The 72,089-nt window shown below is 34.5% G+C and overlaps 3 protein-coding genes across 4 annotated transcripts; 2 read left to right on the top strand and 1 right to left on the bottom strand.

Annotated features, from left to right (window-relative positions):
• The first annotated feature begins 30,059 nt into the window (after positions 1-30,059).
• Positions 30,060-43,532, top strand: LOC106779988 (endoplasmic reticulum-Golgi intermediate compartment protein 3). The gene is made up of 11 exons (XM_014668214.2): positions 30,060-30,386; positions 30,491-30,573; positions 30,675-30,750; positions 30,864-30,931; positions 31,868-31,952; positions 37,950-38,071; positions 38,170-38,253; positions 39,909-40,055; positions 42,349-42,457; positions 42,543-42,662; positions 43,026-43,532. Exons 1-11 carry the CDS (start codon positions 30,299-30,301, stop codon positions 43,088-43,090), a joined length of 1,047 nt encoding a protein of 348 aa, XP_014523700.1. The 5' UTR covers positions 30,060-30,298; the 3' UTR covers positions 43,091-43,532.
• Positions 43,533-53,185: 9,653 nt separating this feature from the next.
• LOC106779983 lies at positions 53,186-64,352 on the bottom strand. Of its 2 annotated transcripts, none has more exons than XM_014668206.2 (8): positions 64,101-64,352; positions 63,351-63,833; positions 63,002-63,173; positions 60,130-60,433; positions 59,333-59,405; positions 54,042-54,132; positions 53,861-53,940; positions 53,186-53,721 (listed from the first exon to the last, which is right to left on the bottom strand). In XM_014668206.2, the coding sequence occupies exons 1-8, from the start codon at positions 64,167-64,169 to the stop codon at positions 53,497-53,499; spliced, it is 1,497 nt and encodes a 498-aa protein (XP_014523692.1). In that variant the 5' UTR covers positions 64,170-64,352; the 3' UTR covers positions 53,186-53,496. The 2 variants fall into 2 exon arrangements, with proteins under 2 accessions (XP_014523692.1, XP_022632498.1); XM_022776777.1 differs by having other exon boundaries at positions 63,351-63,811.
• A 4,294-nt stretch (positions 64,353-68,646) lies between these two features.
• On the top strand, positions 68,647-69,795 carry LOC106779948. Its single transcript, XM_014668167.1, has one exon. It carries the CDS (start codon positions 68,647-68,649, stop codon positions 69,793-69,795), a length of 1,149 nt encoding a protein of 382 aa, XP_014523653.1.
• Positions 69,796-72,089: the final 2,294 nt, after the last annotated feature.

The raw sequence follows: 72,089 nt of genomic DNA, 5'->3' as shown, positions 1-72,089 counted from the left end.
GTCCTTGAGGATGAGTAGATCGCACTTGTCGGCAAGCCTTTTGAACAGGCTCACTCCTTCATAGCCGATGATGAGAGAAAGATAGGGCCGTGAGGGCGAGGAAGAGGACTGGTCTGAGGTGAGCTGATTAATGATCTGCATAAAGACGAGCATTTTGGTCATTATTGAAATTTTCTTTTAGTTATATAATAATATGGTCATTGTTGAAATACTAAAAAAGAGTTACGTTTTCTCATACCTTTGGTTGCTTATCGAAGGTTCTCCGAATACTAGAGGGTGACATGGTGATGGACATAAATTACATCTCCACTCTAGGTTATGATTGTGGAAACCGAAGTGGGAGACTGGTAAGAGCCATTTCCATTCCCTCGAATAATCAATGCTATATCATTTTTTAAGTTTTTATATCTTCAAGAATTCAATTCCTGACATAGGCCTACTTTAATTGCAATACTTATGTCATTGACAATTTTTCCATGTTTGATAATTCCATACTTTAATTCTGCAGAAAGTTGTTTTCTTTTATATTTCTTAGGTAATCCAATTTTACAGAGATTTTGGTCATTACCATTTTGATTGAATCGAATGCAAAAAATTTATCTAGAAACTTTTGAAATGTCATAATTAACAAAGTAAAATTGATTAGATAATGTAAGTGCTTAGCTACATTTAAAGAGAAGCGAACAGGTACCCAAGCAACAACTTAGTGCAAAATCAGGTAATCACCCATTATATACAGATATTACATACGATTTTTTCCGTATTTAGTTATATACGGATATTATATACGGATTTTTACGTATATAATTATATATGGATTTTACATACGGATTATCCGTATGTAATTTACATACGGATTATCCGTATGTAATTTACATACGGATTATCCGTATGTAATTTACATACGGATTATCCGTATGTAATTTATATACGGGATAATCTGTATATAACTTTATCTACGCCCCTATTATATACGGATTTTTGGCCGTATGTAATCCGTATATAACACTAGTGCAAAAACGCTGTTTAACGTCGGTTAATTTGGGCTTTTAACGTCACTTTCACAACTGACGTCTAAACGGGTGACGTCTATGGGACGTCGAAATTCGTCAGAACCGACGTCCATATAAACATCAGTTAAAGATACCGACCGACATCTATATAGACGTCTGCTTATACACAAACCGACGTCTAATTACTCTATATACACGTCCACCTATGATTAAACCAACGTCAACATGAATATATAAAGAGGTTTAAAATGACACTAACCGACGTTTATGTTGTTATAGACGTCCGATATGGATTTAACCGACGTCTAACAACGACTTTGTGTTTTAGTGTAGTTTTGATCCAGGCTTTCGGTAGCATTGTGTAACACTCTCCTCTTGCTAGTTTCCCCACAAAAAGAGCTGCGTCTTTTGAAATTTCTAGTGCTTTCAACCCAAAACCGAACCTAGGTCCATGGCTACTTCCAATTATTCAACCGCAATAGAGAAAAGTTACGGTGTCGAGAAGTAGACAAGGATCCAAGTTCCATTTTGGGTTGGAAGAACTAAAAAACTCAAAAGATCGCCACTCTTTTAGTGAGGAAACTAGCAAAGGGAGAATGTTGCATATGTTACCCAAAGAGTGGATCAAAACTGCACTAAAACACAACACAAAAAAGGCAAATTTTAATCAGTTGAATGACAATATAATCGATAAAAAACTAAAGAAAGTTTAAACGGTAAGCATAAGAAAAACCACGCACCTGGGATGAAGAGAGAAAAAGGAGAGGACGAAGACAATGACGTTTTGACAAAATACAATGCAATGCCGGAAGAGATAAAAAGTAGAGGTGCGCAAGGGAGTAAAAGAAGAGGACAAGCAGAGAAAAAGGAGAAGAGATGAAGACGCGATCAGAAACTGAGTGGTTAGAAGGGTCTACGGTTTATTTAAAATGAAATTGGGCGTCTGTTGCATAAACCGACGTCTATAAACGTCAGTGTTTGATCGGGATCCAACGTCTATTCTTCTTAAAGTAGCTGAAAAGATTGACGCTTGATTTCCTGTCAAGGTAGTTCACGTCGGTGCCCCTCCTAGCCGATGTCTAAAACCCTCAAATTTGGTGAAAATAATCAATTACAGGAACGTAGACGTCGCTTACGTTCAGAACCGACGTGAAGGATTTTTGTCTTCCCACCTTCCAGATAGGCCTTAGACGTCGCCTTTTGACTACGTGACATCTAAGCGCCTGGGAATTAGGTGAACAACATTAATTGTAGCCTAGTCGACGTTGCTTGTTCAGGGGACCGACGTCTATTCCACGTCCGTAGCTGAACCGTTTGACGTTTGATTTCTTGTCAGAGACTGGAATGTCGGTGCCCTATTCTAGACGACGTCAAATTGTCTGTCTTATCACATACCTCAGGCAATTTGACGTCGGTTTGAGGCATGTGTGACGTCTATCTTGTCACAGACGTCGCCTAACATCGAAATAGACGTCTAGTTTACCAATATATTTACAGTAATGCCACCGTGCAATAATAGACATCGGTTTTTCACGAAATCGAAGTCTGATGGGTGACGTTAAACAACGTTTTTACACTAGTGTAACACCATTTTATATATGGATGTTTGAGGTTATATACGGATTTTGGCCGTATGTAACAGCGATTTTTCTCGTAGTGGTACCAGAAAACAAGAGTGTCACATCATAAAATATTTCCAACTTTTGACAAATTTCATGTGCCATTTGCCAATCATGTTCATCAGGCAAAACTTTATATTGACTCTCACGTTGTGATAAACGATCAAATACATCTTTGTATTGTATGGCTACTTGAAGCATTAAAAATGTAGAATTCCACCTAGTTCTATAATCAACAACTAATTTTCTTTTGAATGGAATATTCAATTAAGCACATGTCTCTATAAATTTCTCTTCTCTTTTAGGTGTAGCTGTCCAAAAATTAGCACTTTCTCTGACCTTTTCAATGACATTTGCAATTATGGACAAACCATCCTTCACAATCAAATTCAATATATTTGCACAACATCGCATGTGAAACAATTGGCCACCCAAAATAAGAGACCTAGGTGAAATCTTGTCTAAAATGCGATCAATCATAGCATCATTTGTAGTGCAATTATCAACTGTCAAAGTAGAAACTTTTCTATCTAGATTCCAATCCATTAAACATTCAACCAATAATTCAGCAAGAACTTGACTAGTATAAGGAGCAGGCACATACATAAACCTAAAATTGAAAGTCATGTTTTATTAATTTAGTGAAGAATAATGTTAATATAAAAATTTCACTTAAAATAGAGTATAGTGTTATTACCTCACAAGTCGACTTTGTAGCCTCCATAAATCATCAATAAAGTGAGTTGTTATAGTTATGTAGCCTCTATTTTGATTACTAGCCGTCCACATATCAGTTGTATTTGCAACTCGACTTTGAATCTTTGACAACAATAATTTCAGTTTCTCTTTTTCAGCATTGTAGTCCATCATAATATCCTTTTTTAAGGTGTTTCAAGAAACCACTTTAAATAAAGGTTGTACAGTAGCACAAAATTCTTTAAAGCCTATGTGATCAACCATTGACATTGGATACTCATGTAGAATTATCATCTTACGTAGTGCATCCCTAGCGATTTGTTGATTAAACACATAATTTCCAACAACTACGGTTTCACCCCTTTCTTTATGAGTTTTTAAAAATGATTGTCTGATGTCCCGAGTTGTTCGAAGCTTACAACTCTTGAAATGGTTTCTCAAATGTGATGTACCTTTCTTTGCATCACCTACAAGACTTTTTGAACAATAATTGCACATTGCTTTCCATTTTCCATCTACCTTTTGTCTCTTAAAGTGATTCCAAACTTCTGACAATAATCTTCTTGAGTTAACGGTAGGAGTTAAACTTTCAGTTTGATTTGAATCTATAGGAACATCATTTTGATTTGAATCTCCTACATTAGGTTCTACAAATTGTCCTAGTTGACCATCATTTATAGGGGAAAATGTATCTTGAGTAGACATCCTACAAACAAAATTGATCAACATAAGACTTCTGGTGCAACATATAGTTTGAACAAAGCTAAAATATAACAACATATCTACGGGTGAGGTAAAATACTTAGACTATCTAAAGTGTAATACTATCAACAAATCTAGTAAATCCAACAACATAAGTACAACTTCTTCAGATAACTAATGCATTAAATCAATATTAAAAGTAATGGTATAATAATGCAAAAGAAATGTAAATTGGTGCAGTACATAACAGTGAAAAGGTACCAAAGTTTCATAGCCAAGAATAACCTGGTGCAAAAAGGTTTTTCTTTTTTTTTTTTTGGAATAAATTATTTTAGTACAAATGAAAAAGACCTATGTGATTCTCTTAAGGGATGAAAACGTGTACTTGGGGTGTTTGTATAAGGTGTAGGCAGGTTTTGCAAGTTACTTCTATCTGTTTTATTAAGTGTTTGACGTAATAAGTTCACAATAACAGAAAAAAGTTTGACGCATGACAAGATGACTAACTATATAGTGGAAAAGTTGCATTGAAACTATCCCTCCCCTTTCAATCCTTTTCAATCCAGACTCTTGAGTGAATGGTACCACAACAACAAGGAAAGTAAAATTATGATGTGAAAAGGAAAGTAAAATTAATTTTTCAAAAATGTGAAAAGGTTAAAAGTGAAGACTTCGTCTTTTTGGCAATTCCAGAAGTACAATATAATGAATAAATTAATTAGGATGCAAGCATAATGGCTAAAATAAAAGAAGCCATTGAGGGTTACATGTGATTGCAATATGTCAATCCATTTTGGGATTCCCTCTCACCTAACTCACAAAAACCTCTCCCTCGTTCGTCAATAAAATATTCAAAATAACCTTCTTTTTTTTATTCACTCTATTGGCTACTCATGGAATCTATGTCAGACAACCACTGGTGGTGAACGAAGAACTGAGCATTCTTGTCTGCAACTACAAGTACTATCTTGTCACTCTTTCTTCTTTCAATCACTGTTTATTTATTATTTATATTTATTTTCTTTCTACTGTTTACTGATTTAATTCTTCTTAAAATTTAACCCTTTCTTTCTTCCTAATATGGACAAAATCTTGTCCAATGTGTTTTGTACACATTATTTATATTTATTTTCTTTCTACAGATTTTATGAAACAGTGCCATGTGAGATTTTGTGAAGGAAAGAATTTCAAAATGTTCTGACATGTAGAATTCAACTATATGCGCCATGCATTCGACTGCATTAGTTGTTTGATTTGAAATTTTGTTGTGCTCATGAACAGTAACAACTATATTTTTAAAAGTTAGTTGAGCAATGAATGTTAGTCAACTGCTTTAACCAAGAAATTAATTGGTTTGACTAAAATACTACTATTGCGTCTTAACTGTTATAACTGATTTAATATAGTCGACTGTATTAGTAGTATAATCGACTACATGAGCGTCTATTTTATAGAAATCTATAAATAGACGAGACCTGAGTTATTTCTAAGAACTTTTGGAAATCTAACATTTTCATATTCTGTTTCAGATTGTTCTTTGAAAGATTTGAGCTCCAAGAACTCATCAAGAAGACGATTGTGATATTTCTTTTAGGAGTTTCGGAAGGAGAATTGCGCTGCACACACTGCTTGATCAGAATCTTCATATTGAGGTGCTTCTCGGTTGATCAAGATTCTTGTTGGCATCCGTGGTGATTGTTGTGTTACCTGTTGTGACTACAGGGGTTGGACTCGTGGAGTCTGGTACACTTTGAGAATTGTTCAAAGTGGGTTGCAGATTGCAGGAGAGGGGACATCTTGCTACAAGTCTTGTTGTGTTGTTATTGCCTATATTTTGGTTTAAGGGTTAGAGAGGTGTTTTATATTTTTGACGTGGAGGTCTTCTATAAATTCCTTGTTGTAAAAACCGCAACCATTATAGTGCATTTGCTTCCTGAGTTGGAAGGACACTAGATGTAGGCATTGTTGGCCGAACCAGTATAAAAACTAGTGTTTGATTTTCTCTATCCCTGCACTTTTACTTACAATCGACTTTACTATTTGTGCAGTCAACTATGTTTTTTTTGCTGCACACAAATTTTCATTACTTGCATTTCAAGAAAGTTTTGAAAAGTTTTATACTTTGATTTCAAGATTGCAAAAATGCTTTGATTTTGATAAACCACCAATCCAACCCCCTCTCTTGGTGTAAAAAGAAGCCTACCTGCACTAGTACAAAAGCAACCTATTTCGTTGTTTATTTTTGGCCTTTAGCGATGCATTTGCTAGCGACGTTATAGCCTGTGACGTAAACTTACGTTGAATAATATCGGGTGACGTTAATCGAACACCTTTACGTCGAATTCAGATGTAATTGTCGTAAAGTTAACGTCTATTATGTAGATCGACTTTAAGGTACGCTGTTCAGAATAGAGCTTGACGCCAATATTTGAATAAATATTAGTTTTAAAGAAAGATTTTTCGTCCAATGATCGGGGGAATTGACGTAATGTTGATGGCGGCGTAGAGGATATTTGACATAATATTCACGTCGAAGTGGAAATATAACGTCAATTTTTGAATAAATATTTAAATTTAAGGAATATTTGACGTCAGTTAAAAGGTGAATGATGTAAGGTTGACGTCAAACATGTACACAATCGACGTTACTATCGTTGAGCCGTAGAGTACCCCGCCCAGCGTTTCATTATCATCGTTATCCACTACATTATATTAACGTCATTCATCGCCTTGATGGAAGTTAAGATACATATATTAACGTTGGACATTGTATAATTTGACGTTACCATCAGTGTTTTTTATTAAATTCCGTTCGTTTTAGCTCATTTAACCAAACCTGAAATACAGAAACCAGTTTCCCAATTCCTAAATGCACAAAATTAATTAATTTAAACCATGCTATCATCAATTCATGCTATCATCAAAACTTAAAAGAACCCACTTTTCCATTCATATATTCTAATTAATCTATTGACAGTATACATCTATTCACAGTTAAAAAGCTACACGAGTAAGCAAATGCTACTATCATGAAAGGAAAAACCTAAAACTATAGCTATTTAAAATGTTTATTCAGCTTCATGCCCATTCCTCTCTTATTGTATTTCTTACTTCATTTGACAATGGAGAGGTATCGTTGAATTGCTGCAAAATCAAGGAAGGAAACTTTACAATTATATTCATTATAATGTCAAAAGTTTATTGATATTTGTAAGATTTTCAAATGTAAATTTCTACCTTAGTCCAATCTCCTCTGATTTTTGCTCGGACCATTGCCTTGATCCATGACATGACGTAGTAGGCACATGACGAGGAATCATTCTGCTTATTACACTAAACATGTGAAAGAACTTAGTCAAATGTAACGGTTTAAAATTGACTACGAAAATTAAAGGTTAAAGATCAACGAATTCCAACCTTAGGATATAATATCAATTTGTTGTTGTCGCAACCGTAATCGCGACAGGACGACAATCCAAAAAGAAAACACTTTTTGAAAAGAGATTTTGGAGTCACCGCCATAGTTTATTCTGGAAAACTACAGAAAAACCATAAAATGATAAAGCACAGTCCACGAAAACCAAAGATTGGGTTCGGGAGTCGGTTACATGTAGGGAAGGTATTAGCATCCTACAACGCCTGACCGAAGGCAATACTTTTAATTAAATATGCGACTTTGATGTGGTTTTCAAAATGTTTAACTATCCCCAAAAAGGACATTATAAATAAACAAAATATATTTTTTTACTTTTTAGGAAATTGCTCAGAGAATTTATATGGAAAAGATTTGGATTTTTGGGAAGTGAACCTAACAAGGACTGGCCTTGCTCCTACGTATCTCCACTTTGGATGGAGAATCAAGAATCACGTAGTTCTGGCAAAAAGATTGATTGTTGTTTGAAAATATGGATGTTTTATATTATTGGTATTTTTATGTAAGGAAGAAGAAAACGTTTTCTAGCATAAGGACGATGCGAGCGATCACACATGTGCTTAAACCATTAAAATATTTTTTTTTATTTTTATAAAAAGGAAGAAAAGGTTTTCTAGCACAAGGACGATGCGTGCGATCACACATGTGCTTAAACCTTTAAAATATTTTGATTATTTTTATAAAAAGGAAGAAAAGGTTTTGTAGCACAAGGACGATGCGTACGATCACACATGTGCTTAAACCCTTAAAATATTTTGATTATTTTTAGAAAAAAGGAAGAAAAGGTTTTGTAGCACAAGGACGATGTGTGCAATCACACATGTGCTTAAACTCTTCAAAATATTTTGATTATTTTTATAAAAAAGAAGAAAAGGTTTTCTAGCACAAGGACGATGCGTGCGATCACACATGTGCTTAGACCCTTAAAATATTTTGATTATGTTTATAAAAATAAGAAAAGGTTTTCTACCACAAGGACGATGCGTGCGATCACACATGTGCTTAAATCCTTAAAATATTTTGATCTTTTATAAAAAGGAAGAAAAGGNGGTTTTCTACCACAAGGACGATGCGTGCGATCACACATGTGCTTAAATCCTTAAAATATTTTGATCTTTTATAAAAAGGAAGAAAAGGTTTTCTAGCACAAGGACGATGCGAGCGATCACACATGTGCTTAAACCCTTAAAATATTTTTGATTATTTTTAGAAAAAGGAAGAAAAAGTTTGCTAGCACAAGGACGATGCGTGCGTTCACACATGTGCTTAAACCCTTAAAATATTTTTGATTCTTTTTAGAAAAAAAGAAGAAAATGTTTGCTAGCACAAGGACGATGCGTGCGATCACACATGTGCTTAAACCCTTAAAATATTTTTGATTATTTTTAGAAAAAGAGAAGAAAAGGTTTTAGCACAAGGACGGTGCGTGCGATCACACATGTGCTTTAACTTTTAAAATATTCAAGAACCATTTTTGATTTTATAATTTATCATTTTTATATTTTGTAATTTTATAAATTTTTCCTAATTTATTATATGAAAATAATTTTTTAAAATGAAATAAGACCATATTTAGTTTTTAAACAAAGAAGAATTTTAAACCCTACGAACTATGAAAATATATTTTTTCCAGTTTTTTAATTTTAATAACTACATAAATATTTAAAAATAAAATAAAAGTCTAAAACAAAATGAACGCATATTAGCATAATAGTAAAATAATAGCATAATAGTAAAATAAATTGTACAAATAAAATGCATGAGTGATGGACAAACAACATAGCATGAGTTAATATATGAGGGTTGCGTAAAGTAACATAAAAAAACAAATAAAAAGTAAATATAATGAAACCAAAGATTAAAACCAAATCGGTGAAGAAAAGTTTGAAAGGCTATGACCAAATCCAAATATGATAAAATGTAATAAACATAAATATGAAGATAAAAAATAAAAATCAAAATAGAAATGAATGAATGAGGAAATAAACAAAATAAAACAAGATAACAAGGCAGAAAAAGAAAAGAAACAACGCAGCAAAGAAGTAAAAGGGGTTGGGCCCAAAGTTTCTTACCAACCAGAAAGCTCTCCTTCTCCTTCCCTTATGTTCTCTTCCCAAAATTCGATTCTTTTTTTTTTACCATATGCGTATTTATATACACACATTTGTAATATTATTGTGATCTTGCCTTAATGACGAATTAATTGTTAATTAGAAAAAATAGGGAAAGAAATGGTCTTGATTGAAGAAAAATAATTGTCAGAAAATTGTCCAAAGGAAATCATATTTTGCAGCAATCAATATATTATTTTTAATTATTGCTTGTAATTATTGCCATAATGTTGATTCAAATTATTACCAAATAAAAAAAAATTCAAAAATATTCTAAAGTGATCTGTAATGCATTAAGGAAGATTATTTTAATGTTTTTTCCTTTACCCACCGTTAATTATTACTCTCTTATTCCTCAATTTTAATTATTTGCTTTCCCAGACGAAATTGGGTGTTGACAGTTGTCCTCTGGTCCTAGTCAGAACTCTAAACAAATTTCAAACATTTGAAACATTAGAAACATAAGTTAATATATTAATATCATAATGAATTGATAAGAATGAATGTAATACTTACGTTTGTATCAAGGACCTCAACTCCGGTTTCATCTTCCTATGAAGAGAACAAAACCATACAACTTGTGCTTTTTTTGGAATGATCACCATGAGTTGCCAATGGCCCCTATCATGTACCAACAACTAGTAAGTTTATTGGTTAAAATTTGATAAAAGTTGACAATATTGGGAAAACATACGCATCAATGTATGACGCAATATATATCTCTCTCTTAGACTCGGTCATCCATGTTTGCATATATGATTTCCTTGAATCTAATGTCTTTCCAGATGGTTGGGTGGTCTGAGGTTTAAGAAAGCCATAAATTGACCCCCGACCTGATTCCACTGCGATGGTGTCCATGTACCTATAAGAATAAAGTTAAGTATATTTATTAAAATGTAATAATACTAATAATATACAAATTGGAAAATAACAAATAAAAAACTTACATGCACACAATTGTATGCATGAAATGTTCAACATTCTATCTCCACCAATTAGCTCAAATGCATCATTGAATTCAATATACAATGGAATATGGAATATGGAACTCGACGCCAAACGTTCTTAACTCCCACGGCACCGCTACCAATTGTTTTTTCAACTAAGGTAATCTTAACATCAATGTGGATAGAGGATCATCGTCTACTACTTGCACGCGAGCCTCAGGTTGAGCCATTGCTTGCTTCTCTAGTCGGTAGACCTGCAAGTCACATTTACAGAAGTTAGGAATCATTTAATTATAACTTGATGATTTAAGATAATAAAAATAAGAATACAATACCGCTGGTGGGCCAAAATATGGGACGGTTAAGGCCTTGGGCCAAGCTATAAATGTGCCTAAGGCCTCCCCCATGAATTGGATTTCATCTGTCGGCACTGGCACTCGAGCTTGGGGGTCTCTAACATCATCAATCCTTACCCGCACGTTAGTGGGCAATAAAGGAGCACCATGAATGGTCTGGCCTCCTGCAAGCTGTACTCCGATGGCCATTACGCGCCGAGGATCCTCATCAACCAGAAACTCATATTGAATATTGAAATCTGTACGATATGCATTAGAGCATGAGTCTTTGGTGCTCGCAGGAGGTGCGGTCGGATCATTTGTAGGGGCGTCCTCCTACTGTGACTGTTGTTGTTGTTGTTGTAGTCTGATCATTGTAAGTTCTTGTTCAAGCATTCTTAAGCGTTCTTCCATTTGCTCCCATTCTTGGACTTGCACATGTTCCGTGATGCTATTAACTAATTATGGAGTCACGGCTTGTGTGCTTCTTGGTTTAGGGCCAAAGTAGTCCCTCAATCTAGTAGCTCCTCTAACAGCACGCACATGACCTGGACAGTCTGACCGACCTGTGGCTGCTCCCAGGATGTCCTTCCTAACTTCTGGCACAAATGTGCCTTCAATCTCTTGCTCAACCAACTCATCTTGCATATCATAATAGACAAAGTTACATAATTTTTTCTGAACTATGATAATTAGTTAAAAGTTTCCACTTACAATTCTATGGAATATCTCCTTAGCAGACTAGAATGTAAACTGGCCATTAGACTTTGTCTGTGCAGCCTTCCACAATTCATGTCTAGCTGGTGGAGGTGCTAGATCAGGTGACTCAAGACCTAACTCCTCAGCTCGACGTTTTCTTATCTTTTTCTCTAATAACGCATAACTAGGGATGGAAAAAAATTCGTGCCCGCGGATATCTGTGTAGGAAATCCGCGACGGATAGTTGATATACTACTCGAAACCCGCGGATAGCTGGTATTTTAATGCCCGTCTATAAACGGGTCGGGTTCGGGTATTACACTATCCGATCCGCGGATATATGTTACCCGCTAAAAAATTGAAATTACATTTTTATACTTAAACTTAAATTATGTTTTATTCTTTTTGTCTTTTTCTACATCTCTACAACAATCTCTTTCTACGTCTCTGCAACCGTCTCTGTCTACATCTCTGCAAGAGCCTCTTCCTCCTGTCGTGCTAACACATTTTATGCCACCATCATCAGATATATAATTTTGCATTGGACTCTCTTAACCATCATCATTGTTCAATGTCGAAGTTACAATTTGCCGATCAAGAACGGTATCTGTTCAATTATTTTTTTCCCTAATTTTTTCTTGTCTTGAGTGAGTTTTGTTATGCTTTGAAAATTCTGCATGAAAACTTATGTGAAAAGAATCTTTAATTAGTTAAACCCCTAAATTTTATCCAGATTTAGGAACAAAAGCTATCACTAACCCATATGCGTGGAACAGTTGGGGAATAATATTAATATATAGATGTATAGGAATCAGAAAAGGGGCATGAGTTAAATACTATAAAAGGCAAATCCATTATTTCTGTACAAAATTTCTGTATAAAGAAAATATTAGGAAGAAAGAAAGGGTTATTGATAAAGCATCAACAACATATGTGTTATTAAAAATGTGTTGTCATCATAAAAAACAAGAGTGATATAGATATTGTGTTGTCAACAATCTCAACAATCTCCCCCTTTTTTGATGATGCACAACCATGATTAATAACCAACCATGTTTGCACAACTAGATACAAAATAGAGTAAAACATATGATATAACAATACTCTAAATGTAACATAATCAATCAGCAATATATCAGCAGATAACATTACATCAATACTTTCATAAACCTTCTGCCCCTTTGTGCATTAACAAAAAAGGAATGTTATAGATATGATGTGTTGATAAATCAGACAGAGATGCATCAGTGAAAATAAGCAATTTTAAAACATGTAGTGATGCTCCCCCTATCATATATATTCACATGAAAAAGATAACTCCCCCTGAAGTGTAGCATTTGAAGAAACATGTGCAAATGTGTTATGCTCCCCCTATCATTATGAATATTTTCATAATCATTACAAATGCACAATGTAGTACAGTAACCAACAGAGCATATAATCAGTGTAAAACAGAGTTGTATCATGTAAATGATTTCAAACAAAATTCAGCATGCATGGATACACTCATCAACAATCTCACAATATACTCTCATATATCAATCACACGATTAGAATCAAAGATATATTGTAGATAAGCAAAAGAAAATAATCAATAAACACCATAACCAAATTCCAATAAGGAATTTATAATCCTGTTGAGATCAAGTCGATTGAATTAATATCCCAATCGATTTCATTTCTCCTCGGTGAGTAATGAATCCATCAGTGATTTCCAAGCAATGTGTCATGCAAAACCTTTCAAAGATCTCTTGCAGATCAAGCAATTAGTTATGCAAGAAAAATAATCCATAAGAAGTGAATATGCAAAGATATGTAACAGTTTAAGCATGCATAATCAACTTCAATCTATGCATAGTTGAATCAATCATCCAACAAAACAGATTTAACCAAACAGATAATGCAGTTGAAATCTGATTCAAATACTGATTTCATTTCCTTGTTCAAAAATATTACAATAGGTGCAGAACAAGACACAAAACAAAAAATGGCATGCTAAGCCATTACAAAAGAAAGACAAGACAAAGCTACACCAAAGCGACAGACTCAAAATGCTACTTGTACTGCAGATTCAACTGATATTCCTTAATCTGAGTCTGAGGATTCTGTAGTAAATTCTTCTGGTGTACTACTTTCATCTTATAGCTGAGCCGCCTCTTGATTATCCAATTTATCATTCAATGCTTTTAATTGATTGGGCAACAAATATTTCATACTTAGTTTCTGGTGAAAACATAGTTTCATCTTCGAAGAACCATCTTATGGAAGGTTTCTACAAACCCAATTTCATCGGAGTATCATTGTTTATCTCATTGGAGTAATCACAACAACACTTCTTCTCATCAATTACTCTTACACCTTGCACCAAAAGAATTCTATTGATGAGTACAACATATTGTAGGTTAAGGGAATTCTTGAATGCAGCCAACCTCATATGATTTTTTATAACTTCTACCCAGTTGGTAGGAATTTTATTTTTGATAGCATTCATCAGATATATGTCTTTTGTGGTCAGACGGTTATGAACTATCCTTCCAGGTAATATAATCCACGATAGTATGCGAGTAATGACCCTTTCTTCCTTCTTTAGGCCCATGTGAAGAAACATTCCCTTCTTTGATTCGTCTTCAAGAAACCTTCTCCTGCTTGAGTAGAAATCACTTTTCTTCAAGTGCACATTGAATTCTGAATTGGACAAATGTGTGAGTGCACATTTAGCTTCGAGTCTAGTGAATAATAACCAAATGAAATCATCTATTTCAATATTTACACCCTTTACTCTGGACTTCATGATACCATCTTCAAATTTCAGATTATGATAGAATATTTCAACCATGTCAAGATACCAGACACCCTTCATGTGAACGAGACTTGACAATTGTTGTAATTCCAATAGACTAGGAAAGTTAAACCCCTCTCTTTTGAATTTCCTAAACTTGAGATAATGTGGATGAGCCATGGTCTTCACTTGGTTCATCAAGAATCTGTTTCTTGAATCCTCATCACTAATCCAACCAGAAGAATCAAGAGTTTTTGGCAAAACAATTTGCTTTCCTTTGTTTTTATCAGGACAATGGTTGGAGGAAGACATAGAGAGAGGGCTATTGGAAACTCTCTTCCTCAGTCTTAAGCTTAACAAGAAATTGCTTGTACAGTAGCAAACATAGACCAAAGAACTCATATATCAAGATAGAAAATTGTGAAAGTTTAATTTTGAAGATTCACGGTATAAACACAAAGTCGATTTGATTAAAAACTTAGTTGACTACTGTATGACACAGAATTTCCAAAACAGAGTTTAGTCATTCAAAGATTTAGTCGAATATGTTCATAATACAGTCGACTAAAAATCGTGAAAATAGTTTTTCAAAACCAATTCAATCATACAAACATATAAACAATCATTCACACAATCAAGCATCAACATCCAATCAATTTATACAAGATGCAATAGAGTGATACAGTTTTACCCGTTGTAGATACTCAAGAAAAAATTATGTAACTAGTATTGTTAATCCTTGAGTTCTTATTGCACCTGATTGTAAACTTGCAAAACAGCCTAAGATTTGGTTGCAAGTACCCATTTGACTTTGAGTCCTTGCTTGTTAGTTCATGTTAGTTGTTCCTTTGGTTTCCACACATATAAACCTTTAAGAACACCAACAGTTCTATAAAAATAGTTTCTAACAGTGTGGCCAATACAATTGCAATAAAAGCAAGCATTTCTTGCAGGTTTGCTTGGATCAATAAACTTCCTTATATTGGTTCTGTTAGTTTGAGCTTTATAGCCAATTCCATTTATGTATATAGCTTTGACAAAGGATTTTAATACAGCATTCAAATTGTCTCTACCTTGAGTAAATTTGGCTAGCGTGCTAGTCAAGTAATCTATTTTCTCAATATGTGTAGGACATTTTTCACAAGGTTTCTCTACTGTAACAGTTTTTATCTTAACTTCCTTAGCAGATAATAAAGCATAATTCAATTTCTCTTCTAGTTTCTCATTTTTAGATACAAGGTTGTTAATTCTATATTCATAATCTCTTCTCTCAGAGTTAAGTCGACTAACCTTGTATTGCAGTCGCATTGCTTCATCATGTACTTCTCTGAATGCATCAAATAGCTAATGATACTTCACTATTATTGGTTCATTCTCAAATTCTGCATTGCTGTCATAGTCCTCTTGTGATGTTCCAACCATATAGCAAATGTTGGATTCTTCCTCATGATCACCATCTTCATCACTTGAGCTATCAAAATCACTTTTCTCCCAAGCAATGTATGCTTCTCTTTGTTTCCTGCTTTTGTCTTGAGGGAATCTTTTGTTTCCTTTTTGATTTGGCTTCAATTTTGGACATTCTAGCTTGATGTGTCCTTCCTTTCAACATTCGCAGCATTGGACAATGTTTGATCTGAAGCTTTTCTTTGATTTACTTATACCTGCATGGTTAGTAAGTTGACTATCATTTTTCACAAATCGACTAAACTTCCTTACCATCATGGTCATCAATTCCTTTTCGTCCATCTCTGCACCAGAGTCATCAGACTTTGAGTTTTTCTTGCTTGTAGCCTTCAGAGCAATGGACTTCTTTTCTTCAATCTCTTCTACATCCTTTAATCTACCAAGTTCCACTTCATGTTCTCTTAGCTTGCCAAACAAGGTAGCCACGTTCATACTTGTAAGGTCCTTGGATTCAGAAATTGTCGTGACTTTTGGTTACCAATTTCTGTTCAGAATTTTCAGAATTTTGATGTTGATCTCCTCTTTATCAAATGCTTTCCCGAGAGCCATAAGGTGATTAACTTTATGTGTGAACCTTTTCTGGACTTTATAGATAGTCTCTCCAGCCTTCATCCCAAAAAGCTCATACTCTTGAATTAGAGAATTCTTCCTTGCTCTCTTAGCCTCATCAGTACCTTCATGAGTAACTTCCAAGACATCCCACATTTGCTTTGCAGATTTGTATTGGGATATCCTGAAAAATTCATCAACTATCAGTGCAGAGGAAATAATATTCCTAGCTTTAATATCATATCGTGTCTTTCTATTTTCATCAATAGACCATTCAGTAAAAGGTTTTACAACAGTTTTATCATCAACAGTTTTAGTAGGCATAAAAGGTCCATTTATTATTGCATCCCAAATTCCTCTATCCACGGATTCAAGAAATATTTGCATTCTAATTTTCCAAAAAGGATAATTTTCACCAACAAACAGAGGTGGTCTGTTTATTAAAACACTTGTTGGGCTGAATCGGCAAGTTTACCGAGTCACACAAGTAATATAAAATGGTAAGACCAAGTATTGTATCCTAGAGGACTTTCGGTGTTGAACAGTTGTGTGAGAACAAGATTAATTAAAAATAAAAGAGATCATGGGTTTGGGATGCAAAAATAATAAAGAAAATAAAATTGCAATTGATCAATGGAAAAAGAGCACAGAGATGAACGGAGGTTGATTTTTATGAGATGGATATGTTGTTGGGGTTAGATTTCACCAAGTTCCCTCTCATATGTATAAGAATTCTTCTTTATGCATTAATGCCAACGTCCCTCACTAAATCACTTAAACTTGATCCCTCAGTAAATAAGTTTGTCCCTAATTACCAGTTCATACAATTCATAGCATTCCTGGTAAAAAGATGTTAAGGTCAAGAGGTTAAGACGACTAAGACTCATACCCTCATCCTTGAGAAATATAACCCTTAGGAGTAATTCAACAAGAACCTGAATTGAAAGGAACCTCCTAGAACTCATGCAATTCATAAATAATGCTATTGTATAAACAAGAATAAAACAGATGAATTACTCTTACAATTAATGAAAAAGCATATGGAATTAAGAATCAATTCAAATACATGAGAGTTTACAAGGTTACATCATTCCCCAACAACAAATATAAATTAGTTCCTCATGGACATGGGGGAACTCTATGAATAATGGAAGAAAGAAGGAGAATGGAAGATTAAGAATAGGCTAAGAGTGTATTGCTATGCTCTTTTCTGCCAAGATGCAAAACCTAGAGCCTCAGGGTCCTTTAAATAGTGTCAGAGGCGTGCCAGATTGAGGCCTTGTCCAAAAGAATCAAAACAAAGCAAAAATAGGGTATGATCCAGGTGAATTCTCGCCCAAGCGTCGAAGGAGCTTCGCTTAAGCCAGAAGACAGCTTCATGTTTATCTTGGGCTATGAATAGGGTCGCCCAAGCTACGAGGCTTCTTCACCCAGGCGAACAAGATTCTCGCCCGGGCAACTGACGTCGATACAACTCGCTTGGTCTTCGCTTCTGGTCGCCCGGGCTTCATGTTTTCAATGGTGCCTTTTTTAGCCCTTCTGAGCTCCATCTTCTTGGTTCTTCACTTCTTCTTCCAGTATTACCTCAATCTCTATCACAACAAGGGGAATTAGTCATAAAACCATTGAAATCAACCTCAACTCCCTTATTCAAACAATTTATTGAAAAAGCATGAGTCCAAGCAAATTTCTAATTGAAAAAGGGTGCTTTTAGTATCAAAATCACATCACAAATAATGGTGTTTTAAACTGTTATCAGCACCTTCACCAAAAGTGTGAAAACAGGAAGCCATCCCCAGGTTTATATAGTCGATTCAAAGAAAAACAGAGTCGACTAGTTTTTCAAATATCTTATGAAAACCAGCTCTAGTGCCAATTGTTGGGAAACAGGTTGGCTTCGTTTTAACACCAAGAAGGGGGTGAATTGGTGGGTTTTCAAAATCAGAGTCTTTTCGCAATCTTTATAATGCTTTGCAAGTTTTCTTGAATCGCAAGTAATAGAAAATTAAGTGCAGCAGAAAATCAAAGTTGACTACAAGAATTTTAAAGTCGACTGAATGTAAAAGAGTAGGGACAGAGAATTCAAATGCAGGTTTTTATACTGGTTCGGCCTCAATGCCTACATCCAGTGTCCTTCCAATACGAGGAAGCAAATGCACTATAATGGTCAAGGTTTTTACAACAAGGCTTTTATAGAAGACCTCCACGTCAAAAATATAAACACCTCTCTAACCCTCAAACCAAAATATAGGCAATAACAACACAACAAGACTTGTAGCAAGATGTCCCCTCTCCTACAATCTACAACCCACTTTGAACAATCCTCAAAGTGTACCAGACTCCACGAGTCCAACTCCTATAGTCACAACAGGTAACACAACAATCACCACGGATGCCAACAAGAATCTTGATCAACCATAAGCACCTCAATGTGCAGATTCTGATCAAGCAGTGTGTGTAGCGCAATTCTCCTTCAGAAACTCCTCAAAGAAAGGTCACAACCGTCTTCTTGATGAGTTCTTGGAGCTCGAATCTTTGAAAGAAAAATCTGAAACAGAATATGAAAATGTTAGATTTCTAAAAGTTCTTCGAAATAACTCAGATCTCGTCTATTTATAGATTTTTACAAAACAGACGCTCTTGTAGTCGATTATACTATTAATACAGTCAACTGTATTAAATCAGTTATAACAGTTAAGACACAATAGTAGTATTTCAGTCAAACCAATTAATTTCTTAGTCAAAGCAGTTGACTAACATTCATTGCTCAACTAACTTTTAAAATATAATTGTTACTGTTCATGAGCACAACAGAGTTTCAAATCAAAGAACTAATGCAGTCGAATGCATGGCGCATATAGTCCACTTCAACATGTCAGAACATTTTGAAATTTTTTCCTTCACAAAATCTCACATAGCACTGTTTCAAAAAATTTGTACAAAGACTTTAGTATAGTCGATTCAATTAATAATGGAGTTGACTTTACTATCAGCTTTGTCACATAGTTTTAAGTTCACAAGAGTGCATGTGGTTTTCATCTTTCAAAACATGTGTAATGCAATCAAATATGATGTAACATGTACAAGCTCAGTAAATATGCATTCACATATCAATATACACACAAAAACATGTTTAACCGGATATCAATCAATAAGTACAGAACATGTAAAGCATCAACAACATATGTGTTATTAAAAATGTGTTGTCATCATAAAAAACCAGAGTGATCTAGATATTGTGTTGTCAACAATCTCATCAAAAACATGTATGCTTAACAGGTTTACTCAAATTAAAAAACTTCTTTGTATTGGTCTTATTTGATTGAGCTTTATATCCAATACCTTGCCTATATATAGCTCTACCTGAAGACTTTAAAACATCATCTAAGTTATCTCTACCCTGAGTGGACTTTGCTAGCATTCTAGTCAAGTAATCTATTTGTTAAATATGAGTAGGACAATTTTCACAATTCTTATCAACTGTTACAGTCTCAGTAATTACGGTTTTAGCAGATAATAGAGCTTCATCTAATTCTTTTTGCAACTTTTCATTATCATTGACTAAATTGTTAATCATATATTCATAATTCTTTCTCTCAGAGTTAAGTCGATTGACCTTGTATTACAGTCGCATGGCTTTAACGTGTATTTCTTGAAATGCATCCAGCAATAGGTCATACTTCACTTCAATAGGTTCTTTCTCGAACTTTGTATCACTATCATAATCTGTCAGTGATGTTCCAGCCATGAAACATTTATTTGATTCCTCCTCACGATCATAATCTTCATCACTTGAGGATTTTGAATCACTGTTTTCCCAGGCAATGTAAGCAATTTTCTACATTTTGTGTTTGTCCGTAGGGAACTTCCTGTTTGTTTTTTGCTTCAACTTCAGATCACGACAATCAGGCTTGATCTGTCCTTCTTTGCCGCATTCATAACATTGAACTGCATTTGATCTGGTAATTATTTTTCCTTTGCCATTTCCTGCATGGTCAGTAAGTTGACTAGTATTTTTCATAAATCGATTTAATTTTCTTACCACCATGGACGTCATTTCATTGTTGTCCAATTCTACTTCAGATTCGTCCTCAAATAAAACAGTCTTTAAGACTTTCTTGTTGGTAGCTTTCAGCGCTATGGAATTCTTTTCTTCAATATCTTCCTCTTCTTTCAATCTTTCAAGTTCAAGCTCATGTTCTCTTAACTTGCCGAACAAGGTAACCATGTTCATGCTTGTTAGATCCTTGGATTCAGAGGTTGTAGTGACTTTTGGTTGTCAGCTTCTATTCAAACTTTTAAGTATCTTTATGTTGATCTCCTCTTTATCGAACACTTTTCCAAGAGCCATTAGATGATTGACAATGTGAGTGAACCTTTTCTGAACTTCATATATGGTTTCACCAATCCTCATTCTAAAAAGTTCATACTCTTGTATTAAAGAATTCTTTCTGGCTCTCTTGACTTCATATGTGCCTTCATGTGTGACTTCCAACACATCCCACATTTCTTTTGCAGTTTTGCATTTAGAGATCCTGAAAAATTCATCAAATGTTAGTGCAAAGGAAATTATATTTCGTGCTTTAACATCATACTATGCTCTACGATTTTCTTCTTGAGATCACTCAAAAAAAAATTTCAAAACAGTTTTTCCATTGATAACATGAGTTGGCTCAAAGGGACCATTTACAGTTGCACCTGAAATACCTATATCCACTGATTCAAGAAAAATTTGCATTCGAATTTTCCAAAAAGGATAGTTTTCACCAGCAATAGCGGTGGTCTGTTTGTTGATTCACCTTCACCAACGGTTTGAAAACTAGAAGCCATTTGCTAGGAATAGTCGATTCAAAGAAAAATGCAGTCAACTAGTTTTTCAAATATCTTATGAAAACTAGCTCTGGTGCCAATTATTGAAAATATAATGGCTTAGCTTCAACACCAAGAGGGGAGTGAATTGGTGAAATTAAAAAATCAGAGTCTTTTCAAAATCTTTTTTGTAAAAGAGAGAAATTTCAAAAGTTTCTTGAATCGTAAGCAAAAAGATAATTCAAGTGCAGCGGAAAATAGTTGACTACATTAAAAGTAAAATCAACTAAAAATGTAAAAGTGTAGGGATAGAAGATTCAAACGCAATTTTTATACTGGTTCGGCCAACTGCCTACATCTAGTGTCCTTCTTGTACCCGGAAGCAAATGCACTATAATGATCAAGGTTTTTACAACAAGGTTTCTATAGCAACCTCCACGCAAAAATATAAAACACCGCTCTAACCCTCTAACCAAAATATAGGCATATACAAAACAAAGAACAGCAACAAGATATCCCCTGTCCTGTAGTCTTTAACCACTTTGAACAATCCTCAAAGTCCTAGAATGCAGCATGTCCTCTTCCTGTACTCACAACAGGGCAGCCACAATCTTCACAAGATTGAGAGAAGTAGTTGATCACATTCCAAACACCTCTATGTGCAGTATGATCAATCTGTCTTTCACCACACACACTTGCTCTTCAAGCAACCACCAAAGAATGATCACCACGGTCGTCTTGATGGTTCTTGGAGCTTAGCACGTTCTGCAAAATCTGAAAAGAATCACTGAAATCGTTAAAATTACAAAAGTCTCTTCAGAAATCAAATTTGCGTCTATATAGTTTATCACAAAAGTGACACTCCACTAGTCAATTGTGCTACTAATACAGTCGACTTAATGCAGACAATTATAACAGATGGCAACAATCAGACCAACTTAATTGATTACACATTTAATGCAGTTGACTCACAATTAATGCTTGGTCAAAGATGTTGGAAACAGGATGGCTCAGTTTTAACACCAAGAGGGGGGTGAATTAGTGAGGTTTAAAAATCAAAGTCTTTTCAAAATCTTTTTCGAAAAGTATAAACCTTTACAAAGTTTCTTGAATTGCAAGGAATTAAAAGTTTAAGTGCAGCAGAAATATAAAGTTGACTACGTAAACAATAAAGTGGACTTAATGTAAAAGTGTAGGGATAGAGAAAGCAAACACAGAGTTTTTATACTGGTTCGACCTCAATGCCTACATCCAGTGTCCTTCCACAACCAAGAAGCAAATGCACTATAATGGTCAAGGTTTTTACAACAAGGTTTTTATAGAGACCTCCACGTCAAAATATAAAACACCTCTTTAACCCTCTAACCAAAATATAGGCAGCAACACAAAGATTTGGAGTAAGATATCCTCTCTTCTGCAATCTTAAACCCACTTTGAACAATCCTTAAAGTGTTAGAACTCCACGAGTCCACCTCCTGTAATCCCAACAGGATAACAACAATCTTTCCAAAGATTGATATAAAACTTGATTAGTATGATGACACCAAATGTGTAGAACTTGATCAAACAGTACAAGCAAATCACTTCCTCCTTAAGACACTCTTCCAAGAAAGATCTTCATTGTCTTCTTGGTGAGTTCTTGGAGCATTTAATCATAGGATCTCAATCTGAAACAGCAAATGAAAATGTCAGTTCAACCAAAGTCTTTATGATCAATAGAAACACATCTATTTATAGTTTTCTATGAATAAGACGATCTTGTAGTCGACTGTGCTACTAATGAAGTCGACTGTGTTAGGAAACTATAAAATTCACCAAGAAGGGGGGTGAATTGGTGTTAGTTCAAATTTTAAATCTTTTCGCAATCTTGGTATGAAAATTCAAAGCTTTTGATCTTTCCTTGAAATACAAGTTATTGAAAAATGTAATGCAGCGGAAAAACGTAGTTGACTGCTAAACAGGTATAGTCGACTCAATTTAAAGAGTACAGGGATAGAGAAAATTAAACCCTAATTTTTATACTGGTTCGACCAACAATGCCTATATCTAGTGTCCTTCCAACCTTGGAAGCAAATGCACTATAATGGTTGCGGTTTTTACAGCAAGGAATTTATAGAAGCACCACGCAAAAATATAAATCTCCTCTCTAACCCAAAACTAAATATAGCTGCACACAAAAACTAGAATTGCAGCAAGAATCCCCTCTCCTGCAATCTGCACCCACGTTGAACAATCCTCAACGTGTCACCAACACTCTTCACAGGATGTCAAGCCTATCACAGCACGCTTCACAGGTTGTGAAGCCTATTACATCACACTTCACAGGTTGCCAAGCCTTCAGTCAAATGCAGCAGTCTTCACAGGATGCCAAGCCTTCAAGATCAAACCAGAAACACCTTCTTTGTGCAGAAGTTGATCAAACGGTAAGCGCAAATGACTCCTCAATCTGAATCTCTCTCAAGAAATATCACCACCGTCTTCTTGGAGAATTCTTGGAGGTTCTGAAACTGAGTGCTTTCTCTGAAACAGGACAATGAAAATGTTAGATCAGAAAATTCTTAGAACAAATCGTGTTCTGTTTCTATTTATAGTTTTCCTGTTAGTCTTAGTCGAATAGCCTACTAATACAGTCGACTGTATTAAATCAGTTATAATAGACAGTCAACACATAGGCTCCTCAGTCAACAAAATCAATGCACATTTATGATGGTTGACCCAGTTAGTTAATCCTAATTAACTTTTGAAAATATAGTCGTTGGAGCAAGTAGGAAGAACAAAATTCCAAATAAAACAGTAATACAGTCGAATAAGTGATTCACACTGTCGACTAACTCATGAAAAAACACTTTGAAATTCTTTTCATCTCAAAATCTCATCAAGTACACGTGCACAAAATCTGTAAAAAGATTTTAGCTTAGTCGACTCCATTACCAGAGTAGTCGACTGAACTGGTCCTTTGTCACAACAAATATAAGTTCATAAAAGTACTTGTGAGCTTTTCTTCAGAAATGTGTAAAAGTAATCAAAATCATTTTAACACACATTTCAATACAAGCATGTTCCAAACATATAACACATAGTCAATCATAGGAACATCCATGCAAAATAACAAAACATGTTCAATAAAGATATTGTTCAAAACAGTATAGCACATCAATTGAACATGTAACACTGGAACATATGTACTGTTATTAAGAAGTGTGTTGTCATCATGAAAAATCAGTTTCATATAGAGTTTGTGTTGTCAGCAATCTCAACAATCTCCCCCTTTTTTTATGATGCACAACCATGTATTCCAGTCTATACTCATAATATCTTTTCTCAGAGTTCAGTCGATTAACCTTGTATTCCAGTCACATTGCTTCAGCATGTAGTTCTCTGAATGTTTTAATCAGCTGCTGATATTTCTCTTCTATAGGCAGCTTCTCAAATTCTTCATCACTACCATACTCAATTTTTGCAGTTCCTCATCACTTGAGCTTTCAGATTCAGAATTCTCCCAAGCAATGTAGGCTCTTTTCTTCTTCATGTTTCTGCTTTGAGGAAATCTTTTCTTCCCTTTCTGCTTCGGTTGTAACTCAGGACATTCAGGCTTGAGGTGGCCTTCTTTTCCACACTCATAGCACTGGACAATGTTTATGCAGAAGCTTTTCTTCTTGCTTTGACCTGCATGGTTAGACAATTGACTATCATTTTGCATAAGTCGACTAAATTTTCTTACCATCAAGGTCATCAATTCTTTGTCATCCATCTCTATTTCTGTGATGTTCTTGCTTGAAGCTTTCAGAGAAATGGACTTTTTTTCTTCAATCTCCTCTTCATCCTTCAGTCTACCAAGTTCTAACTCATGTTCACGTAGCTTGCCAAACAAGGTAGCCATATTCATAGTTGTAAGATCTTTAGATTCAGAGATTGCAGTGACTTTTGGTTGCCAGTTCCTATTTAGACTTTTCAAAATCTTGATGTTGATCCCTTCTTTTTCAGAGGCTTTGCCAAGAGCTATCAGGTGGTTTACAATATGAGTGAACCGTTTTTGGACATCATAGATGTTCTCACCAACTTTCATTCTGAACAACTCATATTCTTGAATCAATGAATTCTTCCTGGCTCTCTCGACTTCATCTGTACCTTCATGTGTTACTTCTAGAACATCCCACATCTCCTTAGCAAACTTGTACTGGGATATCCTGAAAAATTCATCAATAGTTAGCGTTGAGGCAATAATATTCCAAGCTTTAACATCATACTAAGCTTTCCTATTCTCATCTATAGTCCACTTAGTAAAAGGTTTCAAAACAGTGTTACTATCAAATATTTTTGTAGGTACAAATGGACCAGTTAGAGTTGCATCCAAGATTCCTCTATCTTGCGATTCAAGGAAGATTTGCATGCGAATTTTCCAAAAAGGGTAGTTTTCGCCAGCAAATAGAGGTGGTTTGTTTATTGATGCACCTTCACCAAAAGTTTGAAAATTTGAAGTCATCCCCAGGTTATACAGTCGAATAGAACAAAAATAGAGTCGACTGAATTTTCAAATATCTTATGAAAACCAGCTTTGGTGCCAATTGTTAGGAAACAAGTTGGCTTCATTTTACACCAAGAGGGAGGTGAATTGGTGTTAGTTCAAATTTAAAATCTTTTTGCAATCTTTGTATGAAAATTCAAAGCTTTTGATCTTTCCTTGAAATGCAAGTTATTGAAAAATGTAATGCAGCGGAAAAACGTAGTTCACTGCTAAACAGGTACAGTTGACTGAATTTAAAGAGTGCAGGGATAGAGAAAATCAAACCCTAACTTTTATACTGGTTCGGCCAACAATGCCTACATCCAGTGTCCTTCCAACCTTGGAAGCAAATGAACTATAATGGTTGTGGTTTTTACAGTAAGGAATTTATAGAAGCACCACGCAAAAATATAAATCTTCTCTTTAACCCAAAACAAAATATAGCTGCACACAAAAACCAGAATTGCAACAAGAATCCCCTCTCCTGCAATCTGCACCCACGTTGAACAATCCTCAACATGTCACCAACACTCTTCACAGGATGCCAAGCCTATCACAGCACGCTTCACAGGTTGCGAAGCCTATCACAGCACACTTCACAGGTTGCCAAGCCTTCAGTCAAATGCAGTAGTCTTCACAGGATGCCAAGCCTTCAAGATCAAACCAGAAACACCTTCTTTGTGCAGATGTTGATCAAACGGTAAGCGCAAATGACTCCTCAATCTGAATCTCTCTCAAGAAAGATCACCACCATCTTCTTGGAGAATTCTTGGAGCTTCTTAAACTGAGTGCTTTCTCTGAAACAGGACAATGAAAATGTTAGATCAGAAAATTCTTAGAACAAATCGTGTTCTGTTTCTATTTATAGTTTTCCTGTCAGTCTCAGTCGAATAGCCTACTAATACAGTCGACTGTATTAAATCAATTATAACAGACAGTCAACACAAAGGTTCCTCAGTCAACAAAATCAATGCACATTTATGATAGTTGACCCAGTTAGTTAATCCTAACTAACTTTTGAAAATATAGTCGTTGGAGGAAATAGGCAGAACAGAATTCCAAATAAAACAGTAATACAGTCGAATAAGTGATTCACACTGTCGACTGACTCATGTAAAAACACTTTGAAATTCTTTTCATCTCGAAATCTCATCAAGTACACTTGCACAAAATCAGTACAAAGATTTTAGCTTAGTTGACTCTATTACCAGAGTAGTCGACTGAACTGGTCCTTTGTCACAANAAATATAAGTTCATAAAAGTACTTTTGAGCTTTTCTTCAGAAATGTGTAAAAGTAATCAAAATCATTTTAACACATTTCAATACAAGCATGTTCCAAACATATAACACATAGTCAATCATAGGAACATCCATGTAAAATAACAAAACATGTTCAATAAAGATATTGTTCAAAATAGTATAGCACATCAACTGAACATGTAACACTGGAACATATGTACTATTATTAAGCAGTGTGTTGTATCATCAAAAACCAATTTGATATAGAGTTTGTGTTGTCAAAAATCTCAACACATTGTCAACAGACAGTTATAACAGTTAAGTCAGTTAGTAGCAGCCATAACAACCAAATTGATTTCGTATTTAATACAATTGACTTTCATTTAATGCTTTAACAGACAATTGAAATATAGTCGTTAGAGTACAAAAGCATTAATAGAATTTCAAAACAAATAACTAAGTCAGATCCACTGCGCATGTAGTTGACTTAGACACTGCAAAATAGTTTTGAAAATCTTTTCAATGCAAAATCACTCACAACACTGCTTTTGAAAATCTGTGCAAATTCACGAGTTTTAATTGACTTCCTTCTTAATGAAGTCGACTTAAAACTTGCAGTTTTGCCACACAATATAAGTTCATCAAAGTGCATGTGGTTTTCTTTTCATAAACACATGTAATGCAATCACAAGTGATGTATCAAGTATAAGATCAGTGAATATGCATACATATATCAGAAACAACACAAACATGTTCATTAAGATACAATCACAGTAAAGAATAGAACATGTAACACATAACAATACATGTGTTATTAATAATGTGTTGTCATCATAAAAAACCAGAGCATGTGAGATTAAGGTTTAGCTAAACCAGTGCTTCCCTTATCAACAATCACAACAAAAGATATAAAATATAGTCGTTATACTTCACAAGCATTAACAAATTTTCAAAACAAAACTAATTAAGTCGAATGGCTTGCGCACATAGTCGACTAAGTCACACATTAATGCAGTTTTGAAAAATTTCTTTACAGAACTGTTCACAGTAAACTTTGAAAAGTTTGTGCAAAGACACGAGTTTTAATTGATTTGCTTCATAATGAAGTCGATTCAAAATTGTTGTTTTGCCACACAATATAAGTTCAACAAAAGTGCATGTGGTTTTTATTTTTCAAATCAAATGTTATGCAATCACAAATAATATGTCATGTAGAACAAAGTGAAATTGCACAAAATGACAGAATCAACACAAACATGTTCTCAAGTAATGAACATGTAACACATATCAATTTATGTGTTATTAATAATGTATTATCATCGTCAAAAACCATAAACACTGTGATATTGTAAGGTTTAGCTAAACCAGTGTACTTATCAACAATCTCAACACATACAAATCCAAATAATCATGTTATTCGATATTTGAAACAAAATTACAATATTTAAGTGGGTAAGCAAATTTACAACTTAAAAGGATGACGATTAGTATGTATACTACTTACTTAAATTAGAAGGTCTAATTATTTATATAATATATAATTTTGGGTTAAATATATTTTTAGTCTTTAAATTTAGACATAAAATTGAAATTAATTCTTATAAGAGTTTAGTCCTCAAATTTTCAATATATATATATATATATATATATATATATATATATATATATATATATATATATATATATATATATTATGAAGGTCTACTTGATTTTTTTTTAATTTTCTTTTTAATTTGTATACCGTTTTCAAAATGTAAATACTTATTATGAAGCTAGACATTTTAAGTCTTCTAACAATATAATTGTTTTTCCAACAATATACCACAACTATGCCATTATACTACATTTAAATCAAATACACCACTTCTTTTCGATTCGTGTACCGATGTTATTCGTTGAACAACTTTTTGATGATTATTTTTATCTTTGGTTTCTTAAATTTAAGAAAAGAAATGATAATCTTAACTTAATTAACTTTATCTAACATCTTCCTATAGTATCTCATCAAATTTTCTTGAAAAAAAAATCTCCAACTCATTTTAATGATTAAAAAATAATTATCCATTCCCTTTTATTTTCTCTTCTTATTAATAACAAGTTAATCTTATTAATCAAATATTGTATCTAATATTAGTTTATTTTGTACTATATTTTTACTTATGTAGAAAAAGTAAAAATCATACCGACGGATTAACCACTACTATTGTTTTAACAAATCAAGGGTCTAGATTTTGAAGTGAGCAAGAATCTAAGTTATTATATTCTCAACTTGGGAATTTCTTTCTCTACACGTCATGTTTTCTTCCTATACCCCAATAAGCAAAAGGAAAAGTCAAATTTACCCTAAGTTTTTTCCCTCCTCTTCTCCGTACCTTCCTCCACCTTCGTCTCATCTTCTTGTTCCACCTCCACCTTCACCCAAATTTCCTCCATCTCTGTCTCCATTCCATTTTCTTCCTTCACTCTTCTTCACCTCCACATCCGCTCCATCTTCTTTAAAATTATGTAAAACCCTAATCTTTCACCTCTTTCCCCATTTCCTAATATTTCACCACTTTCCTACTTCCTGAGAAGTGAGATGTCCCATGTCCTTTAAACTCTTCTCCCACAAAGCATTAATGTTATTCTCCATATGCGAATTGCGATACTGTGTAGTTCTTAATAGAAATTTGTATTAAGAATTATATAAAATGTAATATAATTTGCATTATACATTGTATAATTTAAAATATAATTTATATTTTAGATTATTTTTTAAAATTGTATATACTATCTAAAATGAAATTTGTATTTTAGGTTGAATAATTTAAAATATATAATTTACATTCTGGATTTATTTTCAAATTTGTTTTATAAATTTATAATCTGAAATATAATTTTTTTGTATTATGAATTATATAATTTAAAATGTAAATTTACCGTATTATATAATCTCAAATGTAATTTAAACTTTTTTTAAATTTATATTACAAATTGTATAATTTAAAATGTGAATTTATATTATGAAGTATATATATATATATATATATATATATATATATATATATATATATATATATATATATATATATATTATAAAATTGGAATTTTAAAAGGTACGGGTGCCCACAAAGAAAACATGGAAGTACTGGAAGAAATTCCCTAATATATAAAACCATGTTTTAAAGAAAAAAAAGTGCCATAAAAAATAAGCATATTCCTAAACGCTGTAGAGCGTATTTTGATTGTTGGAAGACCAAATCGAGGAATTCAGAAAAGGGAGCCCCGTTCGTTCTTCCCGTTCCGTTTCGGTTCCCTTTTCTCTTCTTTCCGATTGAAATTCCTTTTACCTTTCCAATTACCTCACAATTCTTTTCCCTCTGATCACAAGAGGTTGGGTCGATCGCTGAACGCAGAAGATGGGAATGAAACAAGTCATTAAAAGCCTCGACGCGTTTCCACGCGCCGAGGATCACTTGTTGCAGAAAACCCAATCTGGGGCTCTTGGTATTGCCCTTTTGGCTTCCAATTTGTTTTATTTGAGTTAGTTATTTGTCTGTGACTTTTTCTTGAATTTAATGTTAATTTTTGCATTGTTGTTTTTGTTGCAGTATCCGTAGTTGGTTTGATTATAATGGCCACATTGTTTGTGCACGAGCTGGGTTACTATCTTACAACCTACACTGTTCACCAGGTTTTTTTTTTTTTTGTTTTCTGCACTCATGAATTGAAATTGCATTATTAAACAAATATTATGATTGAATAGATAATTAAAAATGTTTTTGACCTGTGCAGATGTCAGTGGACTTGAAGCGGGGGGAAACTCTTCCAATTCATATTAACATGACGTTCCCTTCTTTGCCTTGTGATGGTTAGTTAGTGAGCTGTTTTGGTCTGTTTGATTTCTTTTTTTCTTTTGGGTAATGATGTGGGGGTTGTGTGTGTATGAAATTCTGAATGTTTGTTCTCTGTGTTTGAGGGCAGTTTTGAGTGTAGACGCCATTGACATGTCGGGAAAGCACGAGGTGGATCTTGATACTAACATATGGAAAGTAAGTTGGTTTGTGGTTCGTAATAATGTACCACGTTTGAAGTGTTTTGAATGTTGTGTCGTGTGTTTGCTGAGGTGTAGTGATACGTCAAAGTATATATTTAGGATGTAGTGCCGAAACTTGAAGGATGTCATTGAGATGAAGAGATATGTCTAGGCCCTGGGTGTTGGGATGTGGTGTGATAGAACCTTGTAATGTATCATTGAGAGGTAGCAATGTGTCTTGATGTAGGCCAAAGGTGCTTCATGAAGAGGCCTCAATTTTTGAGATGAGTGTTGCTCATGTATTGTTGAGTGTTCTGAGCTAATTGGCAGGCTGTGTACTGTGTTGTGGTAGCGTTTTATTATAGGTGTCACATTCTTGAGATTTTTAGTGGTGCTGATGCTGCAGATTACCAATCTGAAGTTGTAGTGGTATGCCTAGCTTGAGAGAGAACAATGAAAACATTTATATATATGTATAGATTCATTGTTTTAAAGGCTAACCAAATTATTTACTCTAATAATTAGGAAATTTTATCATTGTATTTATCATATTAATTTGTTAATTGTCTAATTGAGAGACAATGTTCATCATATATTATTTGTGCATCCTAGAATCTCCAACATGTCCTTTCATGCTAAGGACTGAATATCTCAAGTGTGAGACTAGATATTCGTGGGTGGTCTAATAACAGGTGGCATGATAGGCCCAATAAACTTTGCAAAGATAGGCTTTGATACTTAGAAAATTTACTATTATGGTACAAAACTTGCCTATAAAGCGAGGTTTGCATTGACCTATATGTTGTAATTTGAAATATCTCTAGTTTATGTGGAATTTCCAACTGTGCACAATGATTATTATCTTGTGTCAAGTAAATTTATCTAATAGTTGTTACTTGTTAAATTCTTTTATGATTAATAATTATTTACCCTTTGTTTGAACTTGTTGTAGCTTCGCTTGAACAGGGATGGCCATATAATTGGCACTGAATATATATCCGATCTTGTTGAAAAGGAGCATACCCATCATAAGCATGGTAATTGTTAGAATATTTACCCTATTTATCATTATTGTATCATAACTACCCTATTTTTGTATTAGAACTTTCTTATATATAGAATAAGAGTGAAAGGGATCTTTCAAGTCCTTGAGAATTATTTTACAATTTCAATCTCAAGTTTGTATTAGAGCAGGTGGTCTGAATCTCTTCCTACTCTGTCTTTGTTGCCGCTAGTGGCCCCGTGGCCTCTATCACCGGCAGCCTTAATAATTTCATTTTGTCTGAAATACCTCAATGAGCAGTCCCGCTCTCCTAATAATATCAAATATTTCTAGTGCCTTTTTTTTAGCTGTTTCCCTCTGTCTGCTGTTATCCGTCGCCAACCACCGTCCATTGTCCTGCCGCTAACCACCATCCGTCGTCGTCCGCCGCCATCCACCGCCACAGTTTAGTTTGACGACCAGTGGATCTGGATCTCCTCCTTGAGCGATGGCCAACCCCGCCGGTCTAGAGGGCTAGTTCTCATCCAGGGGCCGCCACACGAGCCACATTTTATGATGTCCGCGGCCGCTGCTGTCACATTTTCTCTGGTGATGCTTGGGGTTTTGTGTGCCTCGAGGAGCTCGACCCATTCTTGGTGGGCGCTTCCCTATTCTACTCTGGACACCTCATCTCGCTCGACTTCTTTCCGATCAGTTTCGAGTGTGTGTTCCTCACGTGCCACCTTTCCATGTTAGAGTGACATTGCGCCACTGTCAGTTGTCTCGCAGGAGCCTCCTGAGTTTGTTTTTGTCCTTGTTTCTTTGGTTCAGTGGCTATAACTTAGACCTTGGGTTTTCTCCTTTGATTGTTTTAGAACACAAAGTCCTCCAGATCTCATCTGTTTCATCATTGTCTGACTTGCCGAATCGTGCTGTGTCCATATTTACCCGTGGTTCCTAATTTCGAAGTCATGGTATTCTGAGTTTTCTCTCTTAAAACCCTAAAATCGAAAATCCCCAATTTCTTGTTTTCGTTTTGGAATAGTGGAGGCATGTCTGCTTCTTCATCACCCTCTTTGCATCACCTAACTACCACCAACGTAGTCATTCAAGTTCGTTCTTTGACGCACCACATAATCCAACCATGGTTATCCTAGTGGCATTTTGGTTTCTTCTTCTCCTTGTACGCCACCATTGGTTTTCTTCTCCTTTGGTCACTCCAACCTGTCTTTGGCATTTCAAGGGTGATGGTGAGCCTTGCGCCTAGGCTTGGTGCCTATGAAGGAAGCAACCCATTGTGATAAGAAATCTGTATTTTTGGATTTTGGGTATTTTCTTGTTTGGTTGTTGTTTGAGAATGCAGGGTGATGAAAGAAATTGGTAGCTGAATGTGTTTTTGAGTGCTCCACGTGAGGCTTAAAGGTATGGAGATTATGGAATTGAAGACTCATGATCTCTTCGTGAATGGAAGTGAAGATGGGATGAGAGAAGTCTTCTCGAGTAAGAAAAAAAAAACAAAAAAACTCTCTGTTTCAGCATTGTTCCTTAGCCTCCTGTGTGTTTAGCTTTGCATATTGTAGCAATTGTGATGTTCCTGATGGCTCGTGTCATTTATTTACGAGTCTCCAAGGAGAGTCCACACCATCAGCTGTTTAAGACCAAGTTATTTCAAAACGAAAGTCATGGATTGAAGGTTGCTCATGGCAGGAGTGAGAGTCTATTTCTGGCAAGATTCAGAATCTTAGTCAAACAATTTCACCATCCCCTTATCAAATTTGTTTTTGTTTGTCATTGGCGTGCCGTCATTTCCATCGTTCACAGCGAGGGGGAGTATTTTTCAACCACTACAGGCCCCATCAGTCAGTGATGGCAATTCCTATAGCTTGTCTCCTTTAGCCACTACAAGCCCCATCCTTACTCGATGGCAGTTTAGTCCTTGTAGTTTTGTCGCTTTCAGCCACTGCAGGTCCCATCAATCAATGATGGCAATTTAGTGCATGTAGTTTTTTGCTTTTAGCCATTGTAGGCCCCATCCTTACTTGATGGCAATCCAGTCTTTGCAGTTTGTCGTTGTCTACCACTACTAGCCGTCATCCACTTTTGATGGAAATCTTCTTTAACAAAGTCATCCTAGTTGAAGGTTCATGGCGCTAGTTGAAATTTCGTGGTTGTCCACTATTGTCCCATATTATTCTCCATAAGCTTTTGCGTCTCTTTGGCTACGTTGGTTTGAGTTCAATTTGATTTACAGACATTCTCTCTCGATGGTCTGAAGCATACATGCATCTTGGTCGAAGCCAAAGTTACCATGTCTATTGTCTCATTCGAGACAAGTTGATTTTGTTGGATAAAATGACCAACTTACATATGTACTATTGACCAAGTTCCTAAAGAGATCTTGGATTGAGTTTATTTGTTCTAAGCTTGGTACATATAATTTGTATGCTCCAGCTTGAGGGAGAGTGTTAGAATATTTACCCTATTCATCATTGTTAGAGTATTTACCCTATTTATCATTATTGTATCAGAACTACCCTATTTTTGTATCAGAACTTTCTTATATAGAGAATTAGAGTGAGGGAGATCTTTCAAGCCCTCTAAAATTGTTTTACCGTTTCAATCTCAAGTGTAATTTCTTGTTGCTTTATGTGTATATGGTTTAAGAAGTCTATTTTAAAACTTCTTAATTTATTTATGCCTGGATTCAATTCATTTATTGAGTATTGGGTTCATGTCTATTATATTTCTTTGGCATGATAAAGAATGCACTCCTACTAATTTTTCAAAATTGTTTGCAGACAATTAGTCATAAATGTTTGAATGAAGATACCTGTTTTAGTTTATATGTTACTTGGCTATGAGTAACTGTTCGTATAAAAGTCATTCCCGTTCATCCAATCAAATTGCTTAAGCTCATAGGAGAGTAGGTTCTTGGCATGGTATTAAAACATCTGTAAGATTATGATTATGTGAGCTATGGTTAAGTCTTTTTGATCTCTATTCTTTCAAATGAAAAGTTAAATTCAGGACAAAGTTAAAGAGCATATGCATTAGCCACAAATCGAGCCCAAAAAATAAGATTCTTTTGTTGTGGGTTTGTTACATATAAAAACCCTTTATGCACCTTCACCAAATATCTTAAACTTTAGGTTGTTTGATTTTTGAATGAAACTATTTCTTGTTAAACCTCCAGCTGGCTCTTTCTGCTTCACAAATTTCTATTGGCAGAATAAAATGATCAGAGTTATGGAAGTTGAGGAGTGTAGGATGGTGAGTGGGTTGCCCCCAATCAGAGACAAGGATCTAATATCAATGGGGACTTTAGAAGTTGGAATATTTAGTATTGCTCCAGATATCCATTCGCCTCTGAATTTGTAGTATGAGTAAAAAGTCATTACAATTTGAGTACTAGGTTTTAGTGGTAAAAATATTATCTACAGATATGAGGGCATTATCTAAAATTACCTAAAAAGACTATAATAATTCTTCGTAGTCTGAAACCTTATGAATTAATATTTATATCTAAGTACAATTTAAATCAAATGTAAGGTCAGAGATTTAATTTAATTTGAATTTATGTAAGGGATCATATATACATAATATAGAAAATATGTAGTATTTTACATATTATCAATGACATTAAAGGTCAGATATATTATAAAATTTTGATACTTAATATAAAATAGAACAAATTATTTTGTAGGTCTTTGAATTATTTGACAATTTTTACTTAAGTTCTCAAGGTTCTTTTTTTAGTTTTAAATTGGATCCTTGAATTTGTATTTGTATTTGTTTTTTAATTAGGTTCTTTTGTCTAATTGTCATTATGATAAATGAACAATCTGGCACAATTGTGAGTTTGCAATAAGGTTGTTGTAGTGTGAAGCTTGAAGAGACTTTTTATAGAATACTTGGGTTGAGTGGACCTAGTGAGGAGAGAATACTTGTTGAAGAACCCAGTAGAAAATATTAGGTTCATCATCTGAACTTGAAGTTGCCAAAATATTGGCATGGATAGATGGAAATACTCAATGCAGATATATAGGGTTGAAAATAATAGAATTTAGGGATTATTCAGTTCAGGGATATTGATGATACATAGGGCAATTATTCTAACAAGGATAATTCCTACTTTTTGTGCCCCTATAATCTTTTGCTGTCATTGCTACTGGTATATTATTTCCTTCAATAGCATGGACTTTGTTCATAGTTTATGAGAGATTTTTAGTTTTGTATAACTTCAATTCTACTCTAATCTCCTCTTGCGACCCATTCGAAAAGATCCTCATCAAAAACTGCCTGTCCAACCCCTAATAACTCTAGCAAGTCTTTTAAGCTATGATATAAATTCAGTCACCGAATTCTCCTGCATCAGAGCACTTGAGATTAATAAGAGAGAATCTTAAATTGGAGGGCTTGAAAGACCCCTCCTATGATCTTCTATTTATAATGATAGAAAACTGATACAATGAGGAGATAAGAGATCAAAAGTCCACCCTAGACTCCTAGGTACAACTCATAGAGTGCACTAGATTCCGAGGTACAGGACTAGGTACTAATCATAATTACAGCTGATAAATGGTTCCCGATGCACTACTTATTACTTATTTCAACAAAAGCCAACACCAATTCGAAAGGGTCTCCCATCAAAACTGGTTGAGAACTTTGAATGAGCATTTTGAAACCAAACCAAGATTGGTTTGGGTTGCGCATTTCCCACCATGAAACCGAAATAGCCATTGCCTTCCATGGCCACCATAATTGCTACCACTTTCTCCTCTTCTTGAACCCCTCTCAAATGGAAAAAGGCGATAAACTTTTCTTATCCATCCCACAACATCTTCTCCCTCAAATATAGAAATATCCTCCATTTGTCACAATTCTTGTTTTCCAAGGATGTTGCACTCACAAATTCTTCTTGTACACCTTCATCAAAGACACTTGTTCATAGAAATTGCTGTGCTCACACTTTTCCCACATCCTTCTTTCACAAACCTTTTCCACAAGTCTCTTCAACTGAGCCATTCGAGAATCTTGTTATAAAAATCTGGCTTCCAAATCCACATCCATTTGGGATAATCTTGCATTCAAAACCTTCAAGTAGCTCAATCCTAGTGGCTAGAGTCTTCTCCAACGCCTCCACTCTTGATTCCATCATTCTTGTAGTCATCGTGTGTAATAACCTGCAAAGCCTGGATTGAGCTTTGATACCAATTTATAGAAACTGGATCAGAAAACTCAAAAAGGCAAAGAACAGTTGAGAAATAAAGCTAACAGTTGTGTATAAAAGTTTAAAAAGTACAAAATTTTACCTGTACACTTCTGGCACTTTAAGGGTCTAGAAATCTCCCACGGACCAACTATCTTTTCATCTCTCTCAAGACCCGAAGAAAAAACCTATATTACAAGCTTCCCAATGGAACAATATAACTACTAGCAGATTTCTCGGCAGTTTGAATCAAATCAATTAGCTGTCTTTTCTTTCTCCTTTATTTCTTCTTTCACAGACCTTTGTAATAGGAGGCGTAACCTAACATAATCTGTCTTCTAAAGGACCCTCTTTGGATGCTGCACCAGTTTATGCCTTCACATGGTTTTCTGATGAAAGACTGGAATAGCTTGGTTATCACAGAAATTTCATAGGGTTTGTCTTTCCAAACCTCAAATATTTAAAAATCTGTTCCAAATGTATTATTTCACTGGTTTCTAGGGTGATTTGCTGTTCAGTGCCGTTTTTAGGCTCTAACTGGATTGTTTCAATCTTTGGTCCCTGATCTCTCTTTTGAAGGACCCTCTTGTTTGGATGCTGCCCCAGTTCCCTTCCTGCTGTTTAGTGATTGCACTTTGCTGCACCTTTCTTGTTTAGTGTTTCTGCATTTTCTTGATTGTTCTTACCCTGACCTTGGTTTATGCTCACATATTCTATTAGTCATATTCTAAAGTCAAACTGTAGTTTAACTAGTGTGGTTTTCTGGGCTAACCATTTCATTGTGTATATCATATTCTTGTTACATTTTTTCTTCACTTACAGCCTTGTAAAAACTGTGAACAGATGATCATAAAGATCATGATGAGCATTCAGAACAGAAGATTCATTTGCAAAATCTTGATGAATCTACGGAAAATATTATCAAGAAAGTGAAGGAAGCAATAAAAAATGGGGAAGGATGCCGGGTATGAAAAAATTCCAATATATGAATTACTTTTGGTGAATTTGTGTTCAATATTCAAAATTCTTAACATATTTTTTTATGATATTAATCCTATTGTAGGTTTATGGCGTTTTAGATGTTCAAAGGGTTGCTGGAAATTTCCATATTTCAGTACATGGACTTAATATATATGTTGCACAAATGGTAAAATATTAATTTTTTTTCTTAATCTTGTATACATATAGGATATGTTTGGAATAGCTTCGAAAAATAAATTTTATGTATAATCAATTACTGATATAATAAAATCAGAATCAGTTTTTGTTTGGGTAAGTTTGAAGTGGTTAAAATTACAGTAAGAAATATGAGAAATATTTGATGATATCATCTTTAGAATATTTTAGTGTCTTAGATGATATTTTAAAATATTTTAAATTTTATGACTTATTTTCTTATTTAATTAGGATCTTATTATTATAGGAATATCTTATTATAATTAGATTTATCAGAATTTGATTTTTAGGCATATCATCTCCTGTGATAAACTGCACTATTCAAAAGCACAAACTATACTCACGACAATTTGTATCAACCTGCGATCTTGTGTGGATCTAACGACTTCTCCAAGATTGAAGTACTTGAGATTAAATAGAAAATATATTTCTAGAGGGCTTAGTTGATCCTCTCACAATCTTTTATTTATAATAAAGAACTGATACAAGAATACATGGAAGATTAAGGAACTGCTCTAGACCCAAGGTGCATAACTAGATACTACTATAGATACAACTCAGAAAAGCTAGCACACTACACCCTAAGTAGGCTTAATTATGATACATAGATGTAACTATTCTAATAGAAGTTTTGTGAGATTCACAAGACTAAATTATTTTGTGAAAATCAAGCAACCCTTCAAATTGTCTCTACTCCCAAGTTCCATAAACGAACCCAACACAGGAACTGATTGTCATTTTTTGGGTACGTTGATGTCCAAGGAAATTAATACTGAATTAATGTGTCCAATGATCAGATCGTCTATGTTCCGACCAAATCCTTAAGGGGACCTCAAACTCGGTTCATATGTTACAACCTTAGTGCATAGAAAAAGCTTTTTGTCTTCTAGGTTATTTTGTGAAAGTTGTTTTGGCCGTGCCTGTCTATCCTATAGGATCCTAGGTGTAGGTCTTTTGTTAGCTTTTTTGGTCTTACTGTTCAGATTGAATCTAGGTCTAACAAACTAACACTCTTTGAACTGTTTACGTAAAGTACTCTAATATAGAGTCATGTGTCTCAAGAGTATACAGTACTTTACTAAAGAGTCACATATATCCTTTAATCTTTAATATAAGAAGTCAAATAGTTTTAGCCATTAGATTAGTTTATTTTAACGGAAGATTCGGTGTATGTCTTCTTTACCTGGTGTTGACGGATCTCATCCCATGTGTTTATATATGTGTAGTGAGAGGGACGGTAAGAGAAGCTCCTGTTCTATAAAGAGATAAACCTTCTGTTTAGGGCCAAGCCAAAAGATAGCTTTCTCTCCTGGATATAACTGAATTGTCAAGGCCAACTATAAGAAAAAGACCCCCACTCTAGATGAACAGTTACAATGCTGAAACTCAGCACTAGTTGGGACTTCCAAAAACCATTACCACGTATTTGCAAATTATATCCACTTATTCAGGGATATATTTTCCATTTATAGACTTAATTCGGAATACGCACATAAATTTATTCCAATATGACTTTTTTGTACCTTGTATGACCTTCCTGTCTAAAATTTGCTTAGAAAGACGTCTGTCGAATTGATGAATTCTACTATATCTGATAGTTAACTCAGTTGTGATGGCTTTATGCAGATCTTTGATGGAGCAAAGAATGTGAATGTTAGTCATGTCATCCATGATTTATCATTTGGCCCCAAATATCCAGGACTTCACAACCCACTTGATGACACAAATAGGATTCTGCATGATACCAGTGGAACATTTAAATATTATATAAAGGTTTGTGCTTTGAGCTCTTAGTAATCTTTCTACTTAGCCTAAGCAACAGTGCAGGTGGCCGTCATTACTCCTCCATGCTGCTCTGATAGTTTGGAGGATGCCAATTATCTATTTTTCTCCTCCTTTTCCTTTGTCTAGATTGATTCTTGCCTGCCTTATGATGAAATGGGTTGTCAAATATTTGTTGCGTCCTCTTAGTATAGCCGTGTACTGAGATCCAATATAAATCCAGATAATTGAATTGGAATTGAATTCAAATATATTTTCAGAAAGTTCAGTTTTGAATTTTGTAAATATAAATAATTCAATGATTTTAAATTCAAATACATATTTTCTAAAAGAAAATAGTTTGGATGTTTATAAATTAGTTTGAGACCAATTTTAAATTTGGTATTGTGTTCAAAATCGGTTTGAAATCTAAAATAGTTTTAATGTAAGTGTTATACTTACTAAGAGTTAAGAGTTAGAAAAAGAAAAGTTCAAATTTTTATTTTATTTTATTCTCACCCTAAACCAAAGGCATGCAACATGTGATATTATGTAAAAAGTGAGTGCAGTGCTTGAAAGATATACACACGCATACACGCAAAAACTTTCATTGGTATTATTCTTTTTTTTATCTTCAGATTGTTAATAATTATGAAATTGAATTACGTGATATTTACAAAGTATATCCTTTCAAACCATATTTTACATATTTTTAGTTAATATTTATCTAAATAAATAATATTTATGATAGGTTCTTAATCAAGAACCTATGATAAGCACACTTCAAAACTCACACGCAACCCACAAATATACTGAATAGCCTCTGTTATTCAATATCAATCAATGGGATACAGAAAGTTGAGAGCTTAACCTCCTCCGCTCAAGACAAACAAGTTCCTGACAAAACAAATGAATTCACTAACTACCATCATCTACAACTAATCTCCCTTTATATACATGATCCTCTTAGCCGACCCTCCTAACTGCCTTGGCAGTTAGGTTGTGTAACTGTTTTTCTCCTACTATATACAAGTAGAGGCTTAACAATTTATTTACCTTTTTGTGTGATTTCATACAATAAAGTTTCACAATAAATATCATTAATTCTTATTTTACCCTTTTTATCATCCACGTTAGCTATTGTAGTCCTGAATATGGTTGAGTCTACTAAACTTTTTCTGTTCTTTTCCTTTCTCCCTCCCTACATTTATTCTACTTTGAAAAATCTTCGTAGTCTTTGGTGGTTCTCCATTTCTCTTGGATGTAGTTAAATCCACTTAATCAAACACTTTCAAACTGTAAAGTAGCCAACTGAATCCAGAATTTGTAGGCAGAAGTTAAGATTGTTTGTTTCTATTTTGTGGAAATAAAAAACTTAACAGCTATCCATCAAGTGCCAATGTTCACAATATATTCCTCTTGAAAAGCCAAAGAGTCTGAGTGCACAGAAAAGAACACTTGTAATGTTCTGGTTGAAGTGCAAGTGGCCAATATACACTAGCAAGTACCAACACAATTGAACTTTAAGCTTACCATTCCTTACCAGTAGAACTCATAAAAGGGCAAAGACAACACCAAGATCTGAAAGAATTCAACCCAAGTGGAATAGCAAGGTTGGATGCATATTATAGAACCTGGTCTGGTGATTCTAGCCTGTAAATGTACAAACAACATGGAATTTTTGCTGGAAAGAGCTGGATTTCTAGTTTTCTAAATTTTGGTCTTGGCATCCAGATTTTGAGTCAAATAGAAATTTAACTTGTATAAAAACCAACATATTCTTTATTTTGTAAAAGAAAATAGCGAGATTCTTGGGGGTGAATTCCATGTTTAATTTGCACAGCAGAGAAAATATTTATATTAAGAATCATAAATGCAAGGGTAATTATAAGTAAATACAAGAATATAAAGGTACTCTAATTAACATAATTACATAAGGTAATATGCCTTAAGTAAATTTTTTATATTGAAATCAAGCATCAGTTTATGATTTTGGTTTTTAGCAGAGTTGCTCTTTGTAGAATGCTCAATACAATCACTCCCTCGGATTTAAAGTCTGGTTTATATATCCTCAATTTATAGTACTGCTCATACTTCTTTCTTATCAGCCACAATTAAGTAAAGTTTACTTTGAATGCCCAACTTCTCTTCCTTTAATCTACTGGAAAAACTAGCAACTCCTGAAGTCAGAATTGAGGGTATTAATAATCACATAATCCTTAATCTTTAGTATAATTTAGTGACTGTAATTTATAATTCCAGCATCTATTTTGGTAAAATTCATAAATTTCCTAAACTGATGCAGGTTGTTCCAACCGAATATAGATATATCTCAAAAGAAGTTCTACCAACTAATCAGTTCTCAGTATCAGAATATTATTCACCAATTAATCAGTATGATCGGACTTGGCCAGGTTCGTTTTATATATTTAACATTGGCTTTGTTCATGTTTTGGTCTAGATCTTCATTATTGTTCTCCATTTATACTTTGCATGCAGCTGTCTACTTTTTGTATGATCTATCACCCATTACTGTCACTATCAAGGAAGAGCGCCGGAGTTTTCTCCATTTTATTACTCGGTTATGTGCTGTGCTAGGTGGAACCTTTGCTGTGACAGGTTTTGTTCTTAATTACTGACTCTACTGTTCTTCCATTGATCATTGCATCCATCCACGCGGTTGGCCTATATTTTTCCGCCCCAAAAGTGAATTGTTGTTTTAGGTACTCCAGGGACATTAAAATAGTAAAGTTTCCGCCATATGATCATTTCTGCAGGTTTTAGTATAGTACTTAAGTCAAACCACATTAGTTGATATTATTTCATCTAAAGGATTGCAAAATTATGATAAGATTTTCAAAAATTAGTTCTGATATCATATGTTAGTTCTCTGGAGTCTTTATCCGCTCAAATTCTTCCTGCCGCAGTCTTCTCTGTTTCTTTGACTCACATTCTTGTCTAAAAGCTTATGTATAATGACAGGAATGCTTGACCGTTGGATGTACAGACTTATTGAAGCTCTGACTAAATCAAAGTCTAAACGGTAGATCATGAGAGCCACTATACGTCCTCAACCAAGGGATTTCAGGCACTGTATGGAGTTTACTGTCGCCAATTATTTAGAAAATATTGGTGGCACAGTTTAATCAGGCATGAGATTTTAAACACGTGTTCATACAGTTGCATGTATTGTCTGACATCAATGACTAGCTGATCCGATCCTTTTCTTTTGGATGAATGTTTTGGGGTTTGATTTAAGTGTAGACAACATTGTACAACATTGTCTTATCAATCAAGCCTGTGAAATTTACGTAGTAGAACCTCAAATTTGGAATATAGTGATTATGATAGGTTGTCTATTTCTCGTAGTTGTGCAAGTTCATATTTGGATTTTCGTGATTGTATTATTCTAAAGTGGCACAGAGGATTTTTCTGTTGGAGCACTTTGTCTAGTGTTACCAAGGAAATTTTAAGGCACTGCACTCAAAAGAGACTGGAGTATTTAAGTCAGTTTGTATTAAGTTTTTTAGTGTCAAGAAACCTAGATACTATCTCAATAAATAATCACAACAAATTTATGAATTTTCAGTGAGAAAACAATTTTATTGAATGGAAATACACTAAAAGCAATAATCAACAACAATATACAAGATAGATATTGTCTTTGTAAAAAAACACTCAATAACCACAAAAATAAACACCTCTCCTTAAAAGACATAAAGGAAACATAACTAAAAAAGGAAACCGTCAACTACTAAATAAAAACTACCCCTATCTAATATGAAACTGCTCTTAACTTCCACAACCAACATTTATTAATTGTCATGTTTATTTTTTTGACGTAAACCTTTCAAGACCTATCAATATTGGCAAGGGTTTGAACAACTTTGCCTTCAACGTTGGAATTAGGAAATTAATCTCTAATCAGTGCTTCGTCTTCTTAAGTTGAAAGATCAATCAAACACAAACAATTTATACTGGTTTGACTATCACAAGCATACATCCAGTCCTCCTTCAACAACCTTAGTTGAAAGGAATCCACTATAATGATTGAGTATACAAGAATACAAAGACAACCTTCTCAATACACTCCACTCAAAATCAAAATAGCAACCCAAGAGATGAACACCCTCAATCTCTTGCAAATACAAAGAGCAATCCCAACTCTTAACCCTTGGCTATACCAGCACAGGTACATAATACAAATTGTTTGAAAGAACCTAATCTTTAACACACTCTCCAAGTGAAAATTGAATTAAAACCACTTTTTCTCAAAGTCTTAAATGAATCTTGATGTATAATCAACCAATGAAGTTTAGATCCTCCAAAAATGCTTCTTAATATCACATGTAATCAAAGCTCAACAAGAATGCTAGTATTTAAAAATTGTAACGTTATTGAAATAGGTTTCAAGTCACATATATATAAGATTTCCAAATTCTATTGCATTATACTCGATTATGTTAATTTCATAATCAATTATGCTTTTTCTCTGTTTTATCAAATTATCGTATGTATGTAATGATTATTTAAACACTTAAGCCTATTACTACTTCATTTAACAGTCTTACCAAATTAGGCTATTTATGTGATGGATTATACTATGTTCTTTGTTTTAGTCAATTATCAAACTTATGTAATCGATTATTTCAACACTTCATATTAGCTATCCATTTGCCATCCTTAACAAATTATCTCACTTATATAATAGATTATATTTTTTCTTTGTTTTAATCGGTTATGTATCCTGTATAATCGATTATAACATAGCAGTTTGCCCTTGTTAGCTTTCTAAGTGATCTAGCTAAATCTTATCAGATTATATACCTTGTTTAAGATTATCAATCTATTTTAAGCTTGATTCATTCAACATTAATGGAATTACATATCTAGCACAAACGTGATAAAGATTTAAACATTTGTTATGTCATTTGTTGTGCAAGAAACCATTAATGATCATTTAATTGTTCATCATCAAAAACTAAGATATAAAGGGTTTAAGCTCCCTCTATCAACAATCTCCCCTTTTTCTATGATGACCAACAACAAACCATGTTTCCAATTACTTTCCCCCTTTGGGCATAGCAAAAAATGACAGAACAAACAAGTAATATGGAATACATATGTGCTAAAAGCATCAAAATGACTTACAAACCATTGAAGAATATGATGCTCCCCTTATCAAAAAGAGTTAAAGCACTATAAAAGTGTGTGAGAAATATATGAATATCATCAAAATAAAGATCAACTCAATGTAACAGTTTCAAAACAGTATATCAAAGTAGTTTAACTTGTATAAGAGCAAATATGTTGATTTCACATGATATATCATTTGATATTAAGATCATTTTTCAATACTCATGTAAGGTACAAAATGTAGATAAAGCAATGAGTATTATTTTTAATACTCATTTCCTATGTTTTTCTATGTTTGGGGATTCTGGTTCTAGGTTGTGTTTGTTTGAGGTTTAGGCTCTAAGTTTTGTGTTCTCACACTAAGTTATTTTCTGATTATCAATCCATTTTAATGTTATTTGATTAAACTTCAAAACATGATAACTTTTTGGTATATAGACGATTTTGTCTTTAACAATCTCCCCATTTTTTATGTTTAACAAATGCACATTTAAACAATGTAGTCATTCTTAGTTCAACTTTTAGTTTTAAGTCTTGTGTGTTTTATACTTTTCCTGTTTTTATCTTTTTCATACTGTTAGTGGACACAGATATAAATATAATCAACAAATAAAGAGGTAAATAAACAACAGATAAATAAAATAAATAAACAATCAAAAAATATACAACAATCACAATATTTTTATTAAAACAAAATAGATTACATGAATGTAATCATGGACTCCTAAGATGAACTCTAAGAATATGCATAAAACTCCCCGTGATTCTATGCTATCCTAACTTCTGGTGTACTCCCCCTGAATACATGCTCCTAGATGTTGATGCGTCTATTCTTTCTTTATTCTCTTCCTTATTTGATAAACATAAAAAAAAGGAGAAAGAAATAAGGGAAGAGACCTCACAGCCCGACATTGATGGTTCTAGTGGAGGGAGAAGAAGAGAGTCAGAAAGGACGACTCAACCACACAAATGGAGGAGGAAGTAGATAGAGCAATGGAAACAAGAAATGGAAAGGTCAGATGGAGCCAAAGAGAAGAGGTTGAAGGTGAGGAGGTCAGGTGAGAAGGGGTGGTGGTAAAGTGGAGGAGGAAATGGGTGTTGGATTATCATGTTCATCTTGTTTTGGTGATCGAATGAGATGACAATCACGGTCAAGAGGTTTGGAAGAGGGCTTCATTGGTTTGGAACATTGAAGGTTTGGAGACTCAAGGAGTTGAGAGGACATGACAATGAGAGAGGAATTAAGGTTTGGAGAGAATGAGTTGAGAAGATAAGAAGAGAAGCAAATTTAAATAAAAGAAAAAGTTAGTCATGGGAGATTGATCAGTCTCGTCCATTTAATGTGGTTAGTATGGAGATATTTGAAAGAGATTTACATCTATTTGAATACCAAGATATTTTAGAAAAGTGTTAGTCAACAACGGATAGGAATAGGAGGAGCGGTGAAATTAGAGATTTAGGTTTTCGATAAGAGGAGAGACAACGACTTGAGAAGATAGAAAGGCTGAGGGATTGATTGACACACATAAGATTTTTGGCAAATAGGAGAGGGTTTGAGATTAGGGGATCCTAAGCAACTTCTAGTGACAGGCTGAGTACTTAGACACGCCTAATGCATAGATGCAATTGTCTAATAGACGATTTTGGTAAAATGACATCTTGTGGACTACATGTCCTAGGCGATTGACTCCCTAGACTACTATGTGAACACTATATGAACACACTGAACATATTTAAATCAAAATTCTTTCACCATTTTTCATACCAATAAGGATTATTAGATGATTAAGTTTATCTTCAATTAATGGCTTAGTGAAGATGTCAGCAAGCTGATTTTTTGTGTTTACATATTGTAAGTCCACAGTATCCTTGTTAACATGATCTCGTATGAATTGATTCTTGACCTCAATATGCTTAATGTGTGAATGCAATGTGGGATTCTTAGACAAACTAATTGCAACATTATTATCGTAGAAGATAGGAATCGTACTTTGAGTCCTTGATACTTTAGCCAGTGTTGATATTCCACTAACCTAGCAAGTCCTTGATATTCTAGACAGTCTTGAAAAATAAACCCTTATTTCCTATAGTGTAGAATACCCAGAAGCTTGTGTGGAATCACCTTCCTGATATGCTTGAAGCAAACGAAGTTGGTTTGTGCATCTTCATTGCTTATCCAACTGGAGGGACTTGCAAACCTGACTCTTTGGGTGGTCTTCTTGACACATCTAGACGAGAAAGCCCTGGAGATTTCAGATTCAAGACGATCTCTTTTTAGAAAGTGGACTTGATTCAAGATGTAGAGAGAGTAGGGTGTAAGAACAAATTAATCGATTTAAAGAGTTAACCTAGTTGATTAAGCTTAGAGAGAAACCCATTTGAAAACTTGAAAAGCCCAAACATAACCAAATCTAATAGAACATCTTCTTTAATTAACAAATTAAGTTCATTTCATATCACAGATTCAGCATATAGAGAAAACAATAAAAAAGTCTAATCGATTACATTATTTTCATAACAGATTAAATCATAACAGAACCCATATTTAGGTAAACAAAGAAAGCATTGAGAAAAAGTTCATCGATTATATTATTTTTATAATCGGTTAAAACACGCAAGCATGGATTTCTACACAATGTTTTCATTCCAATCATCCAACATTCATTACACAAATTCAAATAATTGTAGAGAATATGATTGATGCATGTTTTGTCAAAATTAAAGCTTGTTACCATACTTGGTGATCTTAAGGAGTATATGATTCACTTTTGAGCTTTCCTTAAGCCATTGTGTCTCCACTTCATTTCAGTTTCCTGCGAAACAATTGAAAGGTTTGGTTACAGGTACCCAAATGAATTTGGGGCTTTTACTGTTAGTTGCCTATTGTAGTTCCATTAGGATCCATTTGAATTTCCCTTTAGGAACACCAACATTCTTACAGTAGCAAGCATTGGATAAATGACTAATGTTATTACAATAAAAGCAGGATATATAAGAAGGTTTGATAATATCAGAAAATTTCCTAGCATTGATTTTATTACTTTTACCAGTATATCCTATTACTTGCTTATTGATCACTCTTCTTTGGGAACCTAATGCAACTTCAAGGTTTGATCTACCTAGAGTTAATTTTGATAGAGTACTTGTAAAATATTCAATTCTTTCTATGAGATCAGGACAATTTAAGCATTCTTGAACCCTTATTTTACTCTCATTTTCAGCCTTCCTAGATGATTGTGTAACAGATTCAAGTTCTATTTCTAGGCTTTCATTATCATTCACAAGATTTTCAATTCTCTTCTCTAGATCTCTCTTTTCATTCTTCTATCTATTAACTCGATACTGCATTTTTATTGCCTCACCATGTAACTCTTATAAAGCATCAAGCAACCGATAGTACCTGTCCTCAATAGACTTGTCATCAAAATTGTTGGCACTACTATCTGAACATACTGAACCAGCCACCAAGCATAGATTGGTCTCCTATTCCAAGCTTTCACCAGAGTCAATTGAAGAGCAATTTGAGCTTCTATCTTCCCAGGTTAATTGGCCTTTTTTTTATTGTGCTTTCTGTTGTCTTGATGGGTTCTGTCATCCAACTTTTGCTTTAAAAATTTGATCTTTTCAAAAGCTTTGCAAAAACTTTGGTTTTCTTGAAACCAATAAAACAAGAATGATGAATTGACAATAAAGGAGAAAATGATAGAGAAAGATTAACACAAGCAATTTATACTAGTTTGGCCAAGCCTACATCCAATCTTCCTTCAACAACCTGAGTTGAAGGGGATCCACTATAATGATAGAGTTACAAGAATACAGAGATATCCGCTCTCAATGTACTTCTCAACCCAATCAAAATGACTATAGCAAACAAAAGGTGAACACCCTCACACTCTTACCAAATAGAGTTCAATCACAACTCTCATAACACCTTGAGAACAACCCCAACTATCAATTAGAACACACGTGACTCTCTCCCCTAGCACACCTGCACAGGAACACAATCCTCAAATTCTAGATGATGAAATTGATCTTCTAAGTACATCCTAGTAGTGCAGATTTAATCAAAACAATTCAGCTTCAATTTCTTGATAGAATCCTGATGTGTAAAACCCAAGTTTGAACCTTGATTCTTCAAGACTCTTCTTAGACGCTCCTGTAATAAAAAAATAAATGAAAATGTTAGTTATGAAATTGATTGCAACTGAATTCGTTTGAAACAGTGTGCAAGACATTTATTATAGGATTTTCTGAATATTAACGCATTTTAATCGATTACAGAATTTATGTAATCTGTTAAGCTTTTCCATCTACTCTAAGAGATTTCTTTTGTTTTGATTTAACAGATTAAACAGTGCATGCAATCGATTATACAAGTTTCATAAGCCAATAATAAATTAATTTGACCGTTATAAACAATTAAGGCTTTAAATGAAATTGATTTTGACAAAAGAAATAGACTTAACCGATTATGAAACTTATGTAATCGATTATAACACTTAAGAAAATTTTCAAATCAATTTTCATTCTAAATAGATCAATACACTAATGAAACATATATTAGCATAGCAACGTGTTTTAGTTGATTATACAACTAATGTAATCAGTTATTACATAACTATTTTCCCCTATTAAGCATACAAATGATCTGGAGAAATCTAACAGATTGTATAAATTGCTTAATCGATTATTTCTTCAAGAAATAAAATGTTCAATATGTTTTAAAGAATGATTCATCAACAAATAATGAATACAAATATCAAGAACAAACATAATAAAGATAATGCAATTTTTATACCATTTGTTGTGCAAGAATCATAAAATCATTTTCTTGTGCCTCAAAAACATAAATATATAGGGTAGGTATAGCTCCCCATTCACAATAAGATTAAAATATTATAAGATTATAAGATTATAGGCTTAATACCTCCATTGGTCCTCATATTTGTATGACAATCTCAGTTTGGTCCTCAAATTTTGAACTGTCTCAATTGGGTCATAATTTTTGTAAAAATACACACATTTTACCCTAACCGTAAAGTCGTCTCAAACGACGTTAATTGATGCTGAGATGAATTTTTTATTGTAGGCTTAATTCCTCCCTTGGTCCTTATGTTTGTGTGAAAATCTCAGTTCGGTCCTCAAGTTTTGCCTCAAGTCCTTATGAAATGCAAACATTTTACAACATTTTACCCCAACCATTAAGTGTATTGAGACGGCATTAACTTTGAACTGAGCTGTAATTGTTTTTTTGTTTTAAAATCATTAAATCCACGTGGCTATGATCTTTCTTTTTCCTTCCAATCACTTATCACACTTTTTCCTTAAGTCCTTATGAAATGCAAACATTTTACAACATTCTACCCCAACCGTTAAGTGTATTGAGACGGCGTTAACTTTGAACTGAGCTGTAATTTTTATTTTTTTTTTATGTTTTAAAATCATTAAATCCACGTGGCTATGGTCTTTCTTTTTCCTTCCAATCACTGATCACATTTCACTCATTCCTCCACCCTCAAACCCTCAAACCCCCCGACTCACACCTTTTCTCCCTCTCAAACTAAAAAATGTCGCCGTTGTCGACAGTTCAAAAATTATGACCCAATTGAGATAGTTCAAAACTTGAGGACCGAACTGAGATTTTCACACAAACATAAGGACCAAAAGAGGGATTAAGCCTAAAATAAAAAAATCATCTCAGCATCAACTAACGCCGTTTGAGACAACTTAACGGTTAGGGTAAAATGTGTGCATTTTTACAAAAATTATGACTTAATTGAGACAGTTCAAAACTTGAGGACCAAACTGAGATTTACACACAAATATGAGGACTAATGGGGGTATTAAGCCTAAGATTATAAGATTATAAGATTGTAAAATTATAAAACTATAAAACTCTAAAACTGTAAAATTATAAAACTATAAAACTGTAAAACTGTAAAATTGTAAAACTGTAAAACTGGAAAACTAGAAAACTGTAAAATTGTAAAACTGTAAAACTGTAAAACTGTAAAACTGTAAAACTATAAAACTATAAAACTATAAAACTATAAAACTATAAAACTATAAAACTATAAAACTATAACTATAAAACTATAAAAGTATAAAATGATAAATGCTGAGATTGTTGACAACACAATATCTATATCACTCTGGTTTTTTATGATGACAACACATTTTTAACAACACATATATTGTTGATGTGTTACATGTTCTTACTTATTTATTGATATCTTGTTTAACGTGCTTTTGTGTTTATCTTGATATGTGAATGCACATTTATTGAACTTGTATATGTTACATCATATCTGGTTGCATTACACATGTTTTGGAAGAAGAAAACCACATGCACTCTTGTGAACTTAAACTGTGTAGCAAAGCTGATAGTTAAAGTCGACTTCATTATTAATTAGATCGACTGCAACTGAAAACTTTGTACCGATTTTCAAATACAGTGCTATGTGAGATTTTGCATTGAAAAGAATTTCAAAATGAATTGTTGTGTCGAAGTCGACTATGTGCGCCACACATTCACTGTATTAGTTGTTTGATTTGAAATTTTGTTATGCTCATGAACAGTAACGACTATATTTTTAAAAGTTAGTTGAGCATTGAATTAGAGTCAACTAAAATGAATGTGGAATTAATTGTTTGACTGAGACGCTACTATTTTGAATGATCTGTTATAACTGTCATAAGACAATCGACTATATTAGTAGCATATTCGACTACAAGAGCGTCTGATTTATAGAAATCTATAAATAGAGGAGACCTGGTCATTTTAAGAGAACTTTTGGAAATCTAATATTCTGTTTTAGATTGTTCTTTGTTATTTAGAGCTCCAAGAACTCATCAAGAAAATGGTGGTGATCTTGCTTTGAAGAGTTTCTAAAGGAGATTGAGATTGCTCTTATTGCTTGATCAGAACCTACAAAATTGAGGTGTTTCTGGGTTGATCAAGATTCTTGTTTACATTCCGTGGTGATTGCTGGACCTGTTGTGATTACAGGGGTTGGACTTGTGGAGTCTAGTACACTTTGAGGATTGTTCAAAGTGGGTTGCAGATTGTAGGAGAGGAGATATCTTGCTGCAAGTCTTACTGTGTTGTTTGCCTATATTTTGGTTAGAGGGTTAAAGAGGTGTTTTATATTTTTGACGTGGAGGTCTTCTATAAAAGCCTTATTGTAAAAACTTTGACCATTATAGTGCATTTGTTTCCTGGTACTGGAAGGACACTAGATGTAGTCATTGAGGCCGAACCAGTATAAAAACCTGCGTTTGAATTCTCTATCCTTACTCTTTTACATTCAGTTGACTTTACAATTCACATAGTCAACTTTGATATTCCGCTGCATACAAATTTCTATTACTTGCGATTCAAGAAAGTTTATAAAGTTTCATACTTTGTGTAAAAGATCGCGAAAAGACTCTGATTTTGAAAACCCATCAATCCACCCCCTTTTGGTGTTAAAACGAAGTCTACCTGTTTTCCAACAATAAAATCATAAAATCATAGAATTAGAAAATCTAAAATCATATAATTATAGAATTATAAAATTATAAAATTGTAAAATTTTAAAATTACGGATAGGTTTAGAATTTTATAATTTTATATTTCTATAATTCTTTATGTTTATCGTTTTCTATTATATTTTTATAATTTGATATTTTCATAGTTTTATCATTTTATTGTTTTATAAATTTATAATTTTATAATTCTATATCTTTATAATTTTATAATTTTATATTTCTACAATTTTATAGTTTATAATTTTGTTATTTTATAATATTACTATTTTTTTGTAGTTTTATAATTTTATAATTTAATATATTTATAACCTTTTTATTTTATGGTTTTATAATTCTATAATATTATAATTCTATAAACCCATGATTACAAAATTATATAATTATAAAACAATTATGTTGGTAGGGAAGGATAACAAATATATTACATTCTCGAGCAAGCATGGTGACAAAGAAATAAGGAGCTTTAAGATTTTGCATTGTGTACAAATCTCAGCATTAAAAATTTAAGGAGCACTTCAATTTACACTTTCAATTGGGATGAGAAAATATTGTCGGTCCAATAAATAGCCATATCTTCAAATTAGTTCAGTATGAATGTAATGATAAAAAAACATAACATCTATGGTAGGTATAGAAAGCTCCCACCACCCTTCTGTAGTTGCAGTTACAAAATACAGCTCATGATAGATTCATTCATATATTTAGCTTCACACGAAAGTGGAAATGCCAAATCTTGGTAGCTTCTAAACTATAAGCAAACAGTTCTCCATATTTGCAAAGGATACTGTCATTGGTGCTGCTCATGCTGCGGCCTTTGCAGTTGAGGATGCAATCTTTGATGTTCTTGCTGCTGGTGTGCATGATCACGACGCAGTTGCTGTGTTGTAGAAGATTGAATCAATCTTCTCATTCTCCATCTAACATATTCCGTTACCAGAGTATTCAAGCTGATTGAAATCCCAAATCCAGTGAATGAGGAGAGAAGAACTGAGAGAATGGCATTAACATTAAGCTACAAAAGTAAAAAGAAGGGTGTGTTACATAATTTAAATTTTGTGTACCTGCACCAAAATGACAAAAGTCCTACTTGGATAAAACTTTTCAATAAGGTGCAGAAACATTAAGATAGGTCAGAAACCAAATACTCTTACTATTGTGTAAAACACATGAGCAAACAGGATGACAATTGCAAACTGGAAGCAAGCATAGGCCCACATGTAACTACCGTTCACTGCAACCGAAACATTCAAGAGAGTTTACCCATGGTTGAAACAGAACATGATGAGAACAAAAATAACTTTGACATGCTAAGGAAGATAAAAGCAAGTTTACCCATTGTTGAAGCAATCATAGATGAAAGGAGTCCCAAAACACAGGAGAAAGGCAATGAAATAGCAAGGGCATGAGTGCCCATATCTGAAACCTGGTACAAAAAATATAGAGTCAGACATTTCCATCCAACAAAACATGTTTGGAGAAACAAGGAAATAAAGGGGAAGATGGGGCAAGACCATAGAGCATTATACTTTAGAGTATTGAAATAAATAATGCTTTACATTTTGTTTCCTTATTTTCTTAGTTTTTCCATTTTTTTCTAATATTTTATGATTTGTTTCCTTAATTGGTTAGTACAAACAAAGGTCAACTGTTTAATCATCACGTTACATGTTATTGTAATACATCACAGCACAAAATCTCATATTTCTAACATGGTATCTAAATAGTACCATCCTTTGTGATCCGTCCTACCAGTATCATGCTTGAGTTCCCTAAGACGTATTTTCTTTTCTGTTAGTTTTACTCTTGCTGCCCTCTTTTCTTAGTCAGTTGCAACTGAAAGGTTTAGTTAGTTTACAGCTCACCACTCTGGTAACTCACTGATCTTTATACAGGGCTTAAGTAACTGGGAACTACTTCACCTTTCAATGTATAAGTCTCACTCAGAATCGATAATACTTGTTTCCTCTCCATCTTATTACCCTATAAATTCAGGGATTACAATCAATCTACCTATAATAAAATACGAGAGCAAACCCTAATTACATAGACAATATTTCCCAAATTATATCATTAGAGTCAATCTACTATTTACTTGTCTACTTATTTAGTTAGGATTATTAATATAAATAGGGTGAATGCCTTAGGTTTTATTATCACATGACATCTTACTGTAATGCATCGAAGTACATAACATTATTGATTTTTTTTTTCTATTTTCTCCCCATTCCTAAACTTCCATAGTACCAATACAAGTATTAAATTGTCGAATAAATGGAATCTGTTTATGTGACATGGCATATTTCACTAATGAGTGATTTGACTAATACAACAACATTATAGATAAATTGCAAAGTGGTAAAAAGTATAAGGTGTTTCAATTTAAATTTCTAGGGTCTGATTTGGAAAATTTAGTATCATTGTTCAACGAGTCTTTTACTGTCACTCAAGTGATAGATGTGTCTATTTGATAGTATATATTGATGATATTGATCCTAGAGGAAGTGACCACTATGGCATCTACTAGATGAAACAACACCTTTGCCACCATTTTCAAATCAATTATCTTGATAAACTCAGATATTTTTTGGATATTGATGTAGCACAATCCAACTATGGTTTGTTAGCAAAGGAAGAACTGAAGTCAAGAATGTTTTGATGATGAATTTAACACTTTGTATTTGAAGTTAGAAGAATTTGTTGTTCAATTTAAAGCTTTTGTAATAAGTCATTTATAGTTGTACATTAAACTTAGCTAAGAAAGATACACACCAGGTTGCGTAGACCCTCATCAGAAAACATTATTTTATAAAGGCTCTAGAATAATCAATTATCACAAGTGATAAGGATTATCCCAGTTAATTCCAAAATTGGCAAAAAGCCTATGGAATATCGATTATCACATAGAGACATGATTTTTTGAAAAAGTCTCTGCAATAATCATTTATCACTTATAATAATCAATTATCAGTGACAGTTACGAAATGACTCTTCTAACCAACTTTCAAATTTGGGTCTACAAAAACTTTGCCTCCAAAAAATTTCGAATTATTAATTCTTTTTGAGATGTTTAGTGCTTTTGCTAAGAAACTCTGTGTCCTTTTAGAAAAGATCTTGAAATACCTAGTGCTCGCAGAAGGAAGTGTTTTCACTAAGTGTGTGTAAGTGACTATGTGTTTTCACTAAGTGTGTGTAAGTGACTATGCACAGCTGTTGTGGCTAGGATAAGTTGTCCATCCTTTTGTTTGTCAAAGGAAGTGGTATTCATCTCTTGTGTCTTCAAGAGAGGTGCTTTCTATCTTTTACTCTTTGTTGTTGTAAGTTCTGGTTATTTTTAGTTATTAGTTAATCTTTAGAGAGATTTACAGCTGGACATAGGATCTTGTGATCCAAACCAGTATAAAATTGTTTGTGCAAGCTTCTCTTTCCCTACACTCTTTAACTTTGTTGCTCTTGTTTAAAGTAAACTATTCTTATAAAATCAGTTTATAAAAAGAGAAAATTTTTAAAAGGCACAACTTTTACAAAGTAAACCAATTCACCCCGTCTTGGTTGTATCTACACATTAATATTTTGTTGTGCGATTCTAACATGCATTGTTATATCATAAAGAAAGTATGCATTAGATATTTTAGAAAACACTCGGTTGATGAATTCAAAATTTGTTGACAAACCCACGCATCCTAATACCAAACTCCAACCAAATCAAGGGGAGCCTATTTTAGATCCTGACCAGTATAGAAGTTTGGTTAGTAAATTAAATTACCTTACAATTACTCATCCTAACATTTCCACTGCAATCAATGTGGTAAGCCAATTTCTCAATTCCCCATGTGAAGATCACGAGAATACAATCATTTGTATATTAAAGTATATTAAAGGATCTCATGGAAAATGTTTGTTATATGGTTCCAATAACCATACAAAAGTTGTTTGCTATTCAAATGCTGATTAGGTAGGATCTCCTTCTAATAGAATATTTACTTTCGGGTATTGTGTCTCCATTGGTGATAACTTGATCACTTGGAAGAGTAAGAAACAAAGTGTTATGACAAGATCTAAAGCAAAACCAAAATATAGAGCTATGCCCTTAGTCACTTGTGAACTTGTTTGTGTTTAAGCAATTGCTTAGAGAGTAATAGTTTAGAGATGTCCCTCATGTCTTTCATGAGAGGACCAAACACATTGAGATTAACTATTTCATTCGAGAAAATATTGTATCTGGCGACATCAAGAACGATTTTATTATTTTCAATCATAATTACATTCTTCTTACCTCTATTTGTAGCAATCTAATCTTCTAGAAAGGGAAATAAGGAAACAAAATAATTTGGAAGATCATACACATGTTTTCTCTAATTACGAAGGTTCTATAAATATTTTTTCTAATTACAACACCAAGGATCGGCAAAATGCACTCCGTTCGAAACAGTGTATGGTCAGCCTCTACCTGCTCTAACACGTTTTGTACCAGGCGAGATTGCAGTCGAACAACAATACGACTTGCTTGGTAAGACTTAGGGTTTTAGATATTAGAAGGCTATGTGAGACCGAGAGTAGCACATGCAAGAGTTTGCAACATGAGTTCCCTCGTCGGAGAACAAAGAGGGAATGCGACAAAGTGAAAACGCGAGGCAAAACCCCAGGGGTTGGTTCCTCTCCTCCCCACGGCTGAGCTGGATCGTCGTCGACCCATTGCGGAAGTGTACTACGAATCTAGTGAGAAAGAGAGAAGACGAAGATGCTATGGAGGGTCAGAACAGAGAGATGGAGGTCTGGCGAGACGACCGGATGTGGCACGGAATGATTCCGACATCGGGAGGGTGGCTCGTGACAAACACACTACGGAAGCGGACTAGAGAGAATCCGTGTGTGGCAACACGTGCAAAGGCTTCTAGGAGGAGGATTGCCAGGGTTGAGTCACACTCCTTGAGGCACGACTAACCCTTGTCTTTGCCAGAGAAAAGTACAACGCCAACAGCAGTGAACATTGGACAGATGTGGAACGCATGGCGGTAGATGGTGGCGGATAGTGGGAAACAACTAAAAAAAGCACTGGAAATATTTGATATTATTAGGAGAGTCATTGAGGCAGAAAAGATGAAATTTTTAAGGTCACCAGCGACAACAAAAACAGAGTAGGAAGAGACTCAAATAACCTGCTCTGATACTAACCTGAGATTGAAACTATATAATAATTCTTGAGGGCTTGAAAAATCCCTCTCACTCTCATTCTATATATAAGAGAGTTTTGATACAAAATAGGATAGTTCTGATACAATAATGATAAATAGAATAAATACTCTAACATTGCTAAATAGAGTAAATATTCTAAAAGAGGCCTTTCCTATGAAATTTACTCCTACTAAATTTTTGTGCAATCCACCTCAAAGCGATCTGAATCTTTCTATTTCTCTTTGTAGAGTTTTTATTTTCACTATAGGTCATCACACTCATCATTGAAAATGTTCACAGTTAAGGGCCTCTCTAGACATTCCCTGTTCTTAGCTTCTTGCCAGCAATGTTCTCTCAAAGGTGACTCAAAGATATCGTAGAGTAATCTGTGATATTTGGGGTTAATCAGGTTCTGTTTGTTTCTGACAATATTAACGAGAGTACAAAAAAAATGCTTAGTTGGGTTAGATTAGGGGGTGACATGATTCAGTCTTTACAGTAGTAGGGTGTCTATTAAAACTCAGTAGCCACACTGCTATACCTATAAATCTGCAGACTTCCTAATTCATTTTATAACCATTCCAGGCAAAAGAATTTGCCTCTACAGCAGAAAATATTGATCGTGGAGAATGATTGACATGCATTGGTCCAATTCCAGGACAATGAATAATGAAATAGTCAAACATATCTTAAAATTATGAGTGTCATGTCGAAAATTTCTAGCTTTGGGTAATTGCATGTTTGGTGTTCTCAAAAAAATTACACTCCTAAAATTGCTAATTTTCCAAACAATTTATATTCAAGCCAGTATTTCAAAAAGTTCGTGACTTTTTGAAATTTTTATGCAGTAACTACCAGGATACTTAGACTACCCTTTAGGACAAATTTCCTGTGCTTGTAAAGGATCCGATTTTCGTATAATTAATGAGAAAAGGCCAGCAAGCCATAAAATTTTACCCTACAATAGCTTGAAACTTTTTCCTTCATCCTTTCTGGATTGAATGTTCAATTTTAAGCTTCTTACAAAATTGTATAGACCTACTCAACTATACAAAACTAACTTGTCAATTGAGCATAAGAACCATTTATATACTATATTTTAGTATTATCTCTAAGCAACCTGGGACTTAGGTTTTCCCCAATACATCAAATGTGTCCAGGACTACTGTTTTGGTACGAGTGTAACATGGTGACTGACCTTTATAGTGAATCTACAATACATTCCAATATCAAATTACAAAGTGATTTAGGTCTAATACAATTCCAACTTATAAAGTAAGGATTTTGTTCTGGTATTATTTCTAGTCAATATGAAATTTCCGTTTTTTCCCAATAAATCTTATAATATTAAAGAGTGTCAACACAAGGCTACTTTGTTAGCTTCATTTGCATAATACAAGCAAAAAATTATCCGACAATTTTTGCCAGTGTCACCGAGATCAGTAGCATACCAGTAGTTCCTCAAGAAAACAAAAGTATGCAAGCATGCTGACCAAGATAAGTACTGATAAATCCTGCCATATCCTGCACGGTACATTATGATTAGAATAGAAAGTCGGAACTAGTCACTGATTTATCACAATTTTGTACACATGGCAACGCATTGTTTCCTGACAACTGCGAGACATTGTTCAAATTCAGATATAACTTCCACATATTTTATTACACAACTCATCAGCCAAATACGAAGTAAGCTTTTTGGTTGGTTGGTGAGTTTTGGGACTTTCTCCATAGCCTAAAGCATTTCCCTTCTTTAAAAATAACCAGTACATCCATTGAAACCTATTAGGAGATCATTACTATTATTATGCTTAAGAGTTTATAATACAATCCTATTACGGTCTGCTTTAGACATACAATTCAGCTTTCCCCATAACTTCAAGAGTTTGTAACACTGGCCATAAGCCAATTACATATGGATTAGTCTTTCTAACTAGTTTGGTGAAGCTTGGAATTTTCACCATAATTTGGAGCAGTCTCATTATGAGCTACAATAGGTTTTCGAGGATTAAATATGTAAATTAACTTGCAGCTAATGAAACCTAAAAACCCCTACAACTGGTCTTCGTGTCAAAATAAAAATTAAAATAATGAAAACTGTTGTTGGAACTTATTGTCCTAGACGATTTTTAAGTCTAGATCACAAGATCCAACAATTGAGTCCAATAATTTTTCGTCTTTCCTATGTTAACTTGTTGGTTTGATATTGAACACAAAATTACCGTATCATTTTAGAAATTGAATTCACCTATAAGAAGTCACCTCTATCTGCTGTGGTCGTGGTGCATTCATTGGCTGTGGAGAAACAGTTTGAGGATTAGAAATTTTCAAGAGTGTTACGGGGAGGTTAAGGACTTCTTGCTTGCAGACGTCACAGGTTTTGTTTCCTTTGATACTAAACCACTTTATTGCACAGTCTTGGTGAGCAAGTGCAAGCTCACCTTTACAACTGCATTCCATCCTAAGAGTATTACCTCCTTCTGCAAGCTCTACCAAACAAATCCTACAAACTGCGTCTTCCTCTGGAATATCCTCAGAAGTATCTTCAACAACTGGAAATGAAATAGTGTGAAAATACTAGGTTAGGAAATAGTATACAGTTTCCATTCTCCTTTCATGCATAAGCAATGTTCAAATAATCCAAGGAAATATAACCTCTACGGAATGCTCATACAGCATCTTCGAAGATATCAAAAAAATAAATAGTATGGTTTGATGCCATCTTTTGTTAGAACATAATGGGGACAAGAGGCATCAACATCCATGTTTGCAATATGTGAACAATGAGGCACATGACCACAGAAGCAGAGAACAGAAGGCAAAGGTAAAAGAATAGGGAAATGGAAAAAATAAATACAAAGTTACTGATAATTTCATTACAAAAAAATGCCTGAGTTTAACCCAAAGAAGAGTTAGAAAAAGAATATAAAATTTATTCAATAAGTTTAATCGTGAAAACAGAATAAACTTTACGACAAACCATTAAAACACCTTTGCTTCAGAAAAGGAGAATTCTAAATTAGGTTTCGTTGCTGTTGTTATTATAGAGTATTCTAGAATAAAGAAACTTTTGTACTTTTATTATGATATGGTTATACTATAAACAGTGAACAGAACTACTATTTACTGCTTATCTTTCATCTACCATTGCATTTAGCAAAATTAAAACCTTCAATAAATTCTTTGGCAATTCTATTTCTCGTTATGGAATAAGATGAATGTGGATTATCTGCAAACAGAATACACGGCACATTTACGATTTAAAATACTAATCCAATATCTGTAAGACAGTCACAAGTATAAAATACTTCCCTAACCCATAGAGAAAGCCAAATCTGGTATAAATTTCAAGAGTGGAGAGCTAATAAATAAATTCAAGATATGTAAAAGGGATATTCACTACAAAGCCTGAAAATGTTGGCAAGTTACTACTTCAGGGACTGTCATGATTTCAAACAACTGTTTCTGCTTTGATTCATCCACAACAATCATTTAGATTTTAGCCAATAAATTGGCCACAAATAACAACAATAAATTCCAGAACAATATTTCAATTTGAGTTTCATTATTCAGTAGTCAACTAAGATGCATCCATCCAAAACTAGATACCATCCAAATCTACTATTTCTCCAAATCTACTATTTCTCAAGTTCTATCGCTCCTTTTCTATAAAAGGTAGGAAGCATTACTATCCTCAAGATCACATATTAAACAAAACTTGAAGGAACGGCTATCAGCAGCTTGGATCACTTGATACATGTAAGCATGGGCACTTTCTTGAGAATCTACCTCACACCTTCACTTCAAAAGAAGAGAGTACTCAATGTTTTACTAAGACTCTAATATTAAATTATTACTCCTATCTTTTCCTTCCTCTACGGATCACATTGCTAATCTTTTATGGTTCAGTGTCTTAGAAAAAATATTGCATGTTGTAAGATATATTATCTTTATTTTATATTTATCTTTTATCTTAAGTTAATTTGTTATTATTTCTTATTTGTATTTTGGACTTCGCCCATATTTCTTCTATTATAAATAGAGAACCCTCTGTGTATATTTAACACAAGGGAGATTAATCTCATATAGTTTTCGCTATATTCAATATGGTATCAAAACTAGCTTAGAACCTATATCCTAACGATATTTGTTGTTTGTTGGGCATCTTGTTTCACCCGTTATGGGACCACCCATTAATGTCTAGTCTCACGCTCGAGATATGTATACCTCGGCATGAGGGGATGTATTGGAAGTCTCACTTCGAGTAAAGATAAGGCCAATTTAGAGTATATAAGTGGGTGGAAACCTCACCTTACAAGTCGGTTTTGTAGGGTTGAGTTAGGCTTAAGTCCACTTCTTAACCGCCATCGTTTACCGTGCCATTACTGGAGTTCTAGTTTCGATCGACAATCACATGGTTTTGATTGTCTCGGCAGGCGACCACCATGTCATCAACGACGCCTTTATGATCGAGGTTGCTCTTTTTTGTTTTTCAGGTGCCTTGATTGGAGAATCTTAGAGTTTTATGGATTCTCTCTCTGTTCATCCATGACTTCTTCCTCTGTCGTCCCTTCTAACCTCCCTTTTGTCACTACTGCGTTTAACCCTTCCGTATACGCTTTCTCCCATGGAAAAGATGGTTTTTGGATTGTCAACCATGCATTCCTCAACAGCTATTTGCAAGAAGAGATTTACATGGAACATCCTCCCAGATTTGTTGTTCAGGAGAGTCTTTTGAGTTGGTATTTCGTCTTCTAGGTCGTCTAGTAAATCATTAGTAATTTGGTGTCACTCGAGTGTAAAAGCATATATTTTCACTAAATTTTATGAATTATATTAGTAAGAAGTTTGGTACACAAGATTTGTATGTACTAGCTTAAGGGAGAGTGTTAGATATATTAATTTTATTTTATATTTATCTTTTATTTTTAATTAATTTGTTATTATTTCTTATTTGTATTTTGAGCTTAGTCCATATTTCTTCTATGAATCTCATATATAGTTTTCATTGTGTTGAACACTTGCCAAACACTTAAGTGTTACTTTTCAAAAAAAAAAAAAATCCTAATTAAGATACCTAGAAAAAATGTAATATAGATTCCATATATGATGAAGATTACCAATCTCTGATCCGGAAGAATTCTGAGTTGAGATGCCTTCGCCAGTTGATAGAAGTGATCTTGCCGAAATTACACGAACCAACCTTCTAGAATCTGCACGTCTTAAATTAGCGGCTTTGATATTAACCGGAACGGAAACCGATCGAGTAATGTGCTGATTTACTTCCATTTTCTGTTCAGAATGAAAATTCATCATCAATGCAACATATATGAAGCATCAAATACCATGTATACGAAAAAAAAAATGTAGAAAAGCTTTGTCTATGAGTTAGCACCCACATTATTTAGATTGGTATGAAAGTATTTGTTTTGAGGGCATGAAACAAGAATGGGAACAGAAGAACCATACAGTTAAATCAGAATCACACCCTGGATGTCTTCCTTGTACAATCTCTGCACCTGAATTTGCAGTTGGAGTAACTGGCAATGAATGTGTGGCTTTGCTTGATGAAGCAAACAGAATCTTGTTAAGAGAAAGGGACCTTGAAGTTGAAGGCTTAGATGTTGAAGGCTTATCCACAGGACAATCTGATGGTAAGTTATCAGGAACAATAAGAACTGTCCTTTCACTATCTTGTGAACCATTCTTAGCCCTAAAGCTCCTCTCAGAGAGCAAACTTTTCATAGTGGACTTGACTCTTGCTGAATTTGGCCTTGGGGGAAGTCCTCTACTGGAACCTGGACTTGATATCAATGTAGGACCATCTGTCTTTGTGAAAGAGGATAATGCATTTTCCACTGACCTTGCTGGTATTTGCAGAGAGGAGAGATGTGGTCTTCTGGACTCTAGAATCAAGGAGGTACTGTCACCTATCCCATTTCCAGCACAACACTAAAAAAATAGGGCATCAAAACTATTTCACTGTAAACTAACACACATAATGAAGTAAATGTTTTCCTTTTTCCAAAGAAGGAGAAAAGAAAAGGCAAAATTCTCCTCTACCCATATGGTAAAAAAATGAACTTTGCATTATCTTGGTCCCTCTGTGGCTCAAACCAAATGAAACCCATTTGGTGTGAAGAGCAATCATGGCACAAGTAAAAAGGGGTTTCAGTTTTCACCATGGAAGATTTCAACAAGAGGGTTTGGCAAAATCACCTGATGATGGTGATGAAGAATAGCAGGATCTGCTGCCTCACGTTGAAGTTCAGCAACTGCCTTGTCCATCAAAGACAGATTCTGAGAAAAGTAAAATGGTAGTTCTAAGAAGAAGGGGCAAAACTGAAGTCATTGATAATGATACCATCACCCCTCAGATGCAACAAAATAGAATAATGGTGTTTGCAGGAAAGGAAGAGGAAAGAGAAAGGAATGATGGGTTGTAGCATGAACAATGTGCTAACTAAAGTTTCGAGAATATTAAAAAAATTGAAATTATGATTTTTTGAGAATTGGAACGGCAATTATTATCATCCGCCAACCTGTCATTTGTCCCTTTTATCACACTTCCACTGTCTTTGTTATCACTTTCAATTTTTTCAGACTCCAATCTTTTCTTAAACTGATTAAACTACTTCCAAATTTAATCATTTGAAGTATTAATAAAACTATTTTAATTCTAAAACATACATTTATAAATTCTTAATGTTAAAAGTACATATAAAAATTTAAATAAAATATAATAATTTAATTTAATATTCATTAATTAAAATAAGTTTACATGTAAAATAAATTAATTAATTAAACATCTACTAGTTTAGCTTGAATTTTATTTTAAGAGATTAAAGCTGCGTTTTTTTTTTTTAACATTGATTTTGTATTTGATCAGTTTTGCATCGCAACTAAAGGGAATCGAAACATGTTTATAACGATAACATGAGCCTGCTATAATAATAGTCTTTTTCTTATCCTTTGATAAGTGAAGCAATAGTAAAACTAAAAGAAAATTGATATAATGAAAATAGAGGATATAAAAAAAAGGTAAGGGTTTGTGCGGCTCAGGTTGAATTAAATTAAATTTAGTTGTTGATTTGGTTATTTTTGTTTTTTATTAAGTTTGGGTTTAACTTAGTTTTCTAATTTTAAAAAAATTAATTTGACTTTTTTTTTTTGTTAAATTAGTATTAATGTCATGTATATATCAACTCATAATTAAAAAAATTTTAATTTGTTTTTAATTTAGAAAAAAAACATAAATTATTAAGTATTAAGTAATGATCGTATTATGTGATAGTATATTGATATGATGTGACACTAACATGTGTGACAAATATACTAATATGCAATATTATCACGTAATATTATCATGATATGATAGTTTATATTTTTTAAACAATATAATTAGGAAAATTGAAATTTTTTTAACACGATCTAATTAAACCTTTTTAATAAATTAAAAACTAATCAAGACTAAAATGTAACGATGAGATGAAAATTAACCGATCTATCAAATCACATCTAAATAAGTAATTAAGCCAATCTTTTAACTCAAATATGCGAAACAAATGTGTTTTATTATTATTGGCTAATATATTATTAATATTAATATTTGATTTTTTTTATTAATTATATTCTTCTAAAAAAATATCTGAATGGGCCGTATGCTACTTTATTTATTTGGATGTTATTTCTTTCACCTTCGTGTTTCCACCTTGCACCTCTCTGTATTTTCTGTATTTTCTGTAATTTTTTTTATATTACCAAAATAACTTTTTCTTTTACTTTATTTTTTACTTTTTAATCCTCTTTAATTAAATAATCTTAGATTTCTACTTTTCTATTTTCTGTTTCACTCACTAACAGGAACACAACACTCCCACCTCCTCTTCTCACCTAAATCTGTTTCCCCTTCTCACTCACCTAAATCCGTTTCATTTTTTTTAACCTTTTACTCCCAACTCTCCCAATCGTCCTCTTTTATTTATCTATGCATTTCGCGTGGTGGTGCTATGTAGTTTTTGGTGTGTGCAGCAGTGTGGCTCATGTGTGCGGCGAGGCGGCGAGTGTGTGCGGCGGTGTGTTCGGTGGTGGTGCTTCGTTTCTGCCTTGGTTTAGGAGAGGTTAGTTTCTACGTCTCTTCTTCCGCTTGATAGGGAAGCTTGTTTAGTTAGTTTGTTCATTTCTTCTTCCGCATGAAGCATGTTCTGTAAATGTATGTTGTTGCTAGTTTTCTGTGTGCGGGTATGAGGAGGAAGATGTTGGCGTTGACGCTGCGACCTGCTCGTCCAAGCTCCTAGCCCTCAATCTCACTGTCATTAACAGTGACAACATTTGTGGCGTGTTCGCACTCACTTTGATGTTGGCTCGCGTTGGAACTTCCACTAGAGAGGTTTTCCTGTCTGTATTCTCATCCAAGGCCAAGGAAGGGATACAAAATCTGAATTGGAATCGATTTTTTCAATCGGATTGGCGTGGATCGCAGTTGCCGCTTCGAGAGCTTCGTTCTTCGTGCCACGTGGGAAAGGGGAAGAGACATTGGAGGTTTGGAATTGGAGAAGGAATAACAACACTTGGGCGCACAAGAACAAGTGTAGAGTGGCGGTCTCGTGGCAGAGCATATCGCGAGTTGAATTGATGCTATTTTGAACTGTAAAAACTAAACTTTTGGCTCTCTGCCTTTTAATTTTGTTTTTGGCTGATGTATTGTTGGTTGAGATTGTGTTTCTATGAATGTTGAGGCGTAAGGCTTGAATTGGTGAGTGATGTTTAGTTTATTTGCTCTTATCGCGTATCACAAGTGAAAGCTAGAGAGGGATAGAAAGTGAATGGTTAGTTTTGTTTTTCTGATAGGAAGTGAATGGTTAGTTTTGTTTTTCTGAACTGAAAATAATTAATATCTTTGGAAATAATAGTTCAAAGGTTAACTAGATCTTGAATTCCGTTTCCGGATGTCAAGATTCGTTGATGACTCTCATATCCACTAATTTGCATGTGGTGGCAGAGGAAGTAACTTCCTAATCTTAATTTGCGGCAAAACAGATGTGGGAGAAGAAGAGACGTACTCAAAAGTTCAAGAAGAAAAAGGTGTAAGGAGAGAGTTTAAAAGTAAAAAAAATTAAAAGGATAAAAAAGATAAAGAAAAAAGTTATTGTTGCAATAAAAAAAAATTGAAGAAAATTAGAGAGGTGAAGGGAGAAAATGGAGAGGTGGAGAGAGGAATACCCTATTTATTTTTATAACTAAATATTGACTGTTTACCGTCACAGTTTGGTTACAAATAATACAATCGACCCTACTTTTAAACTTTTTATTCTATTTTATGGTTGTGCATTTAAGTTTAAAACAAATAAATTGGTTTTTGTGTAATTCAATTTTCAAAGTAAATTAATATTAATAATGATTAATATATAAATTTAATAAATCACAAAATTAAAAAGAAAAATTATATTTGTGATAATAATTAATCATAATAAAAATTTGTTGATAAAACTTGAAAAGTATTATTATAGGTTTTAAAATAAATATTATAGTTGGAAAATTTAATTTTAATCATAAAAATTTATTTTACACAAAAATTGTTTTATTTTTATTGAAGTACAATATTTATATAAAAAATGGAATTTATATAAAAGTAAATGTGTAATTGAAGACCTTTAAATATTTATATAAAAATAATTTAATTTTTTATTATTTTAAAGTTAAAGGTACATGGAAGAAAAGTAAATGAAATTAAATAATATAAGTGTAATTTAAATAAAAAGGTATAAATTTGTCAAAAAGTAGATTTTAGTTGTTATGCTTGTTGTTGTAACTATAACTTTTAAATTGTACGGTAAGTTTCTTCGAGTAGTTTCTAAACGACCGGTCAACAAGATAATAAGTCAGTCATCATGCTGGGCCATAATCGGGCCAACCCTGACTAATGGGTTGAGAGTCCATCTACAAATTAAAAGGTATTTCACTAAAAATACTGAAAATCAAATAACGCAATATGGAGAATCAAATAATATCTAATTAGAGATATAAAGGGAGCTGTTTATGGGTAATCAAGTAAGTTAGTTTATATTTTATTCTGTTAATCTTATATCACTTCAAGGCCTATAAAAAGAGAACCAAGGACACCAAACAAGGTACGCTTGAATTCATCACTCTTCTCACTTTCGTCATTGTCACACAACAATTCCTCTATCAAATTTTCTCACTCTGAGCATTGCCTTGCTGAGAGCCGACAACGCCCTACTACAGACGTTTAACTTAAGCGTCGGAGTACCTTTGCAGGTACCCCCCCTCTCGGTCAAAGCTTGAAGTGCAACGAGCGGTTTGAAGAACGTGCGGCGTTATATTGAGAAAGTCAACGATCCAGTACTAGAAAGTAGCAGAATCTAGGTCAGTGTCTCGGTCTCAAAATTTACCCCGAAACATTTTGGCACCCACCGTGGGGCCGAGACTTGAGGAATCCCAATGGTAACCACGAGGAGTATGGAAAACAACAACCCCATGAACATGATCAGAGAGTTGCAGGCCAGTTAGAAGCATAGGCGATGCGAATTGAGGTGCAAGCAAAGCAAGTGGAAGAGCAGACTCAGATTATACGTCAGCAGCAAGACACACAACAGAAACAAAATGAAGAAATTGCCCGACTGAGAGCACGGCACCTAACTCCTGAGATGTCCGAAACTCAGGAAAACCAGAATAACGGACGCGACAGACACACGCCTCCACGGGATGATCGATCACCCAACCCATTGCTTTTACTGAAGCCGTCATGCAAGCCCAAATGCCTGACAGACCTCCTCCACCCATTGAAAGGTTTGATGGCACTTCTGACCCGGAGCACCATCTCAGGAACTTCATCGACTCCATGGCTTACTACTCCAAGAGCGACCCGGTCAAATGCAGAGCCTTCTCCCAATCCATAAAAGGAGAAGCCCTGAAATGGTATTACACTATTCCCCCTAACTCGGTTGACAGCTTCCGCACTGTCATCACCTTGTTTAAAAAGCAGTACACCATTAACCGGAGAGACGAGATAACCCCCACTGGACTCGTCAATATAAAACAAGGCAAATACGAGACTTTGAGAGCGTTCGTACAAATATACAATGAAGCAGCAAGACGAGCAAAAGGTGTTAACCATGAATTTATAATCGGGAATCTCCCCAATTGTCTAAAACCAGGATACGTCTCGGAACACCTATTTGTCAAACAACCCAAAACGATGGAGGAGCTCCAAGAGAGGTTGACCGAATACATCAAGATGGAAGATCAGAGAATCTCTCGCAGAAAACAACCATCAGAAACCTCCACGAACGAAATCACAAAAGAAGTAAAGCGCCCCCGTGAAAGAGATCAACTGCAAAGATTCCTCCGAAGGAACCTATCGGTGCCGTTAGGTCCCCACTATGACCATTATGCAAAACTCAACACATCAAGGGAAAGGGTATTTGAAAAAGCCCTACAAGCCAACCTCATTTTCGTACACAAACGACAGAAACCCACGGACGCAGATGACACTAAGGTCTGCCGATACCACGATAATAGGGGGCACACTACCGAAGGATGCCAAGGACTAAAAGATGAACTGGAAAGGCTTATTTGCGCAGGATACCTCCGAGAATTCGTACAAGAAAAAGCAAACCTAACAAGGCGCTCCCCCAGAAAGGAGCCCATTCGAAGAAGTCCGGAGAAAATTCGACCAACAGACCGTTCGAGAAGCCGTTCCCAAGGAAGAGCACATGATAGACCAGCCAGGGGTCGCATCGATACGATCTCTGGAGGGTTTGCCGGAGGGGGAGCTTCATCCTCAGCTCGAAAAAGACACCTGAGAAACTTGCAAAGTGTCCACAATGTGAGTCACCCACCAACTGTCAATGCCGGACATCACGTTCACCAACGCGGATTTCCATGCCCCTGATCCAGACCAGGATGACCCTATGGTCATCACCACACGGATAACACAATACGATATTAGCAAAGTCCTGATTGACCAAGGGAGCTCAGTCAACATACTTTATTGGTCCACGTTCCAAAAAATGGAATTTTCTGAGGATATCATCGCCCCCTTTAATGAACAGGTCGTAGGATTCGCCGGAGAAAGGGTAGATACTCGGGGATATCTGGACCTACATACACGACTAGGTACAGGAGAATGCTCGAAGGAGTTACGCATACGATTCCTATTGGTAGAGGCTAATACTGCCTACAACGCTCTTCTCGGACGACCTTGCCTGAATGCTTTCGGTGCGATCGTGTCCACTCCCCACCTGGCGATGAAGTTCCCTTCTGAAGAAGGAATCATATGTACAGTAAAGGCAGACTAGAAGACAACACGACAATGTTATGTTGCCGGATTGAAAATGACACCGTTCGTCCCTTAAAACAAAGCCAGACAATCGGAGACCATACTGTCGACCTAGATCCCAAGACAAACACAGATGATCAGATTGAACCCCAGGGCGATGTCAAGACGTTCGTACTGGGGCGAGGTGACGATCAAACAACAACTATTGGAGTTGGACTACAACAAGAAGACGAACAGAGTTTGATAGAACTGTTACGTTCCAACTTCAAGCTATTCAAATGGAGCACAGCCGATATGTCGGGGATACATCCGAGCGTCTTAATGCATAAGCTATCTATCTTCAAAGAAGCCCGACTGGTGGCACAAAAGAAGCGGAGATTTGGTGACGAAAATAGGGACGCCATACAGGAGGAAATCAATAAGTTAACCAAGGCAAAGTTCATTCGTGAAATCCCTTATACAACCTGGTTAGCCAACGTTGTGATGGTCAAAAAAGCGAACGGACAATGGCGAATGTGTGTAGATTTCACAGATCTCAATAAAGCCTGCCCCAAGGATTCATATCCTCTTCCCAATGTGGATCGACTAGTTGATGGAGTCTCTGGACACGAAGTTATGATTTTTCTGGATGCGTATTCAGGATATAATCAAATCCCGATGTACGCTCCGGATCAAGAAAAAATAGCCTTCATAACCGAGCGGGCTAACTACTGTTATCAGGTAATGCCGTTCGGCCTCAAGAATGCGGGAGCAACCTACCAGCGTCCAATGAACAAAATTTTCCATCACTAGATAGGCAGATGCATGGAAGTATACGTGGATGACATGGTTGTACATAGTAATTCACATCAGCAACACCTTCAAGACCTGACAGAAGTTTTTCAACAAATACAACATTACAATATGCGGCTTAACCCTTCGAAATGCACCTTCGGAGTATCTGCCGGGAAGTTCCTAGGCTTTATGAGAACACGGAAAGGGATTGAAGCTAATCCAGATAAATGTCGAGCGGTACTTGAGATGCCAACCCCCACCAAACTAAAGGAGGTACAACGACTAGTCGGACGCCTTGCTGCCCTATCCCGATTCATACCGAAGCTGGCAGAACACATCAAACCTATCTTAAAGAACATGAAGAAAGACGTCCCACGACATTGGGACGACAAGTGCGAAACAACCTTCTCAACAATCAAGGCGATCCTCACCAGATCCCCGGTTATGGCTCGTCCAACTGAAGGATTTGACTTGCAGGTGTACTATGCTGCAACCAGCCACTCGGTGAGTGCCGCCCTCATCCAAAAATTGCCAGATTTCAAGTTAATATATTTCATTAGTAGAACGTTGCAAGGAGCGGAGGAACGATACTCCCAAGTGGAAAAAGTGGCTCTCACCCTCCTAACCGCTTCCAGGCGGCTTCTACCATACTTTCAAAGCCATCGGGTGGTTGTACGGACTAACCATCCGGTCGCTAAAATCCTTCGCAAACCAGATCTTGCCGGACGTATCGTTGCATGGTCAGTGGAGCTATCCGAGTTTGGATTACGATTTGAGCCACAAGGCTCCGTTAAAGGACAACATCTAGCAGATTTTATTGTCGAATCCCCACAACCATTGGAAACATCGTTGTTGTACCTTAATGTTGATGGTTCCTCGGACAAACGAGGAAGAGGAGCAGGTATAGTTCTTGAGGGTCCAAACAATCTTATAATTGAACAAGCCATCTCTTTCAACTTCCAACTCAGCAATAATCAGGCAAAATATGAAGCATTGATCATCGGATTGATTCTAGCTCAAGAATTAGAAATCGATCTTCTTGAGTGCAAAATGGACTCTCAATTGGTGGTTGGACACCTAAATGGAACGTTCCAGGTCAAAGAGAACCATTTGCTGCGGTACTTCCACAAGGT

Source organism: Vigna radiata, unplaced genomic scaffold, assembly GCF_000741045.1.
Source record: "Vigna radiata var. radiata cultivar VC1973A unplaced genomic scaffold, Vradiata_ver6 scaffold_70, whole genome shotgun sequence".
In the NCBI taxonomy this organism is placed as follows: Eukaryota; Viridiplantae; Streptophyta; class Magnoliopsida; order Fabales; family Fabaceae; genus Vigna; species Vigna radiata.
This window is presented reverse-complemented; position numbering and strand designations above follow the sequence as displayed.

Bases quoted from the DNA above. Each gene is read 5' to 3' on its own strand.
- LOC106779988 (XM_014668214.2), top strand. From the start codon at position 30,299: ATGGGAATGAAACAAGTCATTAAAAGCCTCGACGCGTTTCCACGCGCC. The intron at 30,751-30,863 runs GTTAGTTAGTGA...GTTTGAGGGCAG, and splicing joins CCCTTCTTTGCCTTGTGATG to TTTTGAGTGTAGACGCCATT. The intron at 40,056-42,348 runs GTTTGTGCTTTG...AAACTGATGCAG, and splicing joins CATTTAAATATTATATAAAG to GTTGTTCCAACCGAATATAG.
- LOC106779983 (XM_014668206.2), bottom strand. From the start codon at position 64,169: ATGGACAAGGCAGTTGCTGAACTTCAACGTGAGGCAGCAGATCCTGCT. The intron at 63,174-63,350 runs GTATGGTTCTTC...CATTCTGAACAG, and splicing joins GGTGTGATTCTGATTTAACT to AAAATGGAAGTAAATCAGCA. The intron at 59,406-60,129 runs GTGAATTCAATT...TGTACCGTGCAG, and splicing joins ATAGAGGTGACTTCTTATAG to GATATGGCAGGATTTATCAG.
- LOC106779948 (XM_014668167.1), top strand. From the start codon at position 68,647: ATGCAAGCCCAAATGCCTGACAGACCTCCTCCACCCATTGAAAGGTTT.